Source organism: Coregonus clupeaformis, unplaced genomic scaffold, assembly GCF_020615455.1.
Source record: "Coregonus clupeaformis isolate EN_2021a unplaced genomic scaffold, ASM2061545v1 scaf2375, whole genome shotgun sequence".
NCBI lineage: Eukaryota > Metazoa > Chordata > Actinopteri > Salmoniformes > Salmonidae > Coregonus > Coregonus clupeaformis.
The window spans coordinates 1-71632 of NW_025535829.1; the positions used below are offsets into that span (position 1 = coordinate 1).

Below are 71632 nucleotides of genomic sequence, written 5' to 3' on the forward strand. Positions count from 1 at the left end.
TGAAAAAACATCCCCACAGCATGATGCTGCCACCACCATGCTTCACCGTAGCCAGGTTTCCTACAGATGCAGACATGGTTGTCCTTCTGGAAGGTTCTCCCATCTCCACAGAGGAACTCTGGAGCTCTGTCAGAGTGGCCATCGGGTTCTTGGTCACCTCCCTGACCAAGGCCCTTCTCCCCCGATTGCTCAGTTTGGCCGGGCGGCCAGCTCTAGGAAGTCTCAGTGGTTCCAAACTTCTTCCATTTAAGAATGATCGAGGCCACTGTGTTCTTAGGGACCTTCAATGCTGCAGACATTTTTTTGGTACCCTTCCCCAAATCTGTGCCGCGACACAATCCTGTCTCGGAGCGCTACGGACAATTCCTTCGACCTCATGGCTTGGTTTTTGCTCTGATATGCAGTGTCAACTGTGGGACCTTATATAGACAGATGTGTGCCTTTCCAAATCATGTCCAATCAATTGAATTTACCACAGGTGGACTCCAATCAAGTTGTAGAAACAGCTCAAGGATGAATTTTTTATTTTTTTGTCATTTAGCAGATGCTCTTATCCAGAGAGACTTAGTTAGTGAATGCATACATTTTCATACTGATGATCAATGGAAGCTAGATGCACTTGAGCTCAATCTCATAGCAAAGGGTCTGAATACTTAAGTAAATAAGGTATTTAAGTGTATTTTATACATTTACAAAAAATATATAAAAACCTGTTTTCGCTTTGTCATTATGGGGTATTGTGTGTAGATTGATGATGATTTTATTTATTTAATCAATTTTAGAATAAGGCTGTACCGTAACAAAATGTGGTAAAAGTCAAGGGGTCTGAATACTTTCCGAATGCACTGTATCTGCTGTCTGTCTGTGCTTTAGATGTGTCTGTAAATATTCCAATGTAGGCTACTTGTATCTCAGCATGCCTATAAGGAAATTAAACAAATTGCCCTACATAAATAAGCAAATATTTATGGTTAGTCTCCAATGAGTCAATATTGGTTTTGAGCTCTGATATCCAAGCCGGGTGTACACTACACGTAATTCCAAATCCTAACATCGCTAAACCTCTCACATTAAAAGACCATATTTTCTGTAGTTTTTTTTGTTGTCTTGCCAACGTAGTGGTGCGCACACTAAACGAGGTGGCACCGACGGGAGTCACGCTACAAGATTCTTCACTTGGCCTTGAGGATTGTCGATACCGCGCTGTCTCGCGAAAACAATGATGCGATTAGAGTTAACGTAGCTACAACGATCTGCGGCTCAAAGCAGCTGCAAACATTTTGTCAGACATTCACGCTATCTAGCCAACATTTTGAATTGAATAACATTGCTTGTGAACTTCAGAGCTGTATCAATTTGGCTTTGATTAAAGGCAAGTACAAACGCATACTAGAAATAGACATCGCTCCTTCTCTAGTCTACACATTATGGGTGATGCGACACAACATAATCGCACTGGCATCTTCTCTGGCGAGCTCTCATTGGCTATTGCTTATGGCCGTTCTCAAAACGTGTCGTTGCACATCTCACGCTACAAAAGCTTTGCATATTTTGTGCTGATAAAATCAAACATGTTTGAAAATATCGGGACGTCTGGAGCCTGAATGATGCTGTGATCGATTCCTGTTGTTCATTGTTGATTAGTTTGGTCTTCTGGGCTATACCAGCTGAAGATGGGGAACACATACATGCATTACATTCCAGTTGCTTTGTTTTCAATAAAAAATGATTTCATACAGAGAATACATACTTTGACAACATCATGTATTAATACAAATTGAAGAATGTACAACAATCTGAGGTATTGGGTGAAATGCACAAACCACATCCCTTTTGTGATGTGAAATGGTTTGTTCCAAAAATGGTCGAAGCAGCGTGAGGCAGGAGTTAGCGTGGATAAACAACATGGACCGTTTCTTAATTAAATCCCCGTAAAGTCCACTATTTTAGCGCGAGATAAACTGTACCATAAACGTGTTTGGAAAACTACTTTGAAAGTGTGTTCACAGCGGTCCAATTGAACTATGGTAAGCACACTTAGCAGCGAACGTTGTTTTAGCTTAGCTAATTAGCGAGCTATTAGCATGCTAACTATGTCGACAGACAGGTAGGATAGGTAGCTAACTTACTACATAAATATTGCCAACTGTTGTGATTGTCAATGTCTACTAAACCAAATATGTTACCTAGCAAATATCTCTTGTTCTTTCAAATGTGGGTGAGATTGATAGTTTTAGCAATAGCCAACCAACTAGCTCGTGTGATGGTGTTTGTTGTTAGCTAGTTAAGCTAAGTTAGCTAGCTAGTCCATCAACAACAACATTAATTTACATTTCAGAACAGTTCTTCCCTTTATGTGTACTGCCTAACCCTCATGTACAAAGGGCTTGTAATGAACAGTGACCACTCAACACAGGTCACTGACATATTGATGCATCTGAGCCAGATACAGTTGACCCTAAGACTATGTAACACATTACATTATCTACATGTCTTTCTTTTCTAGCCTAATAAAAGGAAGAAGGCATTCATTGACAAGAAGAAAGCGGTGACCTTCCACCTGGTCCACAGAAGTCAGAGGGACCCCCTCGCTGCTGACGAGAAAGCACCCCAGCATGTCCTCCTACCCGCACAAAGGGTAAGAACATGTGTTAGTACAGTGGTTCCCAACCCTTTTCGGTTATTGAGTATGGTTACATGCACACAATAATGAGATTATTGTGGATAGCCAGATTTAATATAATCGTTTTATTAAAACATTGACATGCTTTACAAGAACAACGATTCCCCTAATAATCCTGTTTACATGGACACATCTGAAAAGGCTACCTGATGGCGCTCTGATAAATGCAGAAAATCGTCAATCAATATAATATAAACGTTCTACCGAAGGGAGCATGTTCTTTTTGGGAAGTATATTTGATTCTGAGTTTGGACATATAAAGTTTGTATGTGAAAACGCTCGGCTGATGCTAGCACATGCGACGATCAACTCCAATGAAGGTGTTTACATGTCTGAATAATTTGAAAGATTGCTCAGAAAACCAGGTGTTTTAATCGGTGTATGCTTACTTCGATTTTGACCTTACGCCGATTAAGGTAAACAGAGTAAGGTGTTTACATGACTATTGCATAATCTGCCTACTGCCATAATCTGTTTAGTATAGAATTATTAGTGTGCATGAAAACGTACTCACTGTACCACCAACTGCATTTTTCTCTGCCCAGAGTACCGGTGAAGTACCCACTCGTGTGCATCTTACCAGTAGGCCTATGGTCTCATGAGTCTTGTCAAGTACCCGCTGTGGATAGACCAAGTACCCCCAGGGGTCCTAGTACCCCTGGTTGGGAACCACTTTGTTAGTACATGTATCAGAACTTACAAAGATATTTAGTGTTGCAATGGAAAAATCCATTAGTTACAACATTTAGGCTACTTATCCTAGTAGAAGTCAAAAACATATTTCATTTGTTGAAGACAGTTATTGGCCAAGGACAACCAAGATATTTGGTGCATGACATCCTGCTTTATGTGCACAATTGTATGTTTTGTCTCAAGGTCCGTAACCACTTACTCTACTATCTGTGTTCAGGTGGAGGTGGAGAAGCGACGAGAGGAGCAGAGGGAGTTTGGGGTGTTTTTTGACGACGACTACAACTACCTGCAGCACCTGAGAGAAGCGGCTCGGCTCGTAGAGTGGGCTTCATCCGGCAAATCACAGAAAGGCAAACGTACCCATGACCTCCAGGATGGGGATGAGGAGGAGGAGGAGGAGGAAGAGGAAAAGGCTACTCCTGTAAGTTTAGCAGGAGGTCCAGTGGTTGTTAGTGAGTGGAATGGTTGTGTAAATGTTTGGGCTATATATTGGACCACTCAGCTAATGGTGTAAATACAAGGTGAAAGGATCTGGTCCTTTGTTAACAATGTAGATAGCTGGAGATGAGCAAAACAGAACAGTAGTTTTAGAGGCTGGCATTTGTGAGATCAAATTTCCCCAGTTGTGACATGTCATCACATGACATAGTGGCTTTCCTAGTGTACTTTAGGTTGTGACAGGGGTGACTGGGGGCATCATTAGCTATCATGACTATGTTTCTCTCAGTAACCGTCACTACACATTTTATAGCCACAGTGAGTAGGCTAGCCAGTATTTTTGAGATAATTGTAATAAATGGAAGTATTAAACATGTTATCCTTTTGTAACTTCAGCAGACCGTCTCCTTCAACTTGCCCTCCTCTGTGTTTGCGTCAGAGTTTGAGGAGGAGGTGGGAATGTTGAACAAAGCTGCCCCCATCTCAGGTAAGAGGCCTCTTTCAGTAACAACTAAACTCCAGAAAGATGCCATTTTGGGTTCTTTGTTTTATGGCCAGGTCATTATTCTAAATCAGTGAATTCTTCAAGTTTTTAACTCTTGTTCCTCCTCTCATGTTTTTTCTCAAAGGACCCAGGCTGGACATGGACCCGGACATCGTAGCTGCTCTCGATGAGGACTTTGACTTTGACGACCCAGACAACATGCTGGATGACGACTTCATTTTGAAGGCCAACGATGTCAAAGGAGCTGTTGGCGTGGGGTAAGAATATATACTTTATATCAGTTACGTTTGTTTTTACCCAGCCCTAGTACCAATCAAGTTCTGATTGTTGAGAGAGAGGATTGCTTTTTGTGTTTTCAGTTTCTTACTGAGAGCTGGGAAACATCTGCTAATTGAAGTCCTGTTACAATAAGGCTGTGCTCTCCCAAGTCTCTTTGTTCTGTTGGAAACCGATCTCTGTCTCTCTCATTGCAGTGATGATGAGGATACAGATGAAGAGGAGGGGGACGAGGAAGGGGACGTTGACTCTGAGGGCGGTGTCTCTGGTGATGAGGACGGCGAGGGGCGCCCCCGGGAGTTCATGTTCATGGACGAGGAGACGAAAACTCGCTTCACAGAATACTCCATGACCTCGTCAGTCATGAGGAGGAACGAACAGCTCACGCTGCTGGACGACCGCTTTGAGAAGGTCAGTGAGCCCTGGAGATCCTTTTGGGGTTTGGACCTGGGTTGCATTTTGTGACCTTTGGTAAAAGATAAACTGTGAGTGACTGGCTGATCTAACAGCATAAACACTCAGGTAGGGCTGTGGCGGTCACAAAATGTAGTTAGCCAGTGATTGTCAAGCAAATAACTGTCGGTCTCACGGTAATTGACCGTTAATTAACATAAACACATTTAGCATCTCCTGGCTTCCACACACAGCCTACAAGCCATTTTAAAAAAGTATAATAAATACATGTAATATAGCCTAAATCCATTATTTATTTTAGACAGGTCTAAAGAAGCATGATATGAAGAAAATGTATTCTATTTCAGAAGAAAAGAATAGCATACTCTTGAGTTGTCCTTATGTTAGGTCCTGATGTGGCTATGCCAAATGGCTGTGGGCTACGCTAGTACATTTAGCAGACAAGATGTGCTTATCATATCGTGGCATTATTTTATAGTGTAAAGAATACAATTGAAAAAAGCTGAATAAAATATTAATATTTTCTCCAAACGATTTGAGGGAGTGCGCAAATGCGGCTATTCCGTGTTGAGCGGTTAACAAATAAATGGGTACTCCAGATGCTTAATTTAGAGTTATTAATATAACTTTAGTTGTTCTACAAACGTTGGGCTATATGTTTTGATTTTTAATACATTGTAAGGCTGCATGATGAGACTAATGATGATTTGAAAAAAGTTGCTTGAAAGGCATGAGCTCTGCTTTGTACACACTCCAATAGTCTCTCATTCCCAGTTTGACAAGCACTTGAAAATGCCTTGAATTTCATGGCGGCATCCCCTTTGTGGCCGTAATGCACCCTAAAAAAATCCATGCCTTTTGCGGCCCGGATTGCTGCGTTGTTCCCTTCTCCCTGAGTGTGCTGCGCAATCCGAAGCCGTCTCTCACACATGGCTCTCCGTCACGTGATCGGGTCTTTCTCACAGGCTACAAGTGAAGACAGACACATCGGGGACGCAACTGCACACGTCCTTATCCAGTTCTGAGGTGCATATTGAAGATATTGGAAGAACTGACCACATTTACTTTTCATCAGCCAACAAGATGAGTAGGCCTAATGAACAGCAAAAGCACTAGCCTATGTCAATCTATTATCCCCCATAGTACAAAAGTTAACCTATTCTGTGCGAGAAATAAATATTCTAAACATAGTCTGGGACAGTTGTGGGATGCGATAGATCCCAAAATAATACAACCACTAGCATTAAAAAAAACTTTTTTTATGCAATGTGGCTGACGCAACAGATCAGAACATTTAGCTTAAAATGTTGATAAACTATTAGGCTATTTCTTCACATTATAAGCGCAGCAATGCGCACATGGTAGTAGGCTATAAGCGCAAATGTTCCATTAGCGGAAAACACCATTATCTAAAGTGACCGCAAATGTATGTAATGCTTTTATTATAAAGGTGCATTTTTATGGTGAAAATTATCTTCCCCAAACTTGAAACTCACGTGCTGCTTATATATGCCAGTTAGGCTCCACCTCTTGTAAAGCGGATTAATGTGCTTAATTTAAGAAGTTATTTGGCCACTTTAGTTGTGATACAAACCTTATTAAAACATATATGCCTATGGGCTAGGCTACATGAGGCGTGCGACTCTGATTCGAACAAGTCGCAAACAAAAGGCAATGTTTCTTATTCTGGGCATCATTCACAAGTGATAATATATCATTCACAAGTGATAGGCTAATATTGTCACCCATCAGACTATTCTTGATTTAATATTGTCTTTACATATACTAAATAATATATGTGTGACATTTGTTTTGATTTAGAATGGACCATTATCATGCACCTGTATCGAAACAGGGGCAGCGGGAAAAAATACATGTCATCTATGCACTTAATAGCAAATGGAGGACTCTTTTCCCCATGGTTTATTTTCATGCCAGCCAGGTAGGCTATACACTGTTGTAAATATAAGCAATATGCTTAATATTAGGAATGTTGAGAAATAAATATAGTAGGCCTAGCCTATAGAAAGCTGATGGGATCCTCCTCTTTTTAATAGAGGCCATCACTCTGTTTTCTCCCGCAATTGCATAGCCTATAGAAATGTTGCGCAACATGAGCTCATGGGCTCTCATTAAGTGTTTGATTTGATTTTTGATTACATTTGCATTGATGTCAGAGTGATTAGAGGGACAATAGAGTGCTGAGTACCAGGCAGTTAGCAAGTTTGGTAGGCTACTAATGACCATCACCAGCATCAGAGCTTGGAGAAGCCTAATTATCGTGACTAAACGGTAATGTGGAATTTGACTGCCTTCATGACTCGTGACTGCCGGTGTGGCGGTAATACGGTCACCGCAACAGCCCTACACTCAGGTGCTGATTTCAGCTAATGATATTCATTTAATTCAAACAATTATTTCAATTAATATAATTGTATCGTTTTCAAAACTTGTTTCTTCCTGTCTCCCATAGTTTTTCGAGCAGTTTGACGATGATGAGATTGGGGCCCTGGACAACGCTGAGCTGGAAGGGCATATCGAGCCAGACAGTGCTCGCCTGGAGGAGGTCATCAAAGACTACTTCAAACAGAAGGAGTTAGAGTGAGTGTGTGTGTAACTCTATAGATAAAGACATATGTGGACGTCCTCATAGGACACAACAGACTACCATAAGCAAGTCCTTGTGTATGTGTGTTTAACTATACATAATGACAGTCATTGAATCAACTGTATTATTTCAGCTACCGGAGGCCTGATGACCTGGGTCCTAAAGAGCTGCCGGTGGTGAGGGAGGAGGAGGAGGAGGAGGAGGATGAAGAGGAGCAGGAGATGGAGACCATTGTCCTGACGGCACCAGCAGAAAAGTGGGACTGTGAAACCATTATCAGTAAGTTAATCTACTAACCGTGTTGCTATTACCTCTGTCTGTTCAGTAACTAACACTTTAAGATTGCCCTTTGTTGTAAATGCCAAATTCAGTTCTGATGACATATGAATTGGCTAGATGTTTTTTACCATGATTACTACATTTAAAAAAATGAATATTGGAATCCTTTCTGTTTTCCTTTACTATCCAAGGTACCTATTCAAATTTGTATAACCATCCAAAAATCATCAAAGATCCACCAAAGGTAAGAGATATTTCCTCTGTCGGTTGTTTGAGCGAAGATAACAGAAAGAAAAGACATTGTCACGTAGTTAGTTGCATGTCTACCATTCAACATTTTGAGAGGCTTTTAGCTCATCTTCCTACTCAACATTAGCTACTAAGTTGTGAATTCAAGGCATCATCTCAGGGCCATTGTTGCTGTTGATATGAGATGCTACACAGTACTGACCGATAGTGGTATATTTCTGTGTGCTCTTCTCAGGCAAAGCCCATCCGAGTGTCCACCAGGACAGGCATTCCTCTGGACGTCCTTCCCGGGAGGGGCCTGACAGCCAAGCAGGCGGAGCGCATGGAGCGTATCAACGACTCAGACCTGCCCCGCGTCGCCACACAGCCCCGACCTAGCGAGGAGAGCAAGGAGGAGCGGAAAGCCAGGAAACAGGCCATCAAAGAGGAGCGCAAGGTGGGTTACTATACTCTCAACTAATAGTTCTCTATCTGGCCCTCCCTACTGGGTGTTCATGTTGACAATTCATTTATTGTTGGCTTGGTAACAAAATGGTTGAAAAAGCTCCTGGAGCAATCGTCATAGGTTGGAATACTGTGCTCCATTTAAATATCACTATACACATATATATATATATATATATATATATATATCACATTTTAAAACTAAATGTTTTGGTAAATGTCATCTGTGAATATGGTTCAAGTATTTAGATATCTTGTAGAAAGCTTTTTGTCCTTCACCATTGACACCATATTGCTTGAATTTTTCTACAGGAGCGAAGAACAGAAAAGAAGGCCAACAAAGAAGCGTTCAAACAGGAAAAGGCCTATCAAGAGAAACAAATGTTGAACCTGCGTTCCAACGTCCAGGGTCTAAAGCTGTCTTAGCTGCCCAGATGGAAGATGAATTGGGACTGTTTGCGCGAACTGACTTGATGCTCATCCTCTTAACTGGATTATTGATGGACAACAACCCTGCAACTGCCATTTTGCAGAGGACCCCAACACGAGGACTATGGGCCGTGTGACATTTTTTGTGAAGTGTTCAGAGATTGATGTAGCCTGGTCCCAGATCTGTTTGTGCTCTCCCCAACTCCTATGGTCATTCTCACGCCAACTCCTATGGTCTTGACAGTAAGAGTCTGCAAGACTGCACAAACAGATCTGGGACCAGCCTAATTCAGATAGTTATTTTTATTGATCAACTGTTCTGACGGTATCTTGTCAATCATTAGAGTGCAGTTCACTTACCATTCTTACCTTATACAATAAAGCTAAAGATTCTTCCTGGGGTTTTTTCGTTGAGAATAATTACAGAGAATCGAAATATTGTAAAAGTCCTTGGATATCTTTATTAAATACTGAGTCTTATGTTTGATTTGGAGTAGTGTGTGACATTCATTTGGTTATTCAATTATATTTAAATGCCCAACAACCCAATAGGCTTTTACAGCCTGAATAAAGTTTACTGAAGTTTATTTCAGACCACAGATTAGGACTGGTGATAGATCTCCATAAAAACATAGAAATACAACAACAGGAAATCCAATAATAAAGGAAATAACAATACACAAAGTGTCAATCATTATCTAACTAGGTTAATGGCAGTTGGCCTGAAGCTTTTACCAAAACAGATTGTCTTGTAGCAGCGATATACTCCCGTTTTGGATGGTCAACATTCGAAGAAATTATGCAATTTCAGTGGATGGCCAATGTCGTGGGTGATATTTTCCTTGCATCTCACAGCCCAGTCGGTTAGTTTGGATACATAGTATTTGGTGTATTGTGTCCAGGGGCAAACAAAATTTATTCTACAGTGCTAAATCTTTAGAGCTGTTGATCCACAAAGTCATCTTTTCATAAATGAGTAAACCAGTGGTTACCAATGTAAATAAAGCTGGTCGAAAATCCAGTATTACAGGTTGGCCAATGTTGTCAGAAATCCCCATTGTTGTCAAATGGCTCAGGTGTTAGGGGTGGTACAGGTGTTTAACTGCCTGCCATCTTGGAGGCTTTCAGCATGTGTCACTGACTGTTCCCTGAGTCCATGATTCATAAGCATTTGTCTACACCCACGATAACATTTAAGTATGTGTACGTGACCGATTTGATTTGATGCATACTCCTGTTAACTTGATCACTGAAGACATGATTGAAAACCAGTGAGGCACGACAGTGTATCAGTGTACCTAGATAAACCCGTTCTGTGAAGTAAAAAGTAATTGTTCTTAATCCATCCAGTGAAAGGTGGGTTTTACAGGCCTGAGGTCAGAGGTGCTCAGGCCTGTGAAAGGTGTGTTTTACATGCCTGAGGTCAGAGGTGCTCAGACGGGGCCATAGCCTACCACTACATCTCCTACACTCATCTCCACCTCCACCTCTTGTAGAGGGATGTGTGGTTTGTCATAGCCAGAGTCCATGTCCTCCACCTCAAATATCCTTGAGTCTGATTCCACAGAGTCATCTCCACACAGCAGCACAGAACATGGCTGTGTCAACTCCAGAAGCTCAGTCCGTAATTGGCTTCTGCTGTCCGATAAGCCCTCTCCCACCTGCCCAGAACTAATGGGGTATTGAAGGTAAGCCGAAGATCCAACGCAAGTGGTCGCACTCTCAACCGGTTCCTCCTCTTCTGAAGTCTCCAACAGGCTCTGGGATGTGGTGGTAGCTGGTTCTATGCCACTGATGTACGCTATGATCTCGCATTGCAGGTACATTATATTGTTGGCATGTGGGTTTGATAGGATTGAAGCCTGTGAAACAATAATACATAGCCAAATTGAGATTAGTCAGCTCAGAGGGTGTATGGTTACTGTTTTGGACCAGAAAAGACACTGATAGCATATACTGTTCTAGCAACAAGCAAAAGCATCAGATAGGATGATTTGTCCCAGAGGGGAATATAGTCTACAACACACAGTACTGCTGTATACATAATATACACTATACATTACACATTCTACATAATACATACATTGCACGTTACCCACCATACACATTGTGCGCTTACCAAAGTCTTTGGAAAATTGGACAAGGTTATTTTCCGCATGCTTCTCTTGCAGAGCCTTATTGTCACAAAGACTACAAAGGCCACAATGCCAATGATGATCAATGGCAAAAGCATGAGCAAAATTGATTCCAGTGAAATTGTTTCTGCAGATAGATAAACATATCAGTCACTGAATCACTTAACTAGCATACTATGTCATTGTAAGATAACTTTCCATAGCCACTGTTCATTTTGACTATAATAATTCATAAAACTGCAATAATTCATAAAAAATAAATACCAGAATTAAATAACGCCTACTTGGACCAGATATAACAAAAAATTGTAATGTCGACAAATGGTAGTGTGCTTACTGTCTTCATGGCCACAGATGGGTCCAGTTCTGTTGAACATAACTCTTCGGCCCATTGCATCCCCTTCCAGACTAACACAGTACTGCTCCTTGTTCTCCAGGACTGTGAAGGTATAACGACAGACTTTGTCTTCTATCTTGCAAAATAGGTGATTAGTCTGCAGACAGAAGAAAGAATATGCAATTAGTAAATCAGCTAATGTCAACATCATCATTAAGTATCCATATATGTTAACTTTAGGTCATCATTACTAATGCACTGAGCAAAGTAATTACATGGATGTGACCTGTGTCACCCTCTGCATGTATACTGTAGATTCTAACCAATTAAGGGCAATTTTCATCATACTTACATTTTCATAGGTTACTTGGTAAGAGAAGGTTTTGTCATCTCCTCCCATACGAGACTCTCTCAGTTCTGTGTACAGGTGGTAAGGGTTGTCGAAGCTCACTGTGACCTCCATATCCTTCATTGACACATTTACGGCAGGGAAATCCAACTTGCCTGAGATAAAATGAAAAGGGTATTAGAGTAGGGTTAGAGCAAATGCCTGCAGTAATGAATATACTGATCTGGTGGAGGACTACCTCAATTTTGTCATATATACTTCTCTGTTGCTTGGATGGATGTAATTTTTATGTCACACAAAGAAATCACGTTTCTATACAAGGAGGAAAATTATTGGTATGTTTTCAATGTCCACTTTGAAAACCCACTTTTGAAAACATTGTACTTACAGTGGATTTTAGCTGTCATTTGTCTATTAAATGTGAATATCGAGGACTTCTGAGATGCTGATTCCTCCGTTTCACCAATGGCTGTTATCGTCACAAAGTAGCGATCCAATTCTTTTGCGTTCCACATCAAGGGGGAGAGGTCATAATGATGCTGTTTAGTGAAATTCTCCTGCCATCTAAAAATAAAAACAACCATCAGCGAGCACTAGATACATTTAACAGAAAGATGGCACTCAACCAACAAACAGAGAGTTAGAAACTGTTAATAGATACTGTGTAATAGTTGAATAAGCAGATAGCTCTGTTAGGATATCGTTCCAGGTGACAGGCTAATCCCTGTGGTTAAGGTATCTGATGCCCATTACATACACATGATATTCTTTTCAATCAAATGATATACACTGAACAAAAATATAAATGCAACAATTTCAAAGATTATACTGAGTTACAGTTCATATAAGGAAATCAGAAAACCAGTCAGTATCTGGTGTGACCACCATTTGCCTCATGCAGCGCAACACATCTCCTTCGCATAGAGTTGATCAGGCTGTTTATTGTGGCCTGTGGAATGTACTGCCAAATTCTCTAAAACGACGTCGGAGGCGGCTTATGGTAGAGAAATGAACATTCAATTATCTGGCAACAGCTCTGTTGGACATTCCTGCAGTCAGCATGCCAATTGCACGCTCCCTCAAAACTTAAGACATCTGTAACCTAAGCTGTTGGGAGGAGCTATAGGAGGACAGGCTCCTTTTAATGGCTGGAATGGTATTATGGAACGGAATCAAACAAGTTGTTTCCATGTGTTTGGTACCATTCCATTTAATCCATTCCAGCAATTACAATGCGCCCATCCTCATATAGTTCCTTCCACCAGCCATTAAGTTTGCCAATGACCATCTGGATGATCCAGAGGAGGAATGGGAGAAGGTCATGTGGTCTGATGAGACAAAAATATAGTTATTTGGTCTAAACTCCACTCGCCGTGTTTGGAGGAAGAAGAAGGATGAGTAGGACCCCAAGAACACCATCCCAACCGTGAAGCATGGAGGTGGAAACATCATTCTTTGGGGATGCTTTTCTGCAAAGGGGACAGGACGACTGCACCGTATTGAGGGGAGGATGGATGGGGCCATGTATCGCGAGATCTTGGCCAACAACCTCCTTCCCTCAGTAAGAGCATTGAAGATGGGTCGTGGCTGGGTCTTCCAGCATGACAACGACCCGAAACACACAGCCAGGGCAACTAAGGAGTGGCTCCGTAAGAAGCATCTCAAGGTCCTGGAGTGGCCTAGCCAGTCTCCAGACCTAAACCCATTAGAAAATCTTTGGATGGAGCTGAAAGTCCGTATTGCCAAGCGACAGCCCCGAAACCTGAAGGATCTGGAGAAGGTCTGTATGGAGTGGGCCAAAATCCCTGCTGCAGTGTGTGCAAACCTGGTCAAGACCTACAGGAAACGTATGATCTCTGTAATTGCAAACAAAGGTTTCTGTACCAAATATTAAGTTCTGCTTTTCTGATGTATCAAATACTTACTGTATGTCATGCAATAAAATGCAAATGAATTACTTAAAAATCATACAATGTGATTTTCTGGATTTTTGATTTAGATTCCGTCTCTCACAGTTGAAGTGTACCTATGATAAAAATTACAGACCTCTACATGCTTTGTAAGTAGGAAAACCTACAAAATCGGCAATGTATCTAATACTTGTTCTCCCCACTGTATATGTCAATTGTAAGCCATTATGAAGAGTCATCAAAAAACAAGTCAGCAGTAGCCTGTAGATAATATTAGAATACCAGCAAAGCTCACCCGTAATCACCACTTATGTTCAATTTGAAGTCAGGTTGATAAAGCAGTTCACTGTAGTTCCAATAAACAGTTGTCTGAAAGTTGTTGCAGCTCACTGTCACTTTTTCTGGAGGTGGAACTGTCCAGGAAAATAAGACATTAAATGTAGTTAGTAGGCTTATGAAGGCAAGGTGAAGAACCTGCCATGCAGGTAGTCTCAGTGTTTACATCTTGGGGCTTTGCTCATGAGGGTTAGTACCAAGGGAACCTTCACCAGAGTACATTGACTAGACTGGTTGTTCATGGCAACAGCTTTGAAGCAAACTCTAAACAATTCCACCTGTCTTGGTAAAGTGATGTATTCAATCATAGGTATAATTTCTAAATTTCTAAACTTTGAAGATTGAATGTGTGCAGTATCTGCTTATTGATGCCCCTGAGATTATGCAACCCTTTTCCTCTGTAACCACCCCCATGGATTAGCTAAATAAGGCGATCATCCATTGGAGTCATCTAGACTCCAGTACAAATCATTATTTTTCTTATTTAAAATATTTTTTTCAAAATTGCACAATGAGCACTTGTTGTCTCTCAAATACAGTGGGGAAAAAAGTATTTAGTCAGCCACCAATTGTGCAAGTTCTCCCACTTAAAAAGATGAGAGAGGCCTGTAACTTTCATCATAGGTACACGTCAACTACCAGAAGATCACATTGCAGGATTTTTTATGAATTTATTTGCAAATTATGGTGGAAAATAAGTATTTGGTCACCTACAAACAAGCAAGATTTCTGTCTCTCACAGACCTGTAACTTCTTCTTTAAGAGGCTCCTCTGTCCTCCACTCATTACCTGTATTAATGGCACCTGTTTTAACTTGTTATCAGTATAAAAGACACCTGTCCACAACCTCAAACAGTCACTCTCCAAACTCCACTATGGCCAAGACCAAAGAGCTGTCAAAGGACACCAGAAACAAAATTGTAGACCTGCACCAGGCTGGGAAGACTGAATCTGCAATAGGTAAGCAGCTTGGTTTGAAGAAATCAACTGTGGGAGCAATTATTAGGAAATGGAAGACATACAAGACCACTGATAATCTCCCTCGATCTGGGGCTCCACGCAAGATCTCACCCCGTGGGGTCAAAATGATCACAAGAACGGTGAGCAAAAATCCCAGAACCACACGGGGGGACCTAGTGAATGACCTGCAGAGAGCTGGGACCAAAGTAACAAAGCCTACCATCAGTAACACACTACGCCGCCAGGGACTCAAATCCTGCAGTGTCAGACGTGTCCCCCTGCTTAAGCCAGTACATGTCCAGGCCCGTCTGAAGTTTGCTAGAGTGCATTTGGATGATCCAGAAGAGGATTGGGAGAATGTCATATGGTCAGATGAAACCAAAATATAACTTTCTGGTAAAAACTCAACTCGTCGTGTTTGGAGGACAAATAATGCTGAGTTGCATCCAAAGAACACCATACCTACTGTGAAGCATGGGGGTGGAAACATCATGCTTTAGGGCTGTTTTTCTGCAAAGGGACCAGGACGACTGATCCGTGTAAAGGAAAGCATGAATGGGGCCATGTATCGTCAGCAAGGGCATTGAAGATGAAACGTGACTGGGTCTTTCAGCATGACAATGATCCCAAACACACCGCCCGGGCAACGAAGGAGTGGCTTCGTAAGAAGCATTTCAAGGTCCTGGAGTGGCCTAGCCAGTCTCCAGATCTCAATTCCATAGAAAATCTTTGGAGGGAGTTGAAAGTCCGTGTTGCCCAGCCCCAAAACATCACTGCTCTAGAGAAGATCTGCATGGAGGAATGGGCCAAAATACCAGCAACAGTGTGTGAAAACCTTGTGAAGACTTACAGAAAACGTTTGACCTGTGTCATTGCCAACAAAGGGTATATAACAAATTATTGAGAAACTTTTGTTATTGACCAAATACTTATTTTCCACCATAATTTGCAAATAAATTCATTAAAATCCTACAATGTGATTTTCCTGATTTTTTTCTTTCTCATTTTGTCTGTCATAGTTGACGTGTACCTATGATGAAAATTACAGGCCTCTCTCATCTTTTTAAGTGGGAGAACTTGCACAATTGGTGGCTGACTAAATACTTTTTTCCCCCACTGTACATCATTACAGTTGTTGGTTAGCTAGCTAGCAAATGTTTTGCCATATTAGCATAGACATGTCAAAACACCTCAAAACATCCCTTACGAAAAAATATTGCAGTCAGAGTGCACTATAACTGCAGTACATGGTGGTATAATTGCAGTTAGAGTGCAGTATAACTGCAGTATGCTGCAAATACTACTTCCAAAATAACACTGTTTCTTTTACTGCGGTAATTTTGCAGTGTAACTGCAGATACAGTGCAGTATAACTGCAGTTCAACTGTAGGACTGTCATGGGTTTGTTGCTAAACAACCAACCCCTATCTACACACTAAATTTACATTTTGTTAATCAAAGTGTGATTGAGCAACACTAACTTCCTCATGTCAGCACCTTGGGCAATTCCTGTTAGACAGCTATATGTTCAACCAAACGACACATCACAACTCTTCTCAACCAGAGATCTCCATTGACTTATAATGTATTAGACACTGCTTTTGCCCTCCTTGAAAATGACAGGTAAATGTCGGCAGCAATGAGAAAGCAAATAAGAGTGTTACTTTGTCCACGTGAGTTGAGCAACATTATTGCCCTTCTGCATTCTGTCAACATCAAATCAAATCAAAATGTATTTGCCACATGCGCCGAATACAACAGGTGTAGACATTACAGTGAAATGCTTACTTACAAGCCCTTAAACAACAATCTTTTTTTTTTTTTATAAAAAAAAGTAAAAAAAAGTGTTAAGTAAAAAAATAAAAGCAAATAACTAAAGAGCAGCAGTAAAATAAAATAACAGTAGGGAGGCTATATACAGGGGGGTACCGGTGCAGAGTCAATGTGCGGGGGCACTGGCTAGTCGAGGTAATTGAGGTAATATGTACATGTGGGTAGAGTTAAAGTGACTATGCATAAATAATAAACAGAGAGTAGCAGCAGCGTAAAAGAGGGGGTGGGGTGGGGGGGACAATGCAAATAGTCTGGGTATCCATGATTAGCTGTTCAGGAGTTTTATGGCTTGGGGGTAGAAGCTGTTGAGAAGCCTTTTGGACCTAGACTTGGCGCTCTGGTACCGCTTGCCGTGTGGTTGCAGAGAGAACAGTCTATGAATAGGGTGGCTGGAGTCTTTGACAATTTTGAGGGCCTTCCTCTGACACCGCCTGGTATAGAGGTCCTGGATGGCAGGAAGCTTGGCCCCAGTGATGTACTGGGCCATACGCACTACCCTCTGTAGTGCCTTGCGGTCGGAGGCCGAGCAGTTGCCATACCAGGCGGTGATGCAACCAGTCAGGATGCTCTCGATGGTACAGCTGTATAACTTTTTGAGGATCTGAGGACCCATGTCAAATCTTTTCAGTCTCCTGAGGGTGAATAGGCTTTGTTGTGCCCTCTTCACGACTGTCTTGGTGTGTTTGGACCATGATAGTTTGTTGGTGATGTGGACACCAAGGAACTTGAAGCGCTCAACCTGTTCCACTACAGCCCTGTCGATGAGAATGGGGGGCGTGCTCAGTCCTATTTTTTTTCCCCCTGTAGTCCACGATCATCTCCTTTGTCTTGATCATGTTGAGGGAGAGGTTGTTGTTCTGCAGAAAGCAGCTAATGCACTGTGCTGCTTATTCTTATCACAGTACAGTACTGATGTTGGTTTTATGAGTCTACTTGAAAAGAACATAAAGGTCCGCACACTGAATTACTATTTTATTGACAACGTTTCTTCGTCAGGTCAAGAGTGTTTTAAAAGTCTAAGCAAACGCTCAAGGAGATAACCAGTCCAAGGATTTTCCACACACCACACCCATGTTAAACCACCTTTGGTTTATTATGGTACCACGGAATCATTTTATTACAATTTAGGTACGCTAATGTAAGAGCAAAGTACATTTATTTAGGCCTACTGTATGTTAGAATTCTCCCTCGATCTGGGGCTCCACGCAAAATCTCACCCCGTGGGGTCAAAATGATCACAAGAACGGTGAGCAAAAATCCCCGAACCACACGGGGGGACATAGTGAATGACCTGCAGAGAGCTGGGACCAAAGTAACAAAGCCTACCATCAGTAACACACTACGCCGCCAGGGACTCAAATCCTGCAGTGCCAGACGTGTCCCCCTGCTTAAGCCAGTACATGTCCAGGCCCGTCTGAAGTTTGCTAGAGTGCATTTGGATGATCCAGAAGAGGATTGGGAGAATGTCATATGGTCAGATGAAACCAAAATAGAACTTTTTGGTAAAAACTCAACTCGTCGTGTTTGGAGGACAAATAATGCTGAGTTGCATCCAAAGAACACCATACCTACTGTGAAGCATGGGGGTGGAAACATCATGCTTTGGGGCTGTTTTTCTGCAAAGGGACCAGGACGACTGATCTGTGTAAAGGAAAGCATGAATGGGGCCATGTATCATCAGCAAGGGCATTGAAGATGAAACGTGGCTGGGTCGTTCAGCATGACAATGATCCCAAACACACCGCCCGGGCAACGAAGGAGTGGCTTCGTAAGAAGCATTTCAAGGTCCTGGAGTGGCCTAGCCAGTCTCCAGATCTCAATTCCATAGAAAATCTTTGGAGGGAGTTGAAAGTCCGTGTTGCCCAGCCCCAAAACATCACTGCTCTAGAGAAGATCTGCATGGAGGAATGGGCCAAAATACCAGCAACAGTGTGTGAAAACCTTGTGAAGACTTACAGAAAACGTTTGACCTGTGTCATTGCCAACAAAGGGTATATAACAAATTATTGAGAAACTTTTGTTATTGACCAAATACTTATTTTCCACCATAATTTGCAAATAAATTCATTAAAAATCCTACAATGTGATTTTCCTGATTTTTTTCTTTCTCATTTTGTCTGTCATAGTTGACGTGTACCTATGATGAAAATTACAGGCCTCTCTCATCTTTTTAAGTGGGAGAACTTGCACAATTGGTGGCTGACTAAATACTTTTTTCCCCCACTGTACATCATTACAGTTGTTGGTTAGCTAGCTAGCAAATGTTTTGCCATATTAGCATAGACATGTCAAAACACCTCAAAACATCCCTTACGAAAAAATATTGCAGTCAGAGTGCACTATAACTGCAGTACATGGTGGTATAATTGCAGTTAGAGTGCAGTATAACTGCAGTATGCTGCAAATACTACTTCCAAAATAACACTGTTTCTTTTACTGCGGTAATTTTGCAGTGTAACTGCAGATACAGTGCAGTATAACTGCAGTTCAACTGTAGGACTGTCATGGGTTTGTTGCTAAACAACCAACCCCTATCTACACACTAAATTTACATTTTGTTAATCAAAGTGTGATTGAGCAACACTAACTTCCTCATGTCAGCACCTTGGGCAATTCCTGTTAGACAGCTATATGTTCAACCAAACGACACATCACAACTCTTCTCAACCAGAGATCTCCATTGACTTATAATGTATTAGACACTGCTTTTGCCCTCCTTGAAAATGACAGGTAAATGTCGGCAGCAATGAGAAAGCAAATAAGAGTGTTACTTTGTCCAGGTGAGTTGAGCAACATTATTGCCCTTCTGCATTCTGTCAACATCAAATCAAATCAAAATGTATTTGCCACATGCGCCGAATACAACAGGTGTAGACATTACAGTGAAATGCTTACTTACAAGCCCTTAAACAACAATCAATTTTATTTTTAATAAAAAAAAGTAAAAAAAAGTGTTAAGTAAAAAAATAAAAGCAAATAACTAAAGAGCAGCAGTAAAATAAAATAACAGTAGGGAGGCTATATACAGGGGGGTACCGGTGCAGAGTCAATGTGCGGGGGCACTGGCTAGTCGAGGTAATTGAGGTAATATGTACATGTGGGTAGAGTTAAAGTGACTATGCATAAATAATAAACAGAGAGTAGCAGCAGCGTAAAAGAGGGGGGGGGGGGGGGGGGACAATGCAAATAGTCTGGGTATCCATGATTAGCTGTTCAGGAGTTTTATGGCTTGGGGGTAGAAGCTGTTGAGAAGCCTTTTGGACCTAGACTTGGCGCTCTGGTACCGCTTGCCGTGTGGTTGCAGAGAGAACAGTCTATGAATAGGGTGGCTGGAGTCTTTGACAATTTTGAGGGCCTTCCTCTGACACCGCCTGGTATAGAGGTCCTGGATGGCAGGAAGCTTGGCCCCAGTGATGTACTGGGCCATACGCACTACCCTCTGTAGTGCCTTGCGGTCGGAGGCCGAGCAGTTGCCATACCAGGCGGTGATGCAACCAGTCAGGATGCTCTCGATGGTACAGCTGTATAACTTTTTGAGGATCTGAGGACCCATGTCAAATCTTTTCAGTCTCCTGAGGGGGAATAGGCTTTGTTGTGCCCTCTTCACGACTGTCTTGGTGTGTTTGGACCATGATAGTTTGTTGGTGATGTGGACACCAAGGAACTTGAAGCGCTCAACCTGTTCCACTACAGCCCTGTCGATGAGAATGGGGGCGTGCTCAGTCCTATTTTTTTCCCCCTGTAGTCCACGATCATCTCCTTTGTCTTGATCATGTTGAGGGAGAGGTTGTTGTTCTGCAGAAAGCAGCTAATGCACTGTGCTGCTTATTCTTATCACAGTACAGTACTGATGTTGGTTTTATGAGTCTACTTGAAAAGAACATAAAGGTCCGCACACTGAATTACTATTTTATTGACAACGTTTCTTCGTCAGGTCAAGAGTGTTTTAAAAGTCTAAGCAAACGCTCAAGGAAATAACCAGTCCAAGGATTTTCCACACACCACACCCATGTTAAACCACCTTTGGTTTATTATGGTACCACGGAATCATTTTATTACAATTTAGGTACGCTAATGTAAGAGCAAAGTACATGTATTTAGGCCTACTGTATGTTAGAATTCATTACAAGACTAATTTGACATCCTGTGGTTAATATTTAGGATTGAGGAGTGGTGGAGACATAATGGGGAGTTGACTGTAGAGTCGTTTTATTCTAAGGGCAGGTTCAAACACACGCAGACTACTCAGAATTACTGCCATTTGTATTTTTATAACATCATTTGGAGGTTATGATACTGACAAAAGATGATGAGCTGATTTAGTATATAGTGTACAGAATTATTACAAGTGGGCAAAACACCATGACTTAAAAAGATAACTTACAGACAAAATTGTTATTACAGTATTATTACATAGCTAGGCCTATTACCTCAAGTCATCCCTTCCTATTTGTAATCAGAATAATAATAACCCACATTGTTTTTCAATCAAAGCAATGTAGTTTTCAAAGTTTTCATTCAGGTTAACCAACTTACCCAGTGTGGAAACCTCTGTGACCAAAACGATCAGGACTGTCAGTGAACCACAAAAAGCCAACATCATGCCTTTTCAAATAAAAATCCACGAAATTTAAGAAACCGAATTAACAAATAGATAAGACTTATTCTTCGGTTAAAAAAACCCCAGCGATCTACCTTTAACCTAAATTATAAGACATAACCGCAAGTCTAAGAGTAATCAGACTCGTATCGGTCGTTGACGCAACTCAGTTTTCCTGGAAGTAAATGACACAGAGGTGTATTTCTTCACAGTTTATTCGAATTGACACGCCTCCATTTCCTCATTTCATTCTAATGAATTCTAAAGACTTCTTTAGAATATAGGCCTACCATAAGCGAAAATCCTAGCAATTATTAGGCAGTTAACTAAACTAAATATATCCTAAAAGGACTATATGTCCGTCCCATCTGAGTTGAGTACCGGAAACATGCGGAGAAAAACGCGAAGTTCACACCTTGACCTCAACCTCAACCCAATCTCTCTCCAGTCGCAGGACATCAAAGGACAGGTAAAACATGTCAGTAGCCTACCTTGAGCAATGCCGCCTCCTACTGCTGATTTGTGGTAATACTTTACATAACAACAAAGAATTGACACAAGCAATTCACAATCAATGTTGTTCATTGCACCCTTGTGAAAGTGACATCAAAATGCCCACCCTTTGAAAACGTTTGAAAATGCTAGGTTTGTTGTACAGGCAACAGTGATGACTGACGATACTGTAGCACATGGTCCAATAAGAGCTTCATATACTTTTTAGGCCTTTGTCTATCGAGGAAAATTATATACAGCTGGATTTCTGGTTGAGAGGAAAGATAAATGCATGTCTAGGATTTTAATACAGGCAACAGTGATGCTCATGCATTTATTTCCCCCTTCAATGTAAAAGGGACTTATTCTTCAAAAAGCTGGTCAATCAGTGAGATTGTATTTCTATTGCTGAATCCTGCTCTCCTGGGGGACATTTTATGTTTTAAGTCCCTGTATTTATTACGTAATGCTATGTTTAACTAGAACTGTAGTAAACTTGTCCAAAATCACAGCCTGTTGGAGTCTCTGTATATGGAGTCTTGGGAATAGTCCTCGTTAACACTTGGGTCTGTGTAGAGTGTATCCAAATCCACACAGGTTAATGTGCTTTCCATAAGCGCTTTGGCACACGTGTTCCTGACTGCATGTTATGTAGCCTATGATGATATACAGTACACACTATGTTACGAAATAGACTGGGCTTTTACATGCCCTCTGAGATTTTCTCACAACAGCCAGCCATGATGGAAATGCTAGTTTATTATCACATATAAATCTATACAATTCTGCTTCTTTTATCACCTGTCTTTCCACTCCTTTCCACCTACCCGCTCACATTAATGTCACGCCCTGACTCAGGGGACTCTTATATGTTGAGTCAGGGTGTGAATGTTCTATGTTGTATTTTCTATGTTTGTGATCTAGGTTTGTAGTTCTATGTTTGGCCGGGTGTGTTTCCCAATCAGAGGCAGCTGTCGCTCGTTGTCTCTGATTGGGGAGCATACTTAGGCAGCCTATTGGCATTCATGGGATGTGGGATCTTGTTCCGTGTTGGAGGCTTGTATTGTGTTAGCCTTAGGACTTCACGTTTCGTTTGTTGTTTGTCGTTGTTTATCGGTGTAATAAACATGTACGCATTTCACACTGCGCCTTGGTCTGACCCGTCCTTAAACGAACGTGACAGAAGATCCCACCAAACACGGACCAAGCAGCGTGCCCAGGAGCAGACAGCCTGGATCTGGGAGGAGATCCTGGACGGTAAGGGATCCTGGACTTGGGAGGAGATTCAGGCTGGGATGGATTGCCGTCCTTGGGAGGAGACAGTGGAGGCCCGGTATAGAGAGGAGCATCGGCAACGATAAGGCGCCGGCCGAGGAAGAAGCCCGAGAGACAGCCCCAAGAACAGTTTTTGGGGGGGCTAAAAGGGTGGTCGGGGAGCGATGGAGAAGAGCCCCGACCACTGCACTCATGGGGGCTCAGGGTGGAGTCCTAACGGGAGGAGGACTGGGCGCGGAGAGTGAAAGACTGGTACAGTCGGAGATCTCTGACGTCAGTTCCCAGTCCGGAACACCTCGTGCCTGCGTCTCGCACCAAGCCAGTAGTGCGTGTCGCTAGCCCGGTACGGCCCGTTCCTGCTCCTCGCACCAAGCCAGTGGTGCGTGTTCCCAGTCCGGCCCGGCCCGTTCCTGCTCCTCGCACCAGGCCAGTGGTGCGTGTTCCCAGTCCGGCCCGGCCCGTTCCTGCTCCTCGCACCAGGCCAGTGGTGCGTGTTCCCAGTCCGGCCCGGCCCGTTCCTGCTCCTCGCACCAGGCATGTGGTGCGTGTTCCCAGTCCGGTACGGCCCGTTCCTGCTCCTCGCACCAAGCCTGTGGTGCGTGTCGCCAGTTCGGCCCGGGCCCATTCCTGCTCCCCGCACCAAGCCAGTGGTGCGTGTCGCCAGCCCGGTACGACCCGTACCTGCTCCCCGCACCAAGCCAGTGGTGCGTGTTTCCAGTCTGGCCCGGCCTGTTCCTGCTCCTCGCACCAAGCCAGTGGTGCGTGTCGCCAGTCCGGCCCGGCCTGTTCCTGCTCCTCGCACCAAGCCAGTGGTGCGTGTCGCCAGTCCGGCCCGGCCTGTTCCTGCTCCTTGCACCAAGCCTGTGGTGCGTGTTCCCAGTCCGGCCCGGCCCGTTCCTGCTCCTCGCACCAGGCCAGTGGTGCGTGTTCCCAGTCCGGCCCGGCTCGTTCCTGCTCCTCGCACTAGGTCTGTGGTGCGTGTTCCCAGTCCGGTCCGGCCTGTGCCTGCTCCTCGCACCAGACCAGTGGTGCGTGTGTCCAGTCCGGCACGGCCCGTGCCCGTTCCACCGGTGCCTGGTCCGGCACCGGTCAGCTGCTCCACTCCGGAGCCAGAGCAGTCCGCTCCACCGGTGCCTGATCCAGCTCCGGTCAGCTGCTCCACTCCGGAGCCAAAGCAGTCCGCTCCACCGGGGTCGAGTCCAGCTCCGGTCAGCGGCTCCAGTCCAGAGCCTGAGTAGTACGCTCCACCGGTGCCCGGTCCAGCTCCGGTCAGCGGCTACACTCCGGAGCCAGAGCAGTTCGTTCCACAGGTGCCCAGTCCAGCTCCGGTCAGAAGCTCCAGTCCGGAGCCTGAGCAGTCCGCTCCACCGGTGCCCGGTCCAGCTCCGGTCAGCGGTTGCAGTCCAGACCCAGACGTCAGCCCCTCTCCAGGTTCGGGGTCTCCCACACCAGGGTCCAGACAGGGCTTGGTAATTCGTGGGAGGAAGGAGAGGGGAAGCAGCGCACTGAGGTCCAGACCAGACCAGGGGCGCAACCGGGAGGCGGAGAGTATGTGGTCGTCAAGCCCGGAGCCGGATCCGCCTCCGAGGCGGAATGCCCACCCGGCCCCTACCCTGTCATGTAAAGTTTGTGCGGTCGGAGTCCGCACCTTTGGGGGGGGTAATGTTCTATGTTGTATTTTCTATGTTTGTGATCTATGTTTGGCCGGGTGTGTTTCCCAATCAGAGGCAGCTGTCGCTCGTTGTCTCTGATTGGGGAGCATACTTAGGCAGCCTATTGGCATTCATGGGATGTGGGATCTTGTTCCGTGTTGGAGGCTTGTATTGTGTTAGCCTTAGGACTTCACGTTTCGTTTGTTGTTTGTCGTTGTTTATCGGTGTAATAAACATGTACGCATTTCACGCTGCGCCTTGGTCTGACCCGTCCTTAAACGAACGTGACAATTAATGAGTAACCTTGCCTGAGAACTGAAACTGCCATTAATGCCTAGGCTTAAGCTCACCGGCCTAACACAGTCTTATTTCGCCCACGAGACCCTGGTTCAGACCCAGTCGGTCACACCAAGTCCATGGCGTGAATGACATTCTATCACGTTGGCCTCTGAATTAATCCAGCTGTAGTATTAACTAGGATCCCAGGATTACCTTAGAATGGGTTCATGTGTCTCAACTATGCCTCCATCTATGCTCTCTTTCCTCTTTATTGCGGGGGAACCGCTGTGCCAGGGGGACTTTAATACCATTAATATTAATATGCCATTTAGCAGACGGTTTTATCCAAAGCGACTTATAGTCATGTGCGCATACATTTTTACGTATGGATGGTCCCGGGGATCAAACCCACTACCCTGGCGTTACAAGCGCCATGCTCTACCAATTGAGCTACAGAGGACCAATGGCACCCTATTCCCTATATAGTGCATGACTTTTGACCAGGCCCTAGTTGTGCACTGTATATGGAATAGGGAGCCAGTCAGGGACTAGACAGACTGATCAGCCCACTCTGGACTCCACGTGAGCTGTAATTACAGTCCCCTGCGCGCCTCCCAAATCCCCCCTGCCACGGACAAATCCCAAGCTCCCTCTTGTTTGACATCCACAGGCCGATTGGAGACAGATGTTGGGCCTGACAGCTGGATGCACTGCAGTTGGCGGACATCATACATGGCTCAATCTGGACAGAGAGAGAGTGGATGGAGTTGGATGCAGAGAATAACTGAATAGCTGAACAGTGGGCAGCCATCTTTAATTAAGAGAAAGGGATATGATTATCTCAGTTTCTTCTGCACAGCTTAGAGTATGGACATAAATCCATGGAGAGCAGGACATCAGAATAAGAGTTTTCAGGCACACTGAAATCCCCTGTTCAAATCATTCCCAATATAATCCAAACTGTAATTTTCAGTCTTTGGGTTAAATGAGGGGGCAGAAAAGCTGAGGAAGATTGCTCTGTTTGTAAGAGCCCCCTTTTTCCGAGAAGAGGACACTCAGACACAGACAGACAGACAAACACAATTTAGCATCAAAAGACCGATGGGAAAATATAAGTATATTATTCTAGAATTAAGAATCTAGAATCTCCCGTAAAAGGTGTTGCGTAATGTCTCAAACATGTGGGTCTTTGGGTTTACAGTTTAAGAACATCTCTGAGCAAGCGAAGATGAATAAAATAAAATAAAATAAAATAAAATTGTATTGGCCACATGCGCCGAATACAACAGGTGCAGACATTACAGTGAAATGCTTACTTACAGCCCTTAACCAACAGTGCATTTATTTTTAATAAAAAAGTAAAATAAAACAACAACAAAAAAGTGTTGAGAAAAAAAAGAGCAGAAGTAAAATAAAATAACAGTAGGGAGGCTATATATACAGGGGGGTACCGGTGCAGAGTCAATGTGCGGGGGCACCGGCTAGTTGAGGTAGTTGAAGTAGTTGAAGGGGTTTATGACAATATATATCAGGATTTGGTCAAGTAAAGCATAAATTGCAATGGTTTTAATACTTTGTCTTTCTGTCATCTCAAATGCTTTTATATAACTAGTTGAAACATTTAACTGGCAAATAGTGACATAGCTCTGTGTGACAAGACATTCTGTGTGTAAATGGTTTTACACATAGAGCAGTAGAGACAGCAACAGGTTGACAATGTTTGGAGGTAAATATTATATGAAAGAGATTTGAATATTGTTGAAACTTGAATTGAACGTTATCACATTGTGTTCTCTGATGACACAGTAAAAGAAAATCACACATATTGAGGTCACACAGACAGAACACAGGGCCCTACATTTCCATGCCAAATGTATCATCCAATTCATTTCCTGATGACGCTAGTTGATGGTTGACAGCTGACGGTGTCCCACCTAAATGACAGGTCAGCTTTTAACACCATTAATACCCTTTATAAGGGATTCATTACTGTAAATCTTATGTTTCCTTGTCCTAAATCCTGACCTTATTCTCTGTCCCACTGTTCTAATGCATCACTTCACAACTGGACATGTCCTGTTTGGCTGCTGTCTGTGAGATATTAGGCACTCCGTCACAACCTCAATCTCTTATCTGTCAGTGTGACCTCTGTCCGTCCTACCCCTGAAACCAAAGAGCAGACAGACTGTTTGCGTCATGGTTTTAGGTTCATATCAAGGGTGTGTGTGCATGCGTGTGTTTGTGTGCGTGTGCGTGTGTGTGTGTGTGTGTGTGTGTGTGTGTGTGTGTGTGTGTGTGTGTGTGTGTGTGTGTGTAAAGCGCTCCCAATGGCTCAATGACACAGGCGATGAGTTAGATGTGTTAGATATACACTACCGGTCAAAGGTTTGGACACACCTACTCATTCAAGGGTTTGTCTTTATTTTTACTATTTTCTACATTGTAGAATAATAGCGAAGACATCAAAACTATGAAATAACACATATGTAATCATGTAGTAACCAACAAAGTGTTAAACAAATGATTCTTCAAATAGCCACCCTTTGCCTTGATGACAGCTTTGCACACTCTTGGCTTTCTCTCAACCAGCTTCACCTGGAATGCTTTTCCAACAGTCTTGAAGGAGTTCCCACATATGCTGAGCACTTGTTGTCTGCTTTTCCTTCACTCTGCGGTCCGACTCATCCCAAACCATCTCAATTTGATTGAGGTCAGGGGATTGTGGAGGCCAGGTCATCTGATGCAACACTCCATCACTCTCCTTCTTGATAAAATAGCCCTTACACCACCTGGAGGTGTGTTGGGTTATTGTCCTGTTGAAAAACAAATGATAGTCCCACTAAGCCCAAACCAGATGGGATGGCGTATTGCTGCAGAATGCTGTGGTAGCCATGCTGGTTAAGTGTGCCTTGAATTCTAAATAAATCACAGACAGTGTAACCAGCAAAGCACCCCCACACAATAACACCTCCTCCTCTATGCTTTAGGGTGGGAAATACACATGCGGAGATAATCCGTTCACCCACACTCCGTCTCACAAAGACACGGCGGTTGGAACCAAAAATCTCCAATTTGGACTCCAGACCAAAGGACACATTTCCACCGGTCTAATGTCCATTGCTCGTGTTTCTTGGTCCAAGCAAGTCTCTTCTTCTTATTGGTGTCCTTTAGTAGTGGTTTCTTTGCAGAAATTCGATCATGAAGGCCTGATTCACACAGTCCCCTCTGAACAGTTGATGTTGAGATGTGTCTGTGACTTGAACTCTGAAGCATTTATTTGGCCTGCAATTTCTGAGGCTGGTAACTCTAATGAACTTATCCTCTGCAGCAGAGGTAACTCTGGGTCTTCCTTTCCTGTGGCAGTCCTCAGGAGAGCCAGTTTCATCATAGCGCTTGATGGTTTTTGCGACTGCACTTGAAGAAACTTTCAAAGTTCTTGAAATGTTCCTTTTTTTGGGGGGTGAAATGTTCCGTATTGACTGACCTTCATGTCTTGAAGTAATGATGGACTGTCGTTTCTCTTTACTTATTTGAGCTGTTCTTGCCATAATATGGACTTGGTCTTTTACCAAATAGGGCTATCTTCTGTATACCCCCCCTACCTTGTCACAACACAACTGATTGGCTCAATCGCCTTAAGAAGGAAAGAAATTCCACAAATTAACTTTTAAGAAGGCACACCTGTTAATTGAAATGCATTCCAGGTGACTACCTCATGAAGCTGGTTGAGAGAATGCCAAGAGTGTGAAAAGCTGTCATCAAGGCAAAGGGTGGCTATTTGAAGAATCTCAAATATAAAATATATTTTGATTTGTTGAACACTTTTTTGGTTACTACATGATTCCATGTTATTTCATAGTTTTGATGTCTTCACTATTATTCTACAATGTAGAAAATAGTAAAAATAAAGAAAAACCCTTGAATGAGTAGGTGTTCTAAAACTTTTTACCAGTAGTGTATACATAAATTAATGAATAGGCCTCAATATATTAAATTAAAACCCTCTACGACCCAGACAGGCCAATCACGGCTAGAGTGTAGATCAGTGACAGGACGGGGCAGGGCAGGGTAGGGCCTGCATTTATCATCTGTGTCATTAGGTATCAAATGGTTGCTCTTGGTTACGCAGATACACAAATAGACAACCTCCTCCCCACTCCTCTGGTAATCCATTTATTATTTATATTTAAACCACTATAATTGAGATGATCACAGGTTAATAACAGGTTGTTCATAGAGCTACAGCTAACAAACTGTTTGAGTTGATTGAACTTGATTTCACTCATGAACACTTAACGACCTCTAATAACCTGGCGGAGTCCCTCTCTTCATTACAATGCAGTGCTGATGAAGGTTGACAGTACATGTGAGAAGACTTTACACACACATACACACACACACACACACACAGACACATAACAACACATAGGGAGGGACATTCATCTCTCTTCCATGCAGTGTCTCTTCTTCATCTCTATCCAGAAATTGATGGGACTCTTAATCTCTTGATTGAAGGCGTGTTGAGGATTTAGACTGGGCCGGGCCGGTAGTAGACTTTCTGGTTATTTGCAAATCTAGGTGAAAGATCTGTCTCGTCTGGCTCTGGACACAACATGCCATTTGATGTTGCCTTTAAAGAGCCCTGTGAAAAGAAGATGGGATTTGGACCGTCCATTATATCAGGCTTTCTGAATTGTGCCTGATTAGGTATAAGTCTCATTCCATTATATGATCTCTTCTCTTTATCTCACTCCCATTATGTTGATGACGTTAACAAAAGACGACCTGGTTGATGAACTAGATGCTGTCATTTAATCCAAGGAGCAGGTAAAAAATGTCGTTGATGTTAAATCTTGTCTCTTTAGTCTAATGCAATACTTCAATCACAATGGATTAGGGTGAAGACCACGCACTGCCATCAATAGCAACAACCACCCCACCATACCAGACCATGGTTCACTCATCTTAAAGGTTTGTGCCATGTCATCATTTTAATCTCATCCCATGTCTCTTTAGATCTGCTTAAGAGTATATTAACTCCTCCTCTCATCTCTCTATCCAGTAAATGAATGTCACGCTCCGGCAGGCTATTCCTGAAAGTACATGTAAAACCTGCATGGCACACACACGCACATGCACACACACGCACATGCACACACACACACACAAGCGGAAGATAGCCTAGCACAGGGGTATTCAATTCTTACCCCACGAGGTCAACTCTTACCCTACCCACCTGTTGTCCCAGGTCTCAATCAGTCCCTGATTAGATGGGAACAATGAAAAAGAGCAGTGGAACTGGCTTCGAGGTCCAGAGTTGAGTTTGAGGGGCCTAGCGGTTAGAGCGTTGGGCCAGTAACCAAAATTTCCGAGCCGACAAGATGAAAAATCTGCATATGTGCCCGTGAGCAAGGCACTTAACCCTCATTTGCTCCAGGGGCGCTGTACTACTATGGCTGAAAACAACACATTTCATTGCACCTATCCAGTGTATGTGACAATAACACAAAGGAACACCAAACTCAATGGTCCAGCAGCAGCTGTGTAATCTATATTTAATCTTACCGTCTGTATTGTAAGACATTCAATTATCCTGCCCAAGTAATTTCCACGTGCCTACTAGTCCCCCCCACCTTTCCATCACACCGTTGTTGACTGACAACTGGGGAGAACCATTGTCCCCTCCCTCCCAGCCTCAATTCTCTCCAATAAAGACAACACTAGCTACCACAAATCCCCCCAAGAGGAGATTGCCCTTGGACTTTTAGCTCCACCGTCAGTCCCCTGGCCTGGATCCTGTGGTGCCCTGCATGTGCGGCCATGTGAGCAGCTGCTTATAGCACACGACACCTCCCACCACACCCCTGCCCCTCCCCTCGCCCCCCTCACCCTTACCCCTGGCTGCACTGCTTTCTCTGTCTAACTCTGTTCGGGCACCACGGGAAACACAGCTGGATCGCTACCGACCGAATCCCCCTCTCTCTCGCGCGCGCGCTTAGTAGTCAGACGTGTTTGTCTCGAGTTCTGCTACTCAGTTTAGCCGTTTGCCTACAACGACACCACGGCAGCATGCGAACGCTACTGGACAGCAGCTGGATAAAGTTTGGGCCAGCCGGCAGAGGGTCCATCGATTGGGTGACTGGGTCACCTTCTCCCCCCACGGTAGAGAGACAGTTACAGGTAAGGGATCATCAGCTTGTTGTTACTGAGTGAGTCTGAGTCAGCAGTAGACTACTGTGAGACCCAGAGATGTAACTTTTTGGTAGGCCCAGGAGGTAGGCAACCTGAGTCCTGGAGAGCTGCAGCAGTTTTTGAGTTGACTTTTTTGCTTTACACCTGGGAGGAGGTAGGTGGCATACTGGCTTAACAATCTAAAGAACAGACCGAAAATTATTCTGAACACTACTTTTTTAGGTGTATTATTTTTTATTTTATATTATCTTTAATTTTTCCTCACTGGAGGAGCGCTGTCCAAGGTACTTCGGCCAGCCTGTGGCTACACAGACTTCTGCAGGCTACACACTCTTGTTGTTGTTAGTTGAGTGCCTTAGCCTCTTGGAATAGTCTTGGATATCACGACTATGATGAGAGCTTGTGAGTGCAGTTCATGTCAGGGAAATGGCAAAGGAAAGCTTTTCGGGACTTTCAGCAGAGCGGAGTGATGTTGACGGGTCTTTAGTCAGTCATCCAGATGAGGATCAGCATTATCTGAGCACGGAAACCGATTGGTCGGGTGAATTTGGGACACTGATTGTGTCAACAGGGGAATAGAACACTCAGGCAATATCAAATGGCATAAGCTCTATTGAGCCTCTGTAGGATATCTTGATTTCACAACCATGTATGTTCAGTTTTGAGAAGATGGAAGAGGATCAACACTGATCCAGTGGAACATTGCCGTTTTGAGGCAAAACCCATTACTGATTTTCAGATTTCATATCTTTAACATAGTCCTGAATGTATTTTATGGGAATCTTTTTTCTGTCCTTTGAATGATGTGGTTTATTAACCCTTTCCCCTCCAAAACCACCAGGGCTACAACTGGAATGAGCTGAACCTCGACAAGGAGGGGAGGTCAGAGCTGCTCCTCTATGTGGTCCTCCCCGTCGCCTCCCTCCTCATTCTGGGCCTCCTGGTACTCCTGGCCTACTGGAGGTGCTCCCCTCCCAAGCTCAGCCTGGCCCAAATCATCGCCCTGGACCTCCAGGACGCCGAGAGCAGCGCTGAGTTCCTCTCCTCGCTCACCGGCCACGGCGAACGCCACACCAGCACCAGCTCTGACATGTCGGACAGTGTGTTCGTCATGGTCTACCTGCCGCCGCCCTACGAGGAGACGCTGACCAAGATCACACGCGCCGCCAGTCTGACCAGTCGGAAAGAGTCCATGAAGATAGAGGACCTGGAGGCCTGGCTGTGTCCGGAGATCAAGTCCAGTGGACGCTACGTGTGACTGGGGAACACTGGGACTGTCTCTCAAATGGCACCCAATTCCCTATATAGCCCACATAGGGCTCTGGTTAAAAGTAGTGCACTTTGTAGGGAGTAAGGTATAACTAGCAAGCTCTTTAGAATAAGGGGTTTTCAATGGATTAAGAAAAACATCAGACCTGAGTTAATCTTTTGTGGGTACCAGCTTTCTACACAGAGGAGTGTGCAATTGCATGAAAGCTGGAAGCTGGAAATTGCATTGACTGGCTGTCTATTACATCTAGATTCTCTACAGAGGACATACGCTGACTATGTACAAACCGTAGGTCACAGTAGGCAAATAAAACTCTTTCAACGATACAAAAAAGAATATACAATTCATTTGCGTTGTTTTTATCTCCTAAATGAAACCCATTTTTACTTCCACACTACAACCCTCCTGTACCTGTGTTGTTTTACAGTTTGTTCCTTATTTGGAGACTTAAGAATGTCAATGTGCAAAGTGCAAGAATGTTAGTCTTATATGTAATACTGTATGTTATTTGAATTTTATTGTAATTGTATTTATATGTAAGAAGGTACAAAGACCTAGCCTGGGTACCATGCCTTTGACAGGAGTGGCAAGGGGTGGAATGTTAGCTAGACTGGTACCTGGACTTACAAAGACCTGGTCCAGGTTAATAATTCCCTTCATTCCTTGGAATCACATCATGAATGTACTCCTAAAAACCTCAGACCTGATATGTTTTATAGACTACATAACAGATATGCAGTATAATTTACAAGTAATATGTTTGTACAAAGTGTTATATTGTTTTTAAATAAATAATAAGAAAAGCATGGTTATGATTGACAGAGTTCCATCATCATCACTTATGCACTGAGGCTGCAAAGTTATAATCACATGCTGCCCCACTATGGTACATCTTGGTCATATCATGTAGACTATGTAGAGGTGAGCTCTCCTTTCCAAACGCATGCCTTACATTACAGCTATGGTCTTGCTGCGTTTCTGAGCAAGATTGTCAAGAAGTGTTAGAAATGTCCAGGGGTCCAACTAGATCTAGCAGCTACAGCATTTCATATTCTACTCTTTGTACCATTTATTCTTGTAAATGATCAGTTTCAGATAACTAGACTTCATGGAAGCGTTTTTATTTAAAGCGTATTTATTCACCAAATGTTAATTGTTGTTAATTAACCAATTAATTTGAATAGTCTACTGTCTACATTATCGCAAAAGCCCAAAATTCAAAACATAATGTATTTTCAGCAAAATAAATGTGTTTATCTAATCAAAAACCACATATTAAAACACAGATTTTCAGGCTACACCATAGAACAATAAAATTGTTTATTGGTTTATTTGTTTATATCATGTAAAAGTAAGAAAAGTCACAAAAGTCATGTCTTTAGAATATAAAAGTCATACAAAAGACATAAAAATAAACTATAGCCTCTGGTAAGCTGTAAATACACATCCTGTAGCCCAAAATGGAAAATAAGACATGCTATTACATGTTGTCTGTTTGGGATCTGCGGTAGGCTTCGTTGTTATATCTGTCTCCGTGTAAATGTGTGTGCGTCCATACATTCGGTTTGTGTGGATGTCATTTCTAGTATCCGCGCCTGCGACAAACCCTCATCCACAATTCCTTCGCTGTTTTTTTCTTACGGCCAAACAAACCCCAGAACCAGCCGCAACACTTCTCCTTCTCCTTCTCCTTTTTATTACTTTCCTCCTCCATCATTGCCATCCATCCCTTCATCCAGAAGGGTTCGGGTTCCTGTGAACAAACAGAGTTGGTGAGTCGAAACTACAGGCACCTTAATTGGGGAGGACGGGCTCATAGTAATGGCTGGAACGGAATCGATGGAATGTTATCGAACACATCAAACACATGGTTTCCATGTGTTTGATACCATTCCAGTGACTCCATTCCAGATATTGTTATTAGCCGCCCTCCCCACAGCAGCCTCCTGTGGTGGAAACAAACCGCAGGAAGCCATCAGCATCAGCAACCTGGCAAAGCTGAAGCTGCAGCTCAGTACAGGACAGACAACATTCAAATTGACTGAAATTATCAATGAGACAACACAGAATACAGTGTAGCTTACCTTCTCAAGGAGGAGTTTCTTCATTCTGTCAGCACTGGCTTTCTCAATGCAAAGCTCCAGCTTGGTCTTGTCTAGGGAAAATGGTGATAGGACAAGATAGGACATTTGAACGGAAGTGAAGAGTTCAAGTTGTTATTGTCCAACTGGTTAGCTGACTGTTACATGTAGCTGTTTACTCTACATCGGATATTGTTGTGAAATTGTGAATGAAAGAACATTGTGGAATACAAGTAATTTACAAGAGACTAGGCCTGATTCTGAATGTAGCACACCAACAGTAACAGTGTTCTACCTGTATTATCTGGACAGCTGGTCTCTCTCTTGACCGGGATGTTGATGCAGTATGGCCGGTCATCACCCTTGTTGGTGTCCTTGGCGAAGGTCAAGGTAGGCCTCAGTTGAGCCATGATCTCTCGGACCATGATATCGCAGACCAGCAGAGACCGTATGTCTGGGTATAGCTGGGCTTTAACCAATGGCCACTCACGGAAAGTCCTGAAGTAGTTGCTCCTGATAGAGAGTGAGACGTCTTCTAAGAATGTGGCCATCTTGTCTGGCTCATCGTTGAGCTTCTTCAGAGTGCATAAGAACAGTCTTTGGTTTTGGTATTTCAGTGCCTCTTTCTGAACCTGGATATCTATGTGCTCTACCATATCATTGCAAAGTGGGGACGTCTTCCCATGAACCGTACTGCTGCTTGATTGTGCATGAATCTGGGAAGACAGAGTCAAAGACTTTCCTGACAAGACTAACAGGAACAATATCAAGGTTTGTCACCTTTGGTTTGTTCCTCTCTGCCTCCTTCTGAGCCTGGTCTTGCACAGGCTTTCCACAGTCCTTTGGTTTGTTCCTCTCTGCCTCCTTCTGAGCCTGGTCTTGCACAGGCTTTCCACAGTCCTTTGTGGTTGACTCGAAAACATCAGTCTGTGGGAACTGCTTCAAAAAGGCAGCCTGACTGACGTCGAGAGCAAGAGGATTAACGGGGACTGTGTTGCTTGATGTTACAACCTCCTCATCGTCGTCCCCGACAAAGTATTTGGGGTCGATCCAGACTACATCTCTGTTGGAGGAACGAGGCAGAGAAACACGGTGGATGTAGTCCAACTTGATGTGGTCATTCAACGGGAAAGCCTTCTGGAACAGTGCCAGTTTCCCGACCTGGGACCCGTAGTGATTGTAGATGGTCTTCCTAAGGTCCTCGGGTAGGGCTACTGCAAAGAGCTTGCTCTCCATTGCCTCTTCGCAGCTCCTAGCAATTGGACGCTGTGGGCCGAGGACTTGAAGCGGATAGGTGTCACTAATGCCCTTGTACACCATTAGGATCCCCTCACAGATAGCACTGGGGATGGTGGAGATGATCACCGGGTCCTTCATGGAAACCAGTTTTTTATCTTGATTGTTGTGCCAAACTGATGTATCATGGCACTCTGCATGTGCAACACTGTCTGCCTCATGTTGCAGAAGGGGGGGCACAGCTTTTCATCCACAGAAATACCTGGAATCTTCCTCAAGATGTTAAAAGCTACTGAGGCCATTTTAACAACCAGTAAGAGCAGAGCCTGTTGGTCAAGCTGTTTAGTACCGTGTCCGTTCATTGGATGAAGTTTTAGAATAAACTTCACTACGAAGTCATTGAACAGTTCTCCGCTAATGATCAATCTAGCAGGTAGAGGACAGATGTTCACCATATCCTGACTAATATGTCTCTCCTCTTCATTGGCAGCATTTACATCAGGCACTGTCTTAGAAATGCATAGACCTACGAGATGAACAATGTACCTTGTCAAGATGTGTGACCTGATTCCCAGTGCTCTCGCCAGCACAGGTTTTGGGCCTAGAACCTCCTCCAGGTTGTTGATAACAGCCTTGGCCACCTCATAAGCATCAATGGACTGCTGAGTGTTAGACATCTCCTCATCCTCAGTTACTTGAACCCAGGGAATAGACCACAGAAGAGCTTTGGTGTTGTTGATGATAACAGGTGTCTCCAAATAGACTCCCTCCTGAAAGGCTTGGGGATCTACTTGAAGAAGCACCTGGGTGATGATATGCTTAATGGTAGAACCAAGTACCACAATCTGCTTTGGCATGGTCTTGTATGCAGTCTTCATCGTGGTCTCAATGTCTGTAAGGGCCGTTTGGAGTATGGGACAGGTGCTAAGGTCAAGGACCTCAACCTTCTTCTCCTTCACGTGGTAGAGAAAGAAAGGCATTGTAATGTTAGTTCTATGTACACCTCTGGTGTCTTTACTGCCTAGCACATGTCTTGTAGTGTATTTCTTATTACATGTACAGGTATAGTACTACACTGAGAGAAAAAAGGTGCTATCTAGAACTTGAAAGTGTTCTTCAGCTGTCCCCATAGGAGAACCCTTTGAAGAATCATTTTTGGTTGCAGGTAGAACCCTTTTGGTTCCAGGTAGAATACCTTTTGGGTTCGATGTAGAACCCTTTCTACAGAGGGTTCTACATCAAACCCAAAAGTGTTATTTCTACCTGGAACCAAAAAGGGTTCTACGTGGAACCAAAAAGGGTTCTCCTATGAGGACAGCCGAAGAACCCCTTTGGAACCCTTTTTTCTAAGAGTGTAGTATACAACAAAAATGCACAAATAAAGGATCCAGTCTTACCTTGTCTACCTGGCTCTCCAGGACCTTCATGACATTGACTGCTGAGGATGAGGAGGGATAGGGGATCAGGTTTGCCTTGAAGACCTCAGCCTTCTTCTCCTGGGCTTCTCCATCCGCCACCTTGTCCAGCAGGCTGTCCATGACCTCCCTGACCTCCTGTGGAATCTCCACCTGGGTCTGGCTGAGGAACTCCACCTGGAGCATCTCATCTGACCTGATCTCAGGTTGGGCCTGTTTCTCTGAGAGCATACCTGCTGTGTCGCCACTCATCAGAGCTGCAGAACCAAGATGCTCATGGGAAGTAACCCATGGCTTGGCCTTGTCAGTCAGGAGCTGCTGCCCCTCCATGGCTACCTTCAGACGGAAGAGAGGAAGACATTAGTTCATACTGTTCCTTTGTGAACTTAAGGTGCAATAACAGGTAAATAAACAGTCTATGTGGATGGTAGCAATGGTGTACTATAGTTTAGGGAATGGAAAAGTATGAGTATACCTCTCCTGGGGACTGGTGACATTGGCTTAGTGTCACGCTCAGCTCTCTATGAATTTCCTGCTCGATCTCATGGAGTCTCTGGCGACCCTTCACCTTCAACATCTGTACGCACAGTAGGAGTTTAATATTAGCAGTGGTATCACACAGGACATTTTATTTTATGGCCTTGACAATGTCATTTTGTTCAGGATATCACAGATTTGTCATGGATGTGGTCGGTCCAAAATGTATTAAAAACTAAAGGAGAACATCAAAATAGATGCTTATACACATGAGAGCTATTGTATAATTAATGGAAAACTTACCTGCTCATCAAGGTAACAATCGACCCAAGAAGACCCTTGGATGGATGTAGAGTCATCCATATTTGGTATCACCAGGAGACCAGTATAACAGCTAGAAAATATTTATTTACAGAAAACTCAACTAAAAACTGCTAAACTGTGCTAGAAAACTTATGTAAATCCTAAATAAGAACTAAACAATCGAGCAATGTAACCAAGTAGTGTATTATAGCAGTCTGAATTCAGAATATATGTATATAAAAATAGAACTATAGAGCTCAAAGAATGCTCAAATATAGAACTTTAGAATCTTTGGCAAACATAAGACATTGTGATCACCACTAGATGGTGCAAGTGAACTAAAAATAACTGCGGCAAGGACAGCGCTAGAAAGTATTCTGAAACAGAACGCTTTTCATTCTGAACTGCCTAGATGTCACAGTAGGCTGTTTTGCGTGATAGAAATAGAACAGCGCTGCAAACGTGAAATATTATCAATAAAGAAAAAATCATTACTCTATCTTTATCATATGGGAAAATGTTATGTTTAATTACTCCATCGTTTACAAACAAATAATTTACAATTTAAGTACAGTACTGAGACCCCATGTTTTGAAAATATTCAATTATTTTTGTTTTCTGAAACACAATGATTTATTTTCAATAAATAGTTTTCTTTCATAAAATAACACTCCCATACAAATGAATGACAGGTCAATACTTTTATTCTTAACATCATACAAAATGATTTCCAACAACCACACAATACAGTAACATACTGTGTGCTCAATAGAACCTTGGATATGAACAGACATCAGATACAGTTCAAATGTATCACTAGCTGGTAGGGAATTGGTAATAAAACTTGCTATCTTTAGAAATTATATTTGTTTTTATACAATATGTAAGGAACTATAAGGAAACATTTGTCATGGATGACTGGCTAGTTGGAACCAGAGCTATTTCAGTGTTCAGTCCTTAATGTCCTTCCCAATAGTTACTTAGATTTGGAAACATTAGCCGAACATAACACAATGTAAAACTAACAATAAGTAATGTTAAATCCTTTAATAAACGGGAACATGTTATGGTCAAAGATAGTACTAGAACAGTGGTTTGTCTCTTATGTTGTTTCAGGACTGGGGCTTTCCACTGGGCTCTGTTGAGAGAACAACGCCCCCAGTAGACAGTCAGTAGCACTGCAGGCAGTGGGCTCCTCTCCTCCCAGACACAAAAGCCTGTGGTACTGAGCCTGTGGAACCCAGCACAGCACCCTGGAACTCACACACACACACACACACACAGAGACGCACAAACACACACGCACCAGGCACACACAGTGTGAGCTATATTAACATGGTACTTGTAAGGTACTTAGTCTTAAGTAGAAAATCTTATTTAAACAAGTCAAAGATGAAAGAGTGTTGTGTAGCGATCTGAGTGTGACTTTGTACCATTCGTAGATGTCGTCTGTCACAGGTTCCGGCTGCGTTTGGACCCACTGACCGATTGACCACATCCTGACCACGTTGCCTATAGCAACCGTCTCCCCTTTACCCTCTCCATCGCCCCCATCAGTGGGCTCCTCTGGGACGTCCTCGTAGCACAGGAAGTAGCTGCTCGAGAAACACACACAGTCACACACAAATACAGACACAGACACAGGCAGTGAGATGCCATCTGATCAACTGTTCTTAGGCCTGAATTCCAAAATGTACATTGTCATCCAACATCTCAGTTCAAAAGAGTCCCAAAGTATTCTTGGCACTAATATTGTACTACAATTATTGTTTATTGACATGTTATGCCTTACTTTAACCCTTTCTCTACCTCCCCCTCTCTCTCGCTCTCACTCACTACTCTGTCTTGGTGGCTCTCTCTTTCCCTGCCACTGGCTTGTCCTCCACTGTCTCTCCCTCCATCTCGCCATCAGTTTCCTGCTGTAGGCTCTCTCTGGGTCTCTCCACATTCCAGCGCATGCGTTTGTACAGGCCAGTGTCGACCCCAGCCAGGTACGGAGCTGGACAACAGTACCGGTATATGGACAGCCTCACACTGTCTATCTGACACTTGCCTATGTAGAAATGGGAGATACTGGAATGGAGAGAGGGGAGAATGATAGATACATAAATGGCTGGATGAAGGATTGTGGAATGAATGTCAGACGAATGAGAATAAGGATTGACAAGTCCAAGCAGCTGTCCTCTTGTCACAGTTTACTAAGCCAGAACCCAGAAGCAGACCAGGACAAGGTACTTTGAGACAAAGGTGAGTGTTTATTACAAATTCAAGAGTGATGCTGAACAATCCAGGGAACAGAGCGGGCGGCGTGGATTAGTTGTTGGGGGTGCAGTGGTTGATCCCACCTGGGTCGGCAGCCGCCGACCATCAGGCAGAGGTTGGGTGAAGGTTCCGGACGGGTGAGAGACTGCAGACGGAACAAAACGGGGGTGAGTAAGCAGCAAACCAACAAGGTGCAAAAACAACAAAACTAACGCTAGAACTCAAAGGCTGATACGCTGGCAAACCTACTGTTCATGGCTAACGATCCGGCAGGGACTGGATGTTAGGCCAGAGCCTAAGAAGGGTGATGATCAGGACCAGGTGTGCAGATTGCTGATGGGATGCAGGTGCGGAAATCAAGAGAGCTCCCCGGAGCGTTCCCGAACCCTCGGGAAACTGGAGATTACGAACAGAAAACCAAGTCACCAGACAGGACCCGACTCAGACTGCCGGGATCGTTACAGTACCCCCTCCGAGAACGCCACCGGGCGGACTCCCGGAGCGCCAGGATGGAGGCGGTAGAAGTCACTGATGAGGTCAGCATCTAGGACCTGTCGCCGCGGAATCCAACTCCTCTCTTCAGGACCATACCCCTCCCAGTCCACGAGATACTGGAAACCCCGGCCCCGCCGTCTGGAATCCATGATGCGACGCACCGTGTAGGCAGGACCACCTCCGATCATCCGAGGAGGAGGAGGAGGAGGCGGAGGAGGCAACAGAGGACTGAGGAAGACAGGCTTGAGGCAGGAGACATGAAAGGTGGGATGGACTCTGAGCGTCCTCGGTAGTTTGAGTCGAACTGCCACTGGATTGATCACCTTCTCCACCACAAACGGACCAATGAACTTCGGTAACAACTTCCTAGACTCAGTCCGTAACGGAAGATCCCGTGTGGCCAACCAAACCCTATCTCCGATGGTATAGGTGGGAGGCGGGGATCCGGCGACGATTCGCCTGGAGCTGATACCGGTCCGAAACTCTAAGGAGTGCCTTTCTGGCCCGATGCCAGGTCCGGTGGCAACGCACGAATATGGGCCTGAACAGAAGGCACTGAGAGCTCCTTCTCCTGAGAAGGGAACAGGGGAGGTTGGTAGCCATACAGGCACTGGAAGGGAGACATCCCAGTGGCAGATGTAGGGAGAGTATTGTGGGCATACTCAACCCAAGGCAACTGAGAGACCCAGGAGGTGGGGTTGGAAGAGACCAGACAGCGTAGCGTGGATTCCATCTTCTGGTTGGCTCTCTCCGCCTGACCATTGGATTGGGGGTGAAAACCAGATGTGAGACTGACTGTAGCTCCAATGGCCAAACAGAAGGACTTCCAGACAGCAGAGGTAAACTGAGGGCCACGGTCGGAAACGATATCACTGGGCAAACCGTGGACCCTGAAAACCTCCCTAACCAGGATCTCGGACGTCTCCGAGGCAGAGGGAAGCTTGGCAATTGGCACAAAGTGGGCGAACTTGCTGAATCTGTCCACGATAGTCAGAACGACCGTGTTCCCCTCAGAAGCGGGCAACCCAGTGACGAAGTCCAGGGCCAGATGCGACCATGGTCGCCGGGGAATAGGAAGGGGGTGAAGTAGTCCAGAGCTGGGCCGATTGGTACTCTTATTCTGCGCACACACTGGACAGGCAGCAACAAAACCCAGAGTATCCTCGGCCATGGCAGGCCACCAAAAACGTCTGCGAAGAAACGCCATTGTCCGAGCCACGCCAGGGTGACAAGCCATCTTGCTGGCGTGGGACCATTTGAGGACAGCAGGACGAACCGACTCAGGCACAAACAACCGACCGGGTGGACCGTTACCGGGACCGGGCTGAGTCCGAAGGGCCGCCAGCACCTCCTCCTCAATCTTCCACATAACTGCTCCCACGACGCAGTTCCGGGGGAGAATTGTCTCGGTCTTGGACCCACTCTCCTCCGTCTTGGAGAACATCCGGGACAAGGCGTCCGCCTTGCCGTTCTTAGATCCAGGTCGGAACGTCAGGGAAAACTTGAATCGTCCGAAAAACAACGCCCACCTGGCCTGACGGGAGTTGAAGACGTTTAGCCGATTGCACGTAAGCAAGATTCTTGTGGTCAGTCCAGACAATAAACGGTTGCTCCGCCCCCTCCAACCAGTGGCGCCACTCCTCCAAGGCAAGTTTCACCGCGAGAAGCTCCCGGTTACCCACATCGTAATTCCTCTCCGCAGGCGAAAGGCGACGAGAGTAGTAGGCGCAGGGATGGAGTTTACTGTCCGTGGAGCATCGCTGCGACAGGATGGCGCCAACTCCCACATCAGACGCGTCCACTTCAACACGACGAACTGACGGGCCGTGTCCGGTTGAGAGAGAATCGGTGCGTTGGTGAATCGCCTCTTCAAATCCAGAAACGCTCGATCCGCCTCCGGATTCCACTTGAAGGTCCTGATACTGGAAGTCAAGGCAGTTAACGGAGCGGCCACACGGCTGTAATCCCGGATGAATCTGCGGTAGAAATTCGCAAACCCCAAAAATCTCTGGAGCTGCAATCTCGTACCGGGCTGGGCCCATTCCAGAACCGCTCTAACCTTCTCCTGGTCCATCCTAATCTCTCCCCTGGAGATGATGTACCCGAGAAAGGATGTCGTGTGGGCGTGAAACTCGCACTTCTCGGCCTTCACGAACAGGCGATTCTCCAACAATCGCTGCAGAACCTGCCGGACATGCTGGACGTGGTCGGAAGGTTCCTTCGAGAAGATCAGAATGTCATCCAGGTAAACAAACACAAAGAGACCGATCATATCTCTCAGGACGTCGTTCACCATACTCTGGAATACCGCTGGGGCATTGGTCAGTCCAAACGGCATCACCTGATACTCGAAGTGACCCATCGGTGTATTGAAACCCGTCAACCACTCGTCCCCCTCTCTGATCCGGACCATGTGATACGCATTGCGTAGGTCTAGCTTGGTGAACACCGTAGCACCCTGTAAGGAGTCGAAGGCAGAACTCATCAAGGGCAGGGGATACTTGTTCTTGACCGTGATGTCATTCAACCCCCGATAATCAATACACGGTCGAAGAGAGCCATCCTTCTTACCCACAAAGAAGAATCCTGCCCCCAGGGGTGATGACGAGGGACGAACGAGACCAGCAGCTAGGGACTCCTTGATGTAGGTCTCCAAAGCCTCACGTTCAGGTCGGGAGATACTGTATAACCTTCCCTTGGGGTAGACAGCTCCAGGGAACAGGTTGATGGCACAATCATATGGTCGGTGGGGAGGGAGTGACAGAGCCTTCTGCTTACTGAAAACTTCCCCAAATCGTGATATGTCTCGGGAACCAGGGACAAATCTGGGGGTTTAGCCTCAATCACCTGACTGGGAACCGAATGGGGGCAGGCAGTCTTGAGACAGTTAGCATGACAATCAAGGCTCCAACTCGTTACCTTGCCCGTCACCCAATCGAACGTGGGATTGTGTTCCTTCAGCCAGGGGTATCCAAGGACCAGAGGAACATGGGAAGACGGCAGAATGAAGAATGAAATCATCTCAGAATGATTCCCCGACAACCGCATCTTAACCGGTTCAGTCCTCATCGTGATACGTGCCAGACTACTGCCGTTCAGAGTGGTCGCTTCAATGGCTTCCGGCAATTGCTCCTTGGAAAGCCCCAGCTGTTCCACCAACTCGGCATCAAGAAAGCTTCCATCGGCACCTGAATCGATAAAAGCGTTAATCGCTAAGCTCTGATTCCTGTTCACAAGGGTAGCCGGGAAACGGGGGTCTGACAGAGGTACTGAGAGGTTGAAACTGGCTCGCTAAAAGTCCTCCCAACTTTAGCGAGCCGGGCAGTTTGACGACCGCCGGGAACAAGTGGAGATGTAATGTCCCGAGCGACCACAGTAGAGGCAGCAGTTGGTCTTACGTCTATGTTGACGCTCCTCCTTGGTTAACCCGTGCCGCCCCACTTGCATGGGTTCAGAATCGGGAGAGAGGACCTCTCCACTAATCCTTTGTGGTGGAGAATGATCGACGTGTTCTGGTCCACCACCCGACCCGACTGGGAACTGAGAAGCTGATCGATTGGACGGACCCCATTGCTTCTCCCTCCTTCGCTCTCGGACTCGATTATCCACCCGAATAGACAAGGCTACCAAGCTGTCCAGGTCACTAGGCTCCGGATAGGAGATCAACTCATCCTTGAGCTGCTCCGACAGACCCTGGTAAAAGGCCGCTTGCAGAGACTCCTCGTTCCACCCACTCTCCACAGCCAACGTCTTGAACTCGATCACGAAGTCGGCCACGCTGCGAGTTCCTTGGTGAAGCGAAAACAGGCGCCTAGCTGCGTCCCTCCCTCGGACGGAATGGTCGAAGAGCTTCCTCATCTCGGCCGTGAACCCCTGGTATGAAGCCATGCAGGGGTCTTGTCGTTCCCAAACGGCTGAAGCCCACTCCAGCGCTCGACCACGCAGCAACGCAATCACAAAGGCTATCCTAGCCTTGTCTGTGGCATAAGAGTAGGGCTGTAGATCGAACACTAATCCACACTGCATAAGGAAGGAACGGCATCTTCCCAGCTCCCCTCATATTTATCCGGCGTCGGAACCTTGGGCTCACGGAAGGACACAACTCCAGAAGCGGCAGGCGAGATGGGTGAAACCGGTAGTGGATCCTCCACCGGGAACTTGCGTTGGTTCTGGACCTCCGTCAGACCGGTAGAAAGGTTCCGAACTGACAACGCGATCTCCTGTAGTACCGTGCTATGATGGCCCAACATCTTCTCCTGCTGGGTAATGGCATGGCGAACAGAGTCCAGGTCCGCTGGGTTCATTACTGGCCGGATCGTTCTGTCACAGTTGCTAAGCCAGAACCCAGAAGCAGACCAGGACAAGGTACTTTGAGACGAAGGTGAGTGTTTATTACAAATTCAAGAGTGAGGCTGAATAATCCAGGGAACAGAGCGGGCGGCGTTGATTAGTTGTTGGGGGTGCAGTGGTTGATCCCATCCTGGGTCGGCAGCCGCCGACCACCAGGCAGAGGTTGGGTGAAGGTTCGGACGGGTGAGACTGCAGATGGAACAAAACGGGGGTAAGTAAGCAACAAACCAACAAGGTGCAAAAACAACAAAACTAACGCTAGGCTCTAAGGCTGATACTCTGGTAAACATACTGTTCATGGCTAACGATCCGGCAGGGACTGGATGTTAGGCCAGAGCCTAAGAAGGGTGATGATCAGGACCAGGTGTGCAGATTGCTGATGGGATGCAGGTGCGGAAATCAAGAGAGCTCCCCGGAGCGTTCCCGAACCCTCGGGAAACTGGAGATCACGAACAGAAAACCTAGTCACCAGACAGGACCCGACTCAGACTGCCGGGATCGTTACAAACACAACACATCACTGAGTACCACTCTTCATATTTCCAAGCATGGTGGTGGCTGCATCATGTTATGGGTATGCATGTCATTGGCAAGGACTAGATACTTTTTTAGGATAAAAATAAACGGCATAGAGCTAAGTACAGGCAGATTCCTAGAGGAAAACCTGGTTCAGTCTGCTTTCCAACAAACACTGGGAGACAAATTCCCTCTTCAGCAGGACAATAACCTAAAACACAAGGCCAAATATTCACTGGAGTTGCTTACCAAGACGACATTGAATGTTTCTGAGTGGCTTAGTTACAGTTTTGACTTAATTCGGCTTGAAAACCTATGGCAAAAAAAAATGGCTGTCTATATAATGTATATTGCATATATTTTACAATCCAGTTGTGCAAAGCTCTTGGAGATTTACCCAGAAAGACACAGCTTTAATCGACTCAGGGGTGGGAATACTTATGTAAATGAGATATTTCTGTATGTAATTTCCAATACATTTGCAGAAATTTCAAAAGCGTGTTTTCACTTTGTCATTATGGGTTATTGTGTGTAGCTGCGTGAGAGAAAATATTATAATTGAATCCATTTTGAATTCAGGCTGTAAGAAAACAACATGTGGAATAAGTTAAGGGGTATGAATACTTTCTGAATGCACTGTATATCTGCAAGAAAGTGATAAATAAGTGACTGTTTGAAAGGGGGTCATATAAACACTGCCTTATTTATATTTTTACATATAACATAAAGTTAATTCTGTCTGAAATAGTCATGCTATAATGGGCGTCGTTTCTCAGACCAAATTTCCATTCTGGCTCAAACAAAGCAATCGGATCATGCTCCAGTCAAAAACAGCTATAGGGAATGCCTATACATTGTCCAATCTCCTTCCACACATTGATTTCATCTTTATTCAGAAAGAAACAAACTTGAAATTAAGTGTTGTTTCAGTGTCTTGTTGCAGGTTGTACAATGTTCAAAAGTGTGTGAGAGAAAAAGCATTAACTTGTTTGTGTGGTGTCAAGTGTGAATGGTCCTATGTATGCAAATAGCCGAGATTGGATATTTCAGCACCATGGACAGCAGCGACATTGGGATAGCGAGATCTGTAATTCAGCAACACATGACACTGGATAGCGGCTGTCTCAGGTGAAGTTGGCATTGGGAAAATCCCATCTAATGGGAAACGAGGCATAGGAGGCAAAAAGACTGAAGGAGAAGACTCCCACAGGAACTCTTGGCTTAACTGTTCTGCCACATTCATTTCAAATGTTAAATTTTTCGATTTGTAAATAAAAGGGAACACATCTGCAAATAATGTAAACTGTCTTTTCTAACTACACTGTACAGCTTTAGTGTGTCTGTGCGTCATATGTACAACTGCAAGCAATTCGCTTCTCAAATCCTTCTCAAATGTCTTTTTAATGTGAGAAATAAAATGAAAAACAACTCTTAGACTAATACAATGCGTACTGTCACAAATTATTACTATTCCCAACAAGACAACGAAGTGATGGTCTTTACCCACCATGGAGACTTATAAAGGCTACTTCCCCCACCAAAAGTTCCCACGCTGAGCGATGTTGTTTACTACATCATTATGCATATAATTAAAGTCATACCTTTATTGTCATTCATGCTCTTATTTTTAACCGAGTAGTTTTGCAAAAGTGTAACCTGCGTCAATTCAGAGCTAGGAAATATTGAAATAATGTGCTTAAGAGGACCACACCCGTCGCTATGGGCGGGCCATAGGGGGCCGGGCCCGCCCCCAAAATGCTTGGCAACCCCACTTGAGGCACAGATCTCTTAAAAAGTGAGGTGGATCTTTCTGAGGTGGAAGTTGGGAGAGTTATATTTCAGTGAAACGTAAGTGAAGGAGGCCCCGCTCTCTCGCTTTCCCAGATGTTTAGTTCATTTCATTCCGATCTCCTTTGCATTATTATAGCCATTTTCTGTAGCCTGTCAACTATGCGTCTGTCTATCCCTGTTCTCTCCTCTCCGCACAGGCTATACAAACGCCTCACACCGCGTGGCTGCTGCCACTCTAACCTGGTGGTTCCTGCGCGCACGACCCACATGGAGTTCCAGGTCTCCGGCAGCATCTGGAACTGCCGTTCTGCGGCCAATAGGGCAGAGTTCATCTCAGCCTATGCTACCCTCCAGTTCCTCGACTTCTTGGCGCTGACGGAAACATGGATTACCACTGAAAACACTGCTACTCCTACTGCTCTCTCCTCGTCTGACCATGTGTTCTTGCATACCCCGAGAGCATCTGGTCAGCGGGGTGGTGGCACAGGAATCCTCATCTCTCCCAAGTGGACATTCTCTCTTTTTCCCCTGACCCATCTGTCTATCTCCTCATTTGAATTTCATGCTGTCACAGTCACTAGCCCATTCAAGCTTAACATCCTTATCATTTATCGCCCTCCAGGTTCCCTTGGAGAGTTCATCAATGAGCTTGACGCCTTGATAAGTTCCTTTCCTGAGGATGGCTCACCCCTCACAGTTCTGGGTGACTTTAACCTCCCTACGTCAACCTTTGATGCATTTCTCTCTGCCTCCTTCTTTCCACTCCTCTCCTCTTTTGACCTCACCCTCTCACCGTCCCCCCCTACTCACAAGGCAGGCAATACGCTTGACCTCATCTTTACTAGATGCTGTTCTTCTACTAATCTCACTGCAACTCCCCTCCATGTCTCCGACCACTACTTTGTATCCTTTTCTCTCTCGCTCTCCTCCAACACTACTCACTCTGTCCCTACTCAGATGGTAATGCGTCGTCGCAACCTTCCCTCTCTCTCTCCCACTACTCTCTCCTCCTCCATCCTATCATCTCTTCCCTCTGCTCAATCCTTCTCCCTCCAATCTCCTGATTCTGCCTCCTCAACCCTCCTCTCCTCCCTTTCTGCATCCTTTGACTCTCTATGTCCCCTATCCTCCCGGCCGGCTCGGTCCTCCCCTCCTGCTCCATGGCATGACGACTTATTGCGAGCTCACAGAACAGGGCTCCGGGCAGCCGAGCGGGAAATGGAGGAAAACTAGACTCCCCTGCGGGTTTGGCATCTTTTCACTCCCTCCTCTCTACATTTTCTTCCTCTGTTTCTGCTGCTAAAGCCACTTTCTACTACTCTAAATTCCAAGCATCTGCCTCTAACCCTAGGAAGCTCTTTACCACCTTCACCTCCCTGCTGAATCCATTTTGAAAAGAAGGTTGACGAAATCCGATCCTCGTTTGTTAAGTCAAATGACACTGCTGGTCCTGCTCACACTGCCCTACCCTATGCTTTGACTTCTTTCTCCCCTCTCTCTCCAGATGAAATCTTGCGACTTGTGACGGCCGGCCGCCCTACAACCTGCCCGCTTGACCCTATCCCCTCCTCTCTTCTCCAGACCATTTCCGGAGACCTTCTCCCTTACCTCACCTCGCTCATCCTTGACCGCTGGCTATGTCCCTTCCGTCTTCAAGAGAGCGAGAGTTGCACCCCTTCTCAAAAAACCTACACTCGATCCCTCCGATGTCAACAACTACAGACTAGTCTCCCTTCTTTCTTTTCTCTCCAAAACTCTTGAGCGTGCCGTCTTTAGCCAACTCTCTTGCTATCTCTCTCAGAATGACCTTCTTGATCCAAACCAGTCAGGTTTCAAGACTGGTCATTCAACTGAGACTGCTCTTCTCTGTGTCACGGAGGCTCTCCGCACTGCCAAAGCTAACTCTCTTTCCTCTGCTCTTGTCCTTCTAGACCTGTCTGCTGCCTTTGATACTGTGAACCATCAGATCCTCCTCTCCACCCTCTCCGAGTTGGGCATCTCCGGCGCGGCTCACTCTTGGATTGCGTCCTACCTGACAGGTCGCTCCTACCAAGTGGTGTGGCAAGAATCTGTCTCCGCACCACGTGCTCTCACCACTGGTGTCCCCAGGGCTCAGTTCTAGGCCCCCTTCTATTCTCGCTATACACCAAGTCACTTGGCTCTGTCATATCCTCACATGGCCTCTCCTATCATTGCTACGCAGACGAAACAAAACTAATCTTCTCCTTTCCCCCTTCTGATAACCAGGTTGCGAATCGCATCTCTGCATGTTTGGCAGACATATCAGTGTGGATGACGGATCACCACGTCAAGCTGAACCTCCCGGGGAAGGGACTGCCTGTTCCATGATCTCGCCATCACGGTTGACAACTCTGTTGTGTCCTCCTCCCAGAGTGCAAAAAGCCTTGGCGTGACCCTGGACAACACCCTGTCGTTCTCCGCTAACATCAAGGTGGTGACCAGATCCTGTAGGTTCATGCTCTACTACATTTGGAGAGTACGACCCTGCCTTACACAGGAAGCGGCACAGGTCCTAATCCAGGCACTTGTCATCTCCCGTCTGGATTACTGCAACTCGCTGTTGGCTGGGCTCCCTGCCTGTGCCATTAAACCCCTACAACTCATCCAGAATGCCGCAGCCCGTCTGGTGTTCAACCTTCCCAAGTTCTCTCACGTCACCCCGCTCCTCCGCACACTCCACTGGCTTCCAGTTGAAGCTCGCATCTGCTACAAGACCATGGTGCTTGCCTACGGAGCTGTGAAGGCACCTCCGTACCTTCAGGCTCTGATCAGTCCCTACACCCAAACGAGGGCATTGCGTTCATCCACCTCTGGCCTGCTGGCCCCCCTACCTCTGTGGAAGCACAGTTCCCGCTCAGCCCAGTCAAAACTGTTCGCTGCTCTCGCACCCCAATGGTGGAACAACACTTGAAACCCCACCTCTTTAAGGAATACCTGGGTTAGGATAAAGTAATCCTTCTACCCCCCTTACCTCACCCCACAAAAAAATAAAAAAATAAAATGGTTGTAAAGTGGTTATCCACTGGCTGTAAGGTGAATGCACCAATTTTGTAAGTCGCTCTGGATAAGAGCGTCTGCTAAATGACGTAAATGTAAATGTAAATGTAAAAAAAAAAAAAATATATATATATATATATATATATATTATAATAGTTGCTAATTTTGTGTTGCATTAATGTTGCATTCTTTATCATTAAAACATAAAAAATATAAAGAAACAATGGTGTGATTTTGTTTGATTGATGGGAATCTACACTGCAACAGCCTATCACGGCCTTAATAAAAAGAAAGTTAGGCTACGTACGTGACGTAGCCTACGTCAGTGTAGCCGCTCAACAGTTACCGCGCATTTTTGAAAGCTGGATGAGTTTTCGCGGCTTACTCGCTTCAGTTCGTCATATATATCCGTAAGTGGTTGAAAAGCCCACCAACAGTCTCCTCTGCCAAATTGGATACGACACCGACGCTTCCTGATGTTGTAGTTGGAGAAGGAGACCCTGGACGACAGTCTGAGCCTGATGCTAGTAGCTCCGTGGAGTCGGGGGCAGCATTTGGGCCACAACTGCCTGTTGAATCAGTGGGTATGAGTGACCTCGGCATGGACAAACCCAAACAGGTTGTGTTGAGGAAATATTCAGTCAAAATGTTTGGTTAAAAAAAACGATCATTTTCCTCTAGCTCAGGGGTGTCAAACTCATTTTAGCTCAGGGGCCACATGGAGGAAAATCTATTCCCAAGTGGGCCGGACCGGAAAAATCATGGTATATATAACTTAAAAACAACAACTTCAGATTGTTTTCTTTGTTTTAATACGATCAACATACAACATAAAGCTGGAGCCTGAGGACAGTGTGTCCAAAATAGTACAAGCACAACATCACTATTAATCATAAAACACGTCAAGTTTATTTGAAAATTTTAAAGAAAAAGAACACACAAACACACAATGCCTCAGTGATTAACAGAACTGTTTCACAGATCACAGAACTATATCAGGGTGTCATTTCTCAGGCAGAAATGTAGATAAAAATAATGAAATCCTGTTCCCCAAACAAGTGCAAGAACCACAGAGTCAAGAATAGGTTAAATATACAAATAAAATAAAATCAATTAAAAACAATAGCACATCAACATAAAAACATATAAACATAAATCTGAAAGCGTTGCTCAAACTCCCGTAACAGTCCAGTTATTTTATCTTTGAACCGCTTCATGTCTGCCACATGTTGGGTCGCGCACACATTTTTCAGACAGGGGAAGTGAGCTGCATCACCACCGGCAAGTTTCGTCTCCCACAATGACAGCTTCAACTTGAAAGAACGTATGCTGTCATAATACTGTGTGACAACTTTGTTGCGCCCTTGCAGCTGTTTGTTCAAGTTATTCAGGTGCTCTGTAACATCCACCATAAATGCAAGGTCCGGCATCCATTCTGCGGAATGAAATTCTAACACTGGTTTGCCATTTTCTTCCATGAACTGTTCAATTTCTTCTCGTAAATCAAAGAAACGCCTCAGCACAGCACCTCGGCTTAACCATCTTACCTCAGTGTGGTATGGCAGGCCATAGATGTGGTCTTTCTCTCTGAGAAGGCTGTCAAACTGACGGTGATTCAGGCTTCTGGATCGGATGAAATTAACAGTTTGGATGACCACCTTCATGACGTTATCCATCTTTAATGACTTGCAACACAAAGCCTCCTGGTGCAAAATACAGTGAAAAGTCAAAAAATCACGTCCTCCATTTGCAGATTGCACTTTCTCTCTGAACTTTGTCACAACGCCTGCTTTTTTCCCGATCATTGAGGGCGCACCTTCTGTAGCCAGGCTGACAGCGCGGGACCAGTCCACTCCGACCCTGATCAGCGCGCCGACCAGTGCGGTAAAAATATCAGCTGCTGTCGTTGTATCTGTCATCGGCACCAACTCCACGAACTCCTCGGTGACGGTCAATGTGTCATCAACTCCGCGGATGAAAAAAATGGCCAGTTGTGCAACATCTGTAATGTCCGTGCTTTCATCAATTGCAACCCAAACGCAATAAATGACTTTACTTTTTGCTTCAACTGGCTGTCCAAATCCACTGAAAGATCGGAAATCCTGTCTGTAACTGTGTTTCTTGTCAGGCTGATATTTGCAAAAGCCTGCCGCTTTTCAGGGCACCAAATCTCAGCTGCCTTCATCATGCATGTTTTTACAAATTCACCCTCACTAAATGGTTTTGAAGCCACTGCGATTTCATTAGCAATGAGGTAGCTAGCTTTCACTGCAGCGTCACTGATGTCTCGGCTGTGAGTAAACACAGACTGCTGTTTCTTCAGACCCGCCAACAGTTCATTCACCTTCTCTCATCTCCGCTGTCCTTGAAAGTTGTCATATTTGTCGGCATGAAGACTCACATAGTGGCGACGAAGGTTATATTCTTTCAGCACTGCAACATGCTCTGAACACACCAAACATACAGCTTTCCCATTCAATTCCGTGATTAAATAGGATGACCATTTTTCTTGGAACACTCTGCACTCTGCGTCCACTTTTCTCTTTTTTGACAGAGACATATTGGGGCAATGAGGGTGCCAAAGCACATAATGTTAAAAGTAGAAGCCGTAATAAATATCGCGGGCAAAACAAAGTAGCTCATTGGCTGCACGTGCTTGACCTACTTGCTCTGCCCCGGTATAAACAGTTTGCTTGCTTAACACAATTGCTATTGCGCCATCCAGTGGACGAAATTGGAACAGCAGTTTATTTTATTGAAAAATTGCAGCGCATTTTTATACTTAAAAAATATTTTAAAAATTAAAAAAAATTAAATCATCTCGCGGGCCGGATTAAACCCGTTTGCGGGCCTGATCCGGCCCGCGGGCCGTACGTTTGACACCCCTGCTCTAGCTGGTATTTGAACAGGGACTGGCTTGAGTACTCGGTGGAAAAGGACTCCGCATTTTGTTATGCGTGCAGGAAATTCAAATCTGTATCATCGGACGCGAACTTCTCCATTAAGGGATGTAATGATTGGAAGCATGCAATTGGAACAGGCAAGGGCTTAAATAAGCATGCAGCTTCAAAAGAACAGTTAGCCTGTGAAGCAATGTGGAGAGATTCAGAAAAACGTAGAGAGACAGGAAAAGAGATTTCCACTCTTAAATTTAGAGCAACTGGCTCGCAACAGATACTACATGTCAGCTGTAATTGATATGCTGGAGTTTTTAGTGGTGAATCAATTGCCGTTACGTGGAGATAATGCTGGTTTTGCCAGTGTGCTAGATGATAATTGCTCAATGGGGCTGTTTTTGTCTCTCTTTGAGTACACCATGCGCAAAGATCCTGAACTGACACGGATTACAAAAACAATCCCACAGAATGCACGCTATACCAGCCCACAGATACAAAACGAGATTCTCGAAATGATGAGCAATCTCGTGACAGAGGAGATAGTGAGACAAGTCGGCGATAGCTGGTATTAAAGTGGATGTCACACGGGATCCTTTAAGCCAAGAAAACATATCTGTAGTTGTGCGTTTTGTTGACAAACACTATGGTCTGTGTGAGCGACCTCTTGGTAATGGCCACATCTGAGAAAAGTGATGCAGAGGCTCTGACAGGTGTCATCATTGATGAGCTCACCAGCGCCGGACTCAGCACGGACAAAATCCTGAGTCAAGTTTATGATGGCGCATCACTCATGTCTGGCAGGCATGGTGGTGTGCAGAAATTGCTCCAAAACAAGCTGGATCATAACATACCATATATTCACTGCTTTAATCACCAACTTCATCTGGTTGTGATTCATGCCATGTCCAGTGAAGCAGCTGTCGATTATTTTTTTGGAGTATGCAACATGCTGTACAACTTCATCAGGAAGCCAACCGTGGCTATTCTGTACAAAGGCGATACCCTGAAACGTCTCTTGAACCAGAGATGGACTGGCCACTTGACAACGGTCAAAGTTGTGGTGAAGAGTTTTCACGACATATCCACATTACTGACCGAGGTGGAAAACACACGAGGCCTTGGAGCGGAGGTGCGCGTCGAGGCTACCGGGCTGCTTCGTGCCATTACGCAGCGCAGTTTTCTTTTCATTGCGCACCTTGTTATGAAACTGTTGTCACTTTTCGAGCCGCCTAACAGACTACTACAGGCCGAAGATATGGACTTGTTCTCTGCGGTGACACTTGTGAACAGCGCTTCTGACTGCGTGAAGACAATGACATGCAAATTACATCGACAGCTATATGCCTCCATACATAGCAACAGAGAGTCATGGTAATTTGGAAACATTTGTGAATGTGGAATGAAAAACCTTCATAACCTGGTGTTGACATCATTTCATATTCTTTCATAATAATAATAATACATGATTACACTAATAATATGTATATGTTTTTTTACAAAATAACCCACTTAACAATACAGCCATTGAAAAGCCATTTTTAAATAAAGCTTACTTCGAATTTCCATAAAGGCAGTTAGCTACAGTACACATGACAGGTGACACTACTACATTGTTCCATCTCAAAGCAGCATCAGGAATGCCGATTGCGAACCCTGGGTGACCCTCAATTGTAATTGGGTGATTCCTCATGTCATCTCTGCTTTCCCCTTTCTCAAAATGCGGGAGAAGGGAGGAAAGGAAGATGGATACGGGGTTGATGACAATGATGATGTTCAACTGATAGTATTGAACAAAATATAAACGCCATATGCAACAATTTCAACAATTTTACTGAGTTACAGTTCAAATAAAGAAATCAGTTAATTGAATAAAATAATTAGGCCCTAATCTATGGATTTCACATGACTGGAAATACAGAAATGCATCTGTTGGTCACAGATACCTTTAAAAAAAGATAGAGGCGTGGATCAGAAAACCAGTCAGTATCTGGTGTGAACACCATTTGCCTCTTGCATCAGGCTGTTGATCAGGCTGTTGATTGTGGCCTGTAGAATGTTGTCCCACTCCTCTTCAATGGCTGTGCGAAGTTGCTGGATATTGGCAGGTACTGGAACACACTGTCGTACACGTCGATTCAGAGCATCCCAAACATGCTCAATGGATGACATTTATGGTGAGTTTGCAGGCAATGGAAGAACTGGGACATTTTCAGCTTCCAGGAATTGTGTACAGATCCTCGCGACATGGGGCTGTGCATTATCATGCTGAAACATGAGGTGAGGGCGGCGGATGAATGGCACGACAATGGCCCTCAGGATCTCAAGTCACGGTAACTATGTGCATTGAAATTGCCATCAATAAAATGCAATCGTGTTCGTTGTCCGTAGCTTATGCCTGCTCATACCATAACCCCACCACCACCATGGGGTGTTCACAACGTTGACATCAGCAAACCGCTCACCCACACAACCTCATACACGCTGTCTGCCATCTGCCCGGTACAGTGTAAACCGGGATTAATCTGTGAAAAGCACACTTCTCCAGCGTGCCAGTGGCCATCGAAGGTGAGCATTTGTCCACTGAAGTCGGTTACGATGCCGAACTACAGTCAGATCAAGACCCTGGTGAGGAGGTGGCTTATGGTAGAGAAATGAACATTAAATTCTCTGGCAACAGCTCTGGTGGACATTCCTGCAGTCAACATGCCAATTGCACTCTCCCTTAAAACTTGAGACATCTGTAGCATTGTGTTGTGTGACAAAACTGCACATTTTAGTGGCCTTTTCTTGTCTCCAGCACAAGGTGCACCTATGTAATGATCATGCTCTTTAATCAGCTTCTTGATATGCCACACCTGTCAGGTGGATGGATCATCTTGGCAAAGGTGAAATGCTCACTAACAGCGATGTAAACATATTTGTGCAAAACATTTGAGAGAAATAAGCGTTTTGTGCATATAGTCATTTCTGGGATCTATTATTTCAGCATACTACAGCATTTCATGCATGGTGGCTAGCTATGACAATCGGTTTGTATTGCTAGTATTGTATTGGTTGGGATAATTTTTCATTGTTTAACTAGCTAGCTAGCTAATTTACATGTCTAAACAAAGGACTCCACTTCGCCAGATGATTACATGATCTGCTTAGTAATATTATATATATCTCAAAAAATCATTTGCATTGCTAGTTATAGCCTAATGTTAGCTAGATAGCTAAAATGGAACCTAGTTGGTTAGCTTTAGCTACCTGCAGATTCATACTACAGCATTTCATGCGTCGTGGCTAGCTATGGCAATTGGTTTGTATTCCTAGTACTGTATAGATTGGGATAATGGTTCATTGTTTTGCTAGCTAGCTATCTAGCTAATTTACATATCTAAACAAAAGACTCCACTTTGCCCAATGATTACATGACCCATCAAGTTAGCCAGGTGTGTCTGGGGGTGATTACGCCCATCTATTGTATTTCATGAACATGTGAACAGGTCTAGACAATAGAGACCCATCCACTTAGCTAGATGTCAATTTAGAGAATTGTGTCTGGGTAAGCCTCATCTTTTATTGCTAAAATATTTGTAACTGGAATTTGTTTTTCAGCATCAATAGAACACGCCTGACTCTCCTCCACAAGTCATACAAGAAGAATGGTCTAATTCAAAAATAGATGGCCCAAGCAAGCGCAGGTTACACCTGAAGCATGAGGACTTGCAGCGAGTTATGAACTTCATCAACAACTATGCAGAGGATAATGCAATAGTATTACCAGGACGCCACCCAGGACACAAACACTTTGGTGGAAAGCTGCTGCCATCTCATGTGACAAAAATAGCGGTGTGGCGTCTCTACAAGGAATCAATGACAACACTTGTAAAGTATGTAAAGCATAAACAAACCCTTTTTTATTATTGCATTTACCGGCAACATGATTGGCACTATTTTTATTGATCTTACATTATTTGTGTATTTTCCAGAGGTACGTGCAGTCGGGCTGTCTTCCTTCAAGACTCTGTGGTGACAATTGCTACCCCACGTCTCAAGCACTAAGCCCAGGACAGACCTGTGCTGGCAGTGCAAGAGGAACAACTATCAGGTCTTCAGATCTGCCAATCTGAAAAAACAAGAGCAGCATCTCCTGCTTGTTCAAAGTGAGCAGTCTGTCTACCAGAAGATGGTTGCTGACTACATGACCACCTGTCAAGACCTGTAGTTGTCTCTGAGGTGCCCTACTGACCCAGCAAGCAAAGACATCAGGATGCATTACAGCTTTAACAGGACAGGTTCCACTCAGAACAGGCCTCACCATGGTCGACCAAAGAAGTTGAGTGCACGTGCTCAGCGTCATATCCAGAGGATGTCTTTGGGAAATAGACATATGAGTGCTGCCAGCATTGCTGCAGAGGTTGAAGGGGTGGGGGTCAGCCTGTCAGTGCTCAGACCATACGCCGCACACTGCATCAAATTGGTCTGCATGGCTGTCGTCCCAGAAGGAAGCCTCTTCTAAAGATGATGCACAAGAAAGCCCGCAAACAGTTTGCTGAAGACAAGCAGACTAAGGACATGGATTACTGGAACCATGTCCTGTGGTCTGATGAGACCAAGATAAACTTATTTGGTTCAGATGGTGTCAAGCGTGTGTGGCGGCAACTAGGTGAGGAGTACAAGCATGGTGGTGGGAGTGTCATGGTCTGGGGCTGCATGAGTGCTGCCGGCACTGGGGAGTTACAGTTCATTGAGGGAACCATGAATGCCAACATGTACTGTGACATACTGAAGCAGGGCATGATCCCTTCCCTTCGGAGACTGGTCCGCAGGGCAGTATTCCAACATGATAACGACCCCAAACACACCTCCAAGACTACCATGTCACGATCGTCTGAAGAAGCGGACCAATACGCAGCGCGTGGAGTGAACATGATGACTTTATTTAATAAAGCAACCACAAAAAACAACAAATGACGATAGTGAAGTCCTCTGTAACACTGACAGAAACATGGAACAAAAACCCACAACCCCAAGGTGAAAACACACAGTATAAATATGGCTCCCAATCAGAGATAACGAGCCGACAGCTGACACTCGTTACCTCCGATTGGGAGTCATCAACCAAACATAGAAAAACAACCTAGACTAACCAACATAGAAATACACCCAAGTGAAATGAACAACCCTGGCTCAAAAAATAAAAGTCCATAGAGCCAGAGTGTCACAGTACCCCCCTAAAGGTGCGAACTCCCGGGCGCACCAGCATACAGTCTAGGGGAGGGTCTGGGTGGGCGTCTGTCTATGGTGGCGGCTCAGGCACTGGTCGTGGTCCCCACCCCACCATAGTCACTACCCGCTTGTGTAACCTCCTCCACATGACCACCCCCCAACTAAACCCCACAGGATTAAGGGGCAGCACTGGACTAAGAGGCATCACCAGACTCAGGGGCAGCACCGGACTAAGGGGCAGCACCGGGCTAAGGGGCAGCACCGGACTAAGGGGCAGCACCGGGCTAAGGGGCAGCACCGGACTAAGGGGCAGCACCGGCCTAAGAGGCAGCACCGGACTAAGGGGCAGCACCGGGCTAAGGGGCAGCACCGGACTAAGGGGCAGCACCGGGCTAAGGGGCAGCACCGGGCTAAGGAGCAGCACCGGGCTAAGGGGCAGTACCGGACTAAGGGGCAGCTCCGGACTGAATGGCGGATCCTGGCTGGCTGGCTCTGGCGGATCCTGGCTGGCTGGCGGATCCGGGCTGGACGGCTCTGGCGGATCCGGGCTGGACGGCTCTGGCGGATCCTGGCTGGACGGCTCTGGCGGATCCTGGCTGGACGGCTCTGGCGGATCCTGGCTGGACGGCTCTGGCGGATCCCTGGCTGGACGGCTCTGGCGGATCATGGCTGGACGGCTCTGGCGGATCCTGGCTGGACGGCCCTGGCGGATCCTGGCTGGACGGCTCTGGCGGATCCTGGCTGGACGGCTCTGGCGGATCATGGCTGGACGGCTCTGGCGGATCCTGGCTGGACGGCTCTGGCGGATCCTGGCTGAACGGCTCTGGCGGATCCTGGCTGGCGGCTCTGGCGGATCCTGGCTGGACGGCTCTGGCGGATCCTGGCTGGACGGCTCTGGCGGATCCTGGCTGGACGGCTCTGGCGGATCCTGGCTGGACGGCCCTGGCGGATCCTGGCTGGACGGCTCTGGCGGATCCTGGCTGGACGGCTCTTGGCTGGCTGACGGATCTGGCTGCTCATGGCTGGCTGACGGATCTGGCTGCTCGTGGCTGGCTGACGGATCTGGCTGCTCATGGCTGGCTGACGGATCTAGCTGCTCATGGCTGGCTGACGGATCTGGCTGCTCATGGCTGGCTGACGGATCTGGCTGCTCATGGCTGGCTGACGGATCTGGCTGCTCATGGCTGGCTGACCGGTGCTGGCTGGGCGGCTGGCGGTGGAGGCGGACCCCAGCCTCGGAGAGTGGTCATCACCTCCCGCAGGACGGTTCCCATCTGCAGGAGCTGCTCTTGCTGGACCCGAACCTGGGCTTCCAGTCTTGTACGGGCTGCGTCGGCTCCTGCTGATTCCATCGCTGGTGTATGATTCTGTCTGGCGGAAGGCTCTAACGGCTCCTGTCTGGTGGAAGGCTCTAGCGGCTCCCGGTCTGGCGGACGGCTCTGAAGGCTCATGGCAGACGGGGCGGCTTTGCAGGCTCAGTACAGACGGGCGGCTTATGCAGCGCTTGGCAGACGGGCAGTTCAGGCGCCATAGGGCAGACGGGCAGTACAGGCGCCGTTGAGCAGACGGGCAGTTCAGGCGCCCAAGCCATGTGCCCCCCAAAAAATTTTTTGGGTTGCCTCCCGTCCTTCCGACGATGGCCCTGCTGCTGTCGTTGCTCCTCTCCTGCCAGGTTCTCCCCCTTCATCGCCCTCCGGTACCGGACGGCCTCCTCCTGCGTTATCTGTCCCCAACCGAGGAGGACATCCACCAGCGTTTTCTCCTTACCCGGCGCTTCCTCCCCAAGAAATGTTTCGGTAGTACTCCCGGGCTTCCAGCCTTGCCTCCGTGCTTCCGCCTCATACCACCTCCTCTCTGCTTTAGCTGCCTCCAGCTCTTCACGAGGGCGGTGATATTCCTCCGGTTGTGCCCAAGGACCCTTTCCAGCCCGTATCTCCTCCCATGTCCACGAATCCTTTGGAGGCGTCCATAAATCCTGTGTAGGTAGGTCCTGTTGCCGTTTGTTACGCTGCTTGGTCCTCTTGTGGTGGGTTTTTCTGTCACGATCGTCTGAAGAAGCGGACCAATACGCAGCGCGTGGAGTGAACATGATGACTTTATTTAATAAAGCAACCACAAAAAACAACAAATGACGATAGTGAAGTCCTCTGTAACACTGACAGAAACATGGAACAAAAACCCACAACCCCAAGGTGAAAACACACAGTATAAATATGGCTCCCAATCAGAGATAACGAGCCGACAGCTGACACTCGTTACCTCCGATTGGGAGTCATCAACCAAACATAGAAAAAACAACCTAGACTAACCAACATAGAAATACACCCAAGTGAAATGAACAACCCTGGCTCAAAAAATAAAAGTCCATAGAGCCAGAGTGTCACATACCACTGCCTTGCTAAAGAAGCTGAGGGTAAAGATGATGGACTGGCCAAGCATGTCTCCAGACCTAAACCCTATTGAGCATCTGTGGGGCATCCTCAAACGGAAGGTGGAAGAGTGCAAGGTCTCTAACATCCACCAGCTCCGTGATGTCGTCATGGAGGAGTGGAAGAGGACTCCAGTGGCAACCTGTGAAGCTCTGGCGAACTCCATGCCCAAGAGGGTTAAGGCAGTGCTGGAAAATGATGGTGGCCACACAAAATATTGACACTTTGGGCCCAATTTGGACATTTTCACTTAGGGGTGTACTCACTTTTGTTGCCAGCGGTTTAGACATTAATGGCTGTGTGCTGTGTTATTTTGAGGGGACAGCAAATGTACACTGTTATACAAGCTGTACACTCACTACTTTACATTGTAGCAAAGTGTCATTTCTTCAGTGAAAAGATATACTCAAATATTTACAAAAATGTAGATACTGTATATGTACACTGATTTATTTCAGCTTCAGAAGTTGACATACTTGTGGGAGGTGCTTCAGGAAGCATGGGGTGAAATCTCTTCAGATTACCTCAACAAATTGACAACTAGAATGCCAAAGGTCTGCAAGGCTGTAATTGCTGCAAATGGAGGATTCTTTGACAAAAGCAAAGTTTGAAGGACACAATTATTATTTCAATTAAAGATCATTATTTCTAACCTTGTCAATGACTACATTTCCTATTCATTTTGCTATATTTCCTATTCAAACTCATTTCATGTATGTTTTCATGGAAAACAAGGACATTTCTAAGTGACCCCAAACTTTTGAACGGTAGTGTGTGTATATATATATTTGCGAGGAAAAAATACATATGGGGGATTGGAAGTGATGCAGGCAATTACATTGATGGAAGTTACAATCTATCTGCAATATTAAAGCTGATCTACCCCCAAAATAAAAAATAAAAAATAAAATAACAGAAACACAGCATGGTAGCAATACCACATGGCGACACAACATGGCAGCAGCACAACATGGTAGCAGCACAAAACATGGTACAAACATTATTGGGCACAGACAACCCCACGAAGGCAAGAAGGTAGAGGTAAAAATTCATCACGGAAAGCAGCCACAACTGTCAGTAAGAGTGTTCTTGATTGAGTCTTTGAATGAAGATATGGAGATAAAGCTGTCCAGTTTGAATGTTTTTTGAAGCTCAATCCAGTTGCTAGCTGCAGCAAACTGAAAAGAGGAGCGACCCAGGGATGTGTGTGCTTTGGGGAACTTTAACAGAATGTGACTGACAGAATGGGTGTTGTATGTGGAGGCTGAGGGCTGCAGTATGTGTCTCAGATAAGGGGGAGTGAGGCCTAAGAGGGTTTTCTAAATAAGCATCAACCAGTGGGTCTTGTGATGGGTATACAGATATGACCAGTTTACAGAGGAGTGTAGAGTGCAGTGATGTGTCCTATAAGGAGCATTGGTGGCAAATCTGATGGCCGAATGGTAAAGAACATCTAGCCACTCGAGAGCACCCTAACCTGCTTATCTATAAATTACGTGCCCGTAATCTAGCATTGGAAGGATGGTCATCTGAATCAGGGTTAGTTTGGCAGCTGGGGTGAAAGAGGAGTGATTACGACAGAGGAAACCAAGTCTAGATTTAACGTTAGCCTGCAGCTTTGATATGTGCTGAGAGAAGGATAGTGTACCATCTAGCCATACTCCCAAGTACTTGTATGAGTTGAATACCTCAAGCTCTAAACCCTCAGAGGTAGTAATCACACCGGTAGGGAGAGGGGCATTCTTCTTACCAAACCGCATTACCTTTGTTTTGGAGGTATTCAGAACAAGGTTAAGGGCAGAGAAAGCTTGTTGGACACTTAGAAAGCTTTGTAGTAGAGCATTTAACACAAAATCCGGGGAGGGGCCAGCTGAGTATAAGACTGTATCATCTTCATGTAAATGGATGAGAGAGCATCCTACTACCTGAGCTATGTTGTTGATGTAAATTGAGAAGAGCGTGGGGCCTAGGATCGAGCCTTGGGGTACTCTCTTGGTGACAGGCAGTGGCTGAGACAGCAGATGTTCTGACTTTATACACTCCACTCTTTGAGAGACGTAGTTAGCAAACCAGGCCAAAGACCCCTAAGAGACACCAATACTCCTTAGTTGGCCCACAAGAATGGAATTGTCTACCGTATCAATAGCAGCACAACATTGCTTAGAATCAAGGGCACTGGTGACATCATTAAGGACCTTTAAGGTTGCAGTGACACATCCATAACCTGAGTGGAAACCAGATTGCATACCAGAGAGAATACTATAGACATCAAGAAAGCCAGTCAGTTGATTATTGACAAGTTTTTCCAACACTTTTTGATAAACAGGGCAGAATATTATATTAATGAGTGTGGTGGAGTGCATCCGGGGAATGAGAAAACATAACTGTGGCTTGGGCATTGCCAACCCAAAATCCTATGTTGCCCACCCAATTGATTATGCCAGAATCATGTTAAACGGTTAAAATAGCAGTAAGAAAGCTTTGAAACAGACAGAAAATGTCTGGCTGCCCACCCAATCATCCTGAAGCGGCCCTAGGAATCACACAATTTATTGTTTATTGTGAATTATGTTAATGGTTGGCTGAGAAAAAAACGGGACATTGATATATACTTTCACTTTGATAACACTGTTTCATTCAACAACAATAAGAGCATTAGAGCAGAGAGGCATGTACACTAGTATTTGGTTTATGTCACGAGTGCTGAAGGTGGGTGTGGTGCAGGAATCAAGCGCAGGACGCAGAAACAAAGTCCAAAAGACTTTAGTGAAATATTCACGTAGTACACGAGCACAACAGGCCCGGAGGCGAAATAAAGGCGCACACAGGCATCAAACAAAAGGCACACTAACATGTGCGAAAACCTCTCCAAAACAACGGAGGGAAACACGTAGCACAGAACACCAAACAGAAGCGTAATCACACACAACACCTGACACACACAACGAGAACTAAATAGGACACTAATGAGCACTAACTAGAAACAGGTGTACAACATCAAGACAAAACCAAACGAACATGAAACATACAACGATGGCAGCTAGTACTCCGGGGACGACGACCGCTGAAACCTTAACAAACACCCTATCTATTTTTGTGACTATGTACCATTTGGTTTTGAAGTAGGCTATTGTAAGAGAGAAGGGTGAATTTGTGGCCTGCAATTTGGGGCGTTATTGCATATGGGCATTCCTCAATCTGCAGGAACCCCTCTTTATACTTCTATTGGCCATTTTTAAACTAGGACTCCGCTACACAGGCAGGAGGCAGGGGCAGTCCAGTACAGTAGGTGGCGGTAATGCACCATAACATTGGATGCCAACCGCCGATAAACCCCACAGAAGAAGAGCTTGATATGTCAATGGTAGACAGTGTCCTTCGCCTTCGCCTGTCGAGCACTGTTTTCCCGCGGGAATGCCCACATGCAGGAACGGCGAATTGCGAGCCGCAATCACACTCTATTGTCGTAAGAAGTTTCAACATTACAACAACATGTCATAGGCTATTAAACAAGGACCTAACTGATGAAATGCGGCTGCTGTGTTAAAAAACGAATAGCTTTTTCTCTAATCTATTGATGATCAGATACTTCAGTTGTAACAAAACATAATTTTTTTGCATTGTTGGTTAAGGGCTTGTAAGTAATCATTTCACTGTAAGGGCTACACCTGTTGTATTCGAAGCATGGGCTACCGAGTGACGCAGCGGTCTAAGGCACTGCATCTCAGTGCTTGAGGCGTCATTACAGACCCCCTGGTTCGATTCCAGGCTGTATCACAACCGGCCGTGATTGGGAGTCCCATAGGGCAGTGCACAATTGGCCAAGCGTCGTCCGGGTTTGGCCGGTGTAGGCTGTCATTGTAAATAAGAATTTGTTCATAACTGACTTGCCTGGTAAAATAAAAATGTGCCAAATTTGATTTGATTTTAACTAGCTCAGTTGCGCTCACATTTTTTAGTTGATAAACAACTTTAGCAATGTTACAAACTTAGACTCCTCTTTTTTAACAATAGCCTATATAGAAATCAAAATGTCTCTGGGTAGGGTAGACGTAACATAGTAAACGTAAATCCAGGACACTCCAATTAGTATGATATGTTAAGTTTCTTATGGTATGTACAGTATTCATTTATGGATGTCCATCATCCATTTAGAATTATATGTTATGAATTACAATATTCGTACAATGTTATGAATTACAATTCGTACAATATGTTATGAATTACAATTCGTACAATATGTTATGAATTACAATATGTTGTGGCTAACGTTAGCTAGGTGGCTAATTTTAGCTAGGCTAGGAGTTAGGGGTTAAGGTTAGTGATAATGAAACCAGAAACATGTCTGTGAACATCCCAGATGCTAGATGGCACTGTCAGGGGAAACCTCAAGACGGGCTATATTTATAACGTGTTAGAAGTGCTGCTGCTTAGAGTCTGAGGGGTATGATGATGTGAGACTGCTGTGCTGAATTTTTACATGGCTATTGAAAGTGACTGTACCTGAATCCCAAATGACACCCTATTACCTAGATAGTGCACTACTTTTGACCAGAGCCCTAGGGTTCCATTCGTGAGGCAAGTTGTATCTGCAGCATTGGAATCCTCTGGTGCCCACACTGTAATGGAAAACTGTAATTTATACGGTAATTTGGATATTAACAGTAAAATACTCTGACATTTTTTATTGCAGCATACTGTAAGTTATGGCGCATTGTGGGAAAATATTGTGGGCAGGGAAAGAATTGTTGTGTTTCGTGGCATTTTTCAAATGTGAAAAAAGGGGGCCCTGGGGAAGAAAGGTTGGGAACCCCTACTCTACAAGTGCAAGTGATATATAACACCAAATATTCATTGATATGCTGTAATGTGTAAACACATTATCTAACAGCCACCCTGCTTGCACCAATCTCTTGTAATTACAGTAAAATACTGTGAAATACAAACCCCCTCCCCTCAATGAATTTCATTCATTCAGATTATGGTGGCATTTACTTTTGTACAGTATAATACAATAAATGTACTTGCTTTGATACCATAACTAGATTATATTACAGTAGATTACAGTAGTATGAAATACAGAGATTTACTTTCAGTGCCTTGCAAAAGTATTCATCCCCCTTGGCGTTTTTCCTATTTTACAACCTGTAATTTAAATGAATTTTTATTTGGATTTCATGTAATGGACATACACAAAATAGTCAAAATTGGTGAAGTGAAATGAAAAAAAAGATGTTGATTCAAAGAATTCTAAAAAATTAATAACGGAAAAGTGGTGCGTGCATATATATTCACCCCCTTTGCTATGAAGCCCCTAAATAACATCAGGTGAAACCAATTACCTTCAGAAGTCACATAATAAGTTAAATAAAGTCCACCTGTGTGCAATCTAAGTGTCACATGATCTCAGTATGTATATACACCTGTTCTGAAAGGCCCCAGTGTCTGCAACTCCACCAAGCAAGGGGCACCACCAAGCAAGCCGCACCATTAAAACCAAGTGGCTCTCCAAACAGGTCAGGGACAAAGTTGTGGAGATGTACAGATCAGGGTTGGGTTATAAAAAAATATCAGAAACTTTGAACATCCCACGGAGCACCATTAAATCCATTATTAAAAAATGGAAAGAATATGGCACCACAACAAACCTGCCAAGAGAGGGCCGCCCACCAAAACTCACGGACCAAGCAAGGAGGGCATTAATCATAGAGGCAACAAAGAGACCAACGATAACCCTGAAGGAGCTGCAAAGCTCCACAGCGGAGATTGGAGTACATGTCCATAGGACCACTATAAGCCGTACACTCCAAAGAGCTGGGCTTTACGGAAGAGTGGCCAGAAAAAAGCAGTTGCTTCAAGAAAGAAATAAGCAAACACATTTTGTGGTTGCCAAAAGGCATGTGGGAGACTCCCCAAACATATGGAAGAAGGTACTCTGATCAGATGAGACTAAAATCGAGGTTTTGGCCATCAAGGAAAACACTATGTCTGGCGCAAACCCAACACTTCTCATCACCCCGAGAACACCATCCCCACAGTGAAGCATGGTGGTGGCAGATTCATGCTGTGGGGATGGTTTTCATCGGCAGGGACTGGGAATCTGGTCAGAATTGAAGGAATGATGGATGGCGCTAAAGACAGGGGAAATTCTTGAGGGAAACCTGTTTAAGCCTTCCAGAGATTTGAGACTGGGATGGAGGTTCACATTCCAGCAGGACAATGACCCTAAGCATACTGCTAAAGTAACACTCGAGTGGTTTAAGGGGAAACATTAAAATGTCTTGGAATGGCCTAGTCAAATCCCAGACCTCAATCTAATTGAGAATCTGGTGTATTTATTTTTTATTTTTCATTCACCTTTATTTAACCAGGTAAACCAGTTGAGAACAAGTTCTCATTTACAACTGTGTCACGTACGTTGATGAATGGGTCAGACCAAGGCGCAGTGTGATATGCAAACATGTTTATTTGACTTATAAACACAACGACAAAACAAGAAACGAAACGTGAAGTCCAAGGTACACAAACAACATACCTCACACAAAACAAGATCCCACAACCCACTAGTGCCAATAGGCTGCCTAAGTATGGCCCCCAATCAGAGACAATGAGCGACAGCTGCCTCTGATTGGGAACATTTTACATTTACATTTTAGTCATTTAGCAGACGCTCTTATCCAGAGCGACTTACAGTTAGTGATTACATATTTTTTTATACTGGCCCCCGTGGGAATCGAACCCACAACCCTGGCGTTGCAAACATGCTCTATCAACTGAGCTACATCCCTGCCGGCCATTCCCTCCCCTACCCTAGACGACGCTGGGCCAATTGTGCGCCGCCCATGAGTCTCCCGGTCGCGGCCGGCTGCGACAGAGCCTGGATTCGAACCAGGATCTCTAGTGGCACAGTTAGCACTGCGATGCAGTGCCTTAGACCACTGCGCCACTCAGGAGCTCAACACCGGCCAACATAGAAATAGACATACTAGATTCTACAACAAGAACTAACACAACAAAGAATACACACAGCCTGAATCAACATATAAGCGTCCCCTGAGTCAGGGCGTGACAGTACCCCCCCCCCTCCCAAAGGTGCGGACTCCGACCGCACAGCATAAACATAAGAGGGTAGGGGCCGGGTGGGCATTCCGCCTCGGAGGCGGATCCGGCTCCGGGCGTGACAACCACCGATTCTCCGCCTCCCTGTTGCGCCCCTGGCTTGGTGCGAGGAGCAGGAACAGGCCGGGCCGGGCTGGCGACGCGCACCACTGGCTTGGTGCGAGGGGCAGGAACAGGCCGGGCCGGGCTGGCGACGCGCACCACTGGCTTGGTGCGAAGAACAGGAACAGGCCGGACCGGGCTGGCGACGCGCACCACTGGCTTGGTGCGAAGAACAGGAACAGGCCGGACCGGGCTGGTGACGCGCACCACTGGCTTGGTGCGAGGGACAGGAACAGGCCGGACCGGGCTGGCGACGCGCACCACTGGCTTGGTGCGAGGGGCAGGAACAGGCCGGGCCGGTGACGCGCACCACTAGCTCGGTGCGAGGGGCAGGAACAGGCCGGGCCGGGCTGATGACGCGCACCACTATCTTGGTGCGAGGGGCAGGAACAGGCCGGACCGGGCTGGCGTCGCACACCACTGGCTTGGTGCGAGGGGAAGGAACAGGCCGGGCCGGGCTGGCGACGCGCACCACTAGCTTGGTGCGAGGGGCAGGAACAGGTTGGGCCGGGCTGGCGACGCGCACCACTGGCTTGGTGCGAGGGTCAGGAACAGACGGGCCTGGCTGGCGACACGCACCACTAGCTTGGTGCGAGGGGCAGGAACAGGCCGGACCGGGCTGGCGACGCGCACCACTGGCTTGGTGCGAGGGACAGGAACAGGCCGGACCGGGCTGGCGACGCGCACCACTTGCTTGGTGAGGGGAGCAGGAATGGGCCGGACCGGACTAGCGACATGCACCACTTTCTTGGTGCGAGGAGCGGGACTGGGTTCCTTTATTAACCCCCGCTCCTTCTGCTGCCTAACCAGCTCCTCTCGCCGTGCCTCTACACTTTTCTTCTCCCTTTTAGCCTCCTGTAGCCTCGTCATCCACCCCGTGTGCCCCCCCCCCAAAAAATTATTGGGGTTGCCTCTCGGGTCTCCGTCGTTGGCACGGTTGGCGCCGTTTCACCTCTCCTGCCTGGGCATCTACAGTGGGGAAAAACAGTATTTAGTCAGCCACCAATTGTGCAAGTTCTCCCACTTAAAAAAAGATGAGAGAGGCCTGTAATTTTCATCATAGGTACAGGTGTATACAGTTGAAGTCGGAAGTTTACATACACCTTAGCCAAATACATTTAAACTCAGTTTTTCACAATTCCTGACATTTAATCCTAGTAAAAAATCCCTGTCTTAGGTCAGTTAGGATCACCACTTTATTTTAAGAATGTGAAATGTCAGAATAATAGTAGAAATAATGATTTATTTCAGATTTTATTTATTTCATCACATTCCCAGTGGGTCAGAAGTTTACATACACTCATTTAGTATTTGGTAGCATTGCCTTTCAGTTGTTTAACTTGGCTCAAACGTTTCTGGTAGCCTTCCACAAGCTTCCCACAATAAGTTGGGTGAATTTTGGCCCATTCCTCCTGACAGAGCTGGTGTAACTGAGTCAGGTTTGTAGGCCTCCTTGGTCGCACACGCTTTTTCAGTTCTGCCCACACATTTTCTATAGGATTGAGGTCAGGGCTTTGTGATGGCCACTCCAATACCTTGACTTTGTTCTCCTTAAGCCATTTTGCCACAACTTTGGAAGTATGGTTGGGGTCATTGTCCATTTGGAAGACCCATTTGCGACCAAGCTTTAACTTCCTGACTGATGTCTTGAGATGTTGCTTCAATATATCCACATAATTTTCCTTCCTCATGATGCCATCTATTTTGTGAAGTGCACCAGTCCCTCCTGCAGCAAAGCACCCACACAGCATGATGCTGCCACCCCCGTGCTTCACGGTTGGGATGGTGTTCTTCGGCTTGCAATTTACCCCCTTTTTCCTCCAAACATAACGATGGTCATTATGGTCAAACAGTTCTATTTTTGTTTCATCAAACCAGAGGACATTTCTCCAAAAAGTACGATCTTTGTCCCCATGTGCAGTTGCAAACCATAGTCTGGCTTTTTTATGGTTGTTTTGGAGCAGTGGCTTCTTCCTTGCTGAGCGGCCTTTCAGGTTATGTCGATATAGGACTAGTTTTACTGTTGATATAGATACTTTTGTACATGTTTCCTCCAGCATCTTCACAGGGTCCTTTGCTGTTGTTCTGGGATTGATTTGCACTTTTTGAACCAAAGTACGTTCATCTCTGGGAGACAGAACGCATCTCCTTCCTGAGCTGTATGACAGCTGTGTGGTCCCATGGTGTTTATACTTGTGTACAATTGTTTGTACAGATGAACGTGGTACCTTCAGGCATTTGGAAATTGCTCCCAAGGATGAACCAGACTTGTGGAGGTCTACCATTTTGTTTCTGAGGTCATGGTTGATTTCTTTTGATTTTCCCATGATGTCAAACAAAGAGGCACTGAGTTTGAAGGTATGCCTTGAAATACATTACAGTTACACCTCCAATTGACTCAAATGATGTCAATTAGCCTATCAGAAGCTTCTAAAGCCATGATAACATAATAATAATATGCCATTTAGCAGACCCTTTTATCCAAAGCGACTTACAGTCATGCGTGCATACATTTTTGTGTATGGGTGGTCCCGGGGATCGAACCCACTACCTTGGCGTTACAAGCGCCGTGCTCTACCAGCTGAGCTACAGAATTTTCCAAGCTGTTTAAAGGCACAGTCAACTTAGTGTATGGAAACTTCTGACCCACTGGAATTGTGATACAGTGAATTATAAGTGAAATAATCTGTCTGTAAACAATTGTTGGACATAGAAGCACATAGAAGATGTCCTAACCGACTTGCCAAAACTATAGTTTGTTAACAAGAAATTTGTGGAGTGGTTGAAAAACAAGTTTTAATGACTCCAACCTAAGTGTATGTAATCTTCCGACTTCAACTGTATATACTGAGATCATGTGACACTTAGATTGCACACAGGTGGACTTTATTTAACAAATTATGTGACTTCTGAAGGTAATTGGTTGCATCAGATCTTATTTAGGGGCTTCATAGCAAAGGGGGTGAATACATATGCACGCACAACTTTTCCGTTATTTATTTTGTTGAATTTTTTGAAACAAGTAATTTTTTTCATTTCCCTTCACCAATTTTGACTATTTTGTGTATGTCCATTACATGAAATCCTAATTAGAATCCATTTAAATTTGAATTTGAATACAACAAAATAGGAAAAACTGCCTAGGTGAATTAATACTTTTGCAAGGCACTGTAACTCCTCACAGGCCATACGACTGCGCTATCGATCTCCTGACGGGCGCCATGCCCACATGAGTGCAATTGTTTTCCTTGTCCCTGCCGGAGACACTGGCAATGAGGAAGTATATCGA

The 71632-nt window shown here is 45.2% G+C and overlaps 5 protein-coding genes across 6 annotated transcripts; 2 read left to right on the forward strand and 3 right to left on the reverse strand.

Annotated features, from left to right (window-relative positions):
• The first annotated feature begins 1839 nt into the window (after window positions 1–1839).
• LOC121562246 (protein LTV1 homolog) lies at window positions 1840–9505 on the forward strand. 2 transcript variants are annotated; one of them, XM_041874575.2, is made up of 11 exons: window positions 1840–2027; window positions 2507–2638; window positions 3594–3797; window positions 4211–4301; window positions 4444–4576; window positions 4793–5006; window positions 7483–7610; window positions 7751–7896; window positions 8088–8140; window positions 8381–8581; window positions 8902–9505. In XM_041874575.2, exons 1-11 carry the CDS (start codon window positions 2025–2027, stop codon window positions 9013–9015), a joined length of 1419 nt encoding a protein of 472 aa, XP_041730509.2. In that variant the 5' UTR covers window positions 1840–2024; the 3' UTR covers window positions 9016–9505. The 2 variants fall into 2 exon arrangements, with proteins under 2 accessions (XP_041730509.2, XP_045075359.1); XM_045219424.1 differs by having other exon boundaries at window positions 4214–4301.
• Window positions 9321–21843, reverse strand: LOC121562247 (interferon gamma receptor 1-like). Its single transcript, XM_041874576.2, has 7 exons — window positions 21415–21843; window positions 14045–14162; window positions 12228–12403; window positions 11843–11994; window positions 11491–11647; window positions 11138–11280; window positions 9321–10880 (listed from the first exon to the last, which is right to left on the reverse strand). Exons 1-7 carry the CDS (start codon window positions 21479–21481, stop codon window positions 10452–10454), a joined length of 1242 nt encoding a protein of 413 aa, XP_041730510.2. The 5' UTR covers window positions 21482–21843; the 3' UTR covers window positions 9321–10451.
• Window positions 21844–31121: 9278 nt separating this feature from the next.
• LOC121562250 (small integral membrane protein 28-like) lies at window positions 31122–33755 on the forward strand. Its single transcript, XM_041874579.1, has 2 exons — window positions 31122–31356; window positions 32210–33755. The coding sequence occupies exons 1-2, from the start codon at window positions 31246–31248 to the stop codon at window positions 32624–32626; spliced, it is 528 nt and encodes a 175-aa protein (XP_041730513.1). The 5' UTR covers window positions 31122–31245; the 3' UTR covers window positions 32627–33755.
• Window positions 33756–36092: 2337 nt separating this feature from the next.
• Window positions 36093–38307, reverse strand: LOC121562249. The gene is made up of 4 exons (XM_041874578.2): window positions 38151–38307; window positions 37846–37947; window positions 37353–37706; window positions 36093–36908 (listed from the first exon to the last, which is right to left on the reverse strand). Exons 1-4 carry the CDS (start codon window positions 38208–38210, stop codon window positions 36093–36095), a joined length of 1332 nt encoding a protein of 443 aa, XP_041730512.2. The 5' UTR covers window positions 38211–38307.
• A 754-nt stretch (window positions 38308–39061) lies between these two features.
• Window positions 39062–40334, reverse strand: LOC121562251 (UPF0575 protein C19orf67 homolog; the record flags this gene model as incomplete). Its single annotated transcript, XM_045219426.1, has 3 exons — window positions 39062–39403; window positions 39584–39745; window positions 39987–40334. Coding segments are annotated over 3 exons (661 nt in total), but the record flags the coding sequence as incomplete, so codon positions are not given.
• Window positions 40335–71632: the final 31298 nt, after the last annotated feature.

Coding starts and splice junctions, on each gene's coding strand:
- LOC121562246 (XM_041874575.2), top strand. Junction 3,798..4,210: donor AAGAGGAAAAGGCTACTCCT/GTAAGTTTAGCA, acceptor TTGTAACTTCAG/CAGACCGTCTCCTTCAACTT. Junction 4,577..4,792: donor AAAGGAGCTGTTGGCGTGGG/GTAAGAATATAT, acceptor CTCTCATTGCAG/TGATGATGAGGATACAGATG.
- LOC121562247 (XM_041874576.2), bottom strand. CDS start 21,481: ATGATGTTGGCTTTTTGTGGTTCACTGACAGTCCTGATCGTTTTGGTC. Junction 14,163..21,414: donor CACAGAGGTTTCCACACTGG/GTAAGTTGGTTA, acceptor TTTCCTGGACAG/TTCCACCTCCAGAAAAAGTG. Junction 12,404..14,044: donor AACATAAGTGGTGATTACGG/GTGAGCTTTGCT, acceptor TTTTATTTTTAG/ATGGCAGGAGAATTTCACTA.
- LOC121562250 (XM_041874579.1), top strand. CDS start 31,246: ATGCGAACGCTACTGGACAGCAGCTGGATAAAGTTTGGGCCAGCCGGC. Junction 31,357..32,209: donor CGGTAGAGAGACAGTTACAG/GTAAGGGATCAT, acceptor CAAAACCACCAG/GGCTACAACTGGAATGAGCT.
- LOC121562249 (XM_041874578.2), bottom strand. CDS start 38,210: ATGGATGACTCTACATCCATCCAAGGGTCTTCTTGGGTCGATTGTTAC. Junction 37,948..38,150: donor ATTGTTACCTTGATGAGCAG/GTAAGTTTTCCA, acceptor CTGTGCGTACAG/ATGTTGAAGGTGAAGGGTCG. Junction 36,909..37,352: donor TGGAGAGCCAGGTAGACAAG/GTAAGACTGGAT, acceptor TACCACGTGAAG/GAGAAGAAGGTTGAGGTCCT.